This window comes from Phoca vitulina, unplaced genomic scaffold, assembly GCF_004348235.1.
Source record: "Phoca vitulina isolate PV1807 unplaced genomic scaffold, GSC_HSeal_1.0 scaffold8, whole genome shotgun sequence".
NCBI classification, from domain to species: domain Eukaryota; kingdom Metazoa; phylum Chordata; class Mammalia; order Carnivora; family Phocidae; genus Phoca; species Phoca vitulina.
In genome coordinates this window covers 35860498-35930941 of record NW_022589711.1, presented here as the reverse complement: position 1 = coordinate 35930941, position 70444 = coordinate 35860498, and the positions used below count along the sequence as shown (strand labels likewise).

At 36.9% G+C, this 70444-nt stretch overlaps 1 protein-coding gene and 1 long non-coding RNA gene across 2 annotated transcripts; both read left to right on the top strand.

Moving 5' to 3' along the window:
• Window positions 1–17302: 17302 nt before the first annotated feature.
• On the top strand, window positions 17303–38980 carry LOC116633676. Its single transcript, XR_004299763.1, has 3 exons — window positions 17303–17525; window positions 34445–34507; window positions 38917–38980. It is a non-coding gene; the product is annotated as an uncharacterized LOC116633676 (long non-coding RNA).
• Window positions 38981–39903: 923 nt separating this feature from the next.
• Window positions 39904–47505, top strand: LOC116633670 (cell surface glycoprotein CD200 receptor 1-like). Its single transcript, XM_032406246.1, has 6 exons — window positions 39904–39982; window positions 41735–42052; window positions 42170–42415; window positions 45992–46103; window positions 46643–46688; window positions 47366–47505. Exons 1-6 carry the CDS (start codon window positions 39904–39906, stop codon window positions 47432–47434), a joined length of 870 nt encoding a protein of 289 aa, XP_032262137.1. The 3' UTR covers window positions 47435–47505.
• Window positions 47506–70444: the final 22939 nt, after the last annotated feature.

Sequence of the window (70444 nt, the reverse complement as noted above, 5' to 3'; positions counted from 1 at the left end):
TGGCTTTCTGAAGAACAGCAAGAAGGCCAACGTGGCCAGAGTGGAGTAAACAAGGATGGATGCTGGCAGTGACTCTAACTATTCCTATCAAATTAGTTTGGATATAGACATTTGAACTGAATGTGTATTGTTTTTTGCTGTTTGGCATCCCTTGCATAGAAAGGAACCGTCTATTCCCACTCTATGTGGTTCTCTTGGGGCTATTGATAATAGAACTCTACTGATTACAAGAGGTAGGGTTTGGTCATACATTGTATATATTATGAGAATAATGACTATGTGAGTAATGTGCAGGTGACCCCAACCAAGCCACTCATTATGTTGAAGTTGGATGGGCAGCTGGCTCTGCTATTAAGTCACAGTGCTAGAATGTGAGTCTAGCACTCATGATGGCCATTCTTCCCAGCTACGTGGAGGACACCTACAGCACTTTAAGAGACAATGACGCTAACACACAAAAACAATATTGAGAGGTGGGGGTCCAGGCAGTGTGACTCCTGATGAACTATGTTGAATATCATGTTCTCTGTCCCTCAGCTCTTCAATCACACAAGTCAATGTGTTCCTCATCTTGCTTTTACTGGACCTGATTTGACATGGATTTGACTGCAATCAAGAGTCCTGATTAATACAGCATTGTAAGATGTTGTGTGGTTCCTCATGTAAATCCAGAACCATCAGACTAGTGGGATAGTTGGAGTGGCCTATGTAAATTTCAAACCTATTATAGAGGAGTCACAGTAAAGCTTCAGGGCTTAAAGTACCTGTGGCTGCCGGTTAGGCAGGCCAGAATGTTATCCTCCCTTAATGTAAAGGCTCGAATTCAGGGAGTTCAAGTTTCCCTTCCACTCAGGATATTTCCTCATGCAGTGGATATTTATGATGTTTGGTAAAGGTCAGCAATCTAGTTACATTGTGAAAATTAGCAGAGTTCAGGATGTGTTTATGGTTCATCCTCCTGAGAAAAAGTACCTTCTGTTTGACAGCTTAGGAGGTAGTTCACCACAAAGTTAACAAGATTGCACTATTCAGTATGACTTGGGGAGGTATTACCTACTTTGCATACACTTCTTAGCATCAGCTTTTATTGCTACAATCTATCTGGCCTAAATGCTATAGTTTTACTCTGTCATGTTCATCTAATGAGAATGGGAAGAACACAGGTAGATCAGTGGCAGGATCTTACCATTAGGACAGGGTTATCTCAGTTGTTCTATCAGTGATGTCTGTCTCTATAATGATTGGCCATTAGTTCCAGAGTGATCTCAAATTATGTTCAAATTCTGTAAGTGTCGAGTTTAGGGAATCCATCTAAGACACTGAGAAGGCAAACACTGTAGGCCAAAATAGGTAGAATCAATAATTTCAGAGAGTCAGCAAGCATAGCATACATGTAGATCAACTCTCATCTTAGGCCAAAAATGGTTTGCATGCTCTGACAGAAGCAAAGGCAGAGATTCTAGGAAAACTCACTTCTAGATGCAGAGAAAGGTAATGGACTAGGTCTCCATGTCCAATTTACACACAGATTTTCCTACCGTACTCTGCCCTTGTTTTAGCAATGGTAATTAACATGCATTAAGTGCCTGCTATGCCTGGAATTGATCTGGGTGCCAGGAATAAAAATATAAGAAAAACATGGTCACAACCTAATTGGGACCTCCAACTCTTGTTTTAGGAAGAAAATATTGGGGGAAAGGAAGAAGGAAGAGGCATTATATGAATGAGAGCAACGTGGGAGAACCTACCACACGTAACTTAAATTGCTTAAATTGTAATAATTACTATCTGAATGGATGCTGTAAATTTAAAATGTATTAAATTATGTTTTTCTCAAGTTTTCTGCACAACAGCTCATTTCATTTAAAAAATGTACATTAGGGGTGCCTGGGTGGTTCAGTCGGTTAAGCATCTAACTCTTGGTTTCAGCTCAGGTGGTGATCTCAGGATTGTGAGACGGAGCCCCAAGCCAGGCTCTGTGCTCATTGCGGAGTCTGCTAGAGTTTCTCTCTCCCTCTTCCTCTACCCCCCGCCCCACCCACGCTCCCTCTCACACTCGCTCTTTCTCTCTCAAATAAATAAGTTAAAAAAATTAAATTAAAAAAATGTACATTAGATATCCCCTAACATGTTGACACGTTTGTGGCGCACACATGCAACATGACGTATGACTTGTTTCTCTAATTTTCTAATTGGATTATAAAGTATTCTTGAGATTTATTATTTTGCCATCATTCAAGAAACAGCAGAGATGTATTTCCTATGATCCTCTTCTTTGGGAACTCATCAAATAATTTGGTTTCACTTTATATTTCATCAATGTGCCTTTAGAGAATATCTCTGACTTCAGAGAGGGTTTTTCCTTCACAGAAGCCTTTTGAGCTTTCTTTTAAGGTTGTGCCTGCTGTACTAAGAGATTTCTTTAAAGAGATCTGGAGATTAAATATCAGACGGTGCTCATGTGTAGGAGGTAAGTTCTTAGAATGATTTGGGTTTGGAGGAAGGGTAGTGTAGAGCTTCACTTCCTTCAAGGTTGTTTTTCTCAATAGAAAAAAATTATTTTATGTAGTCAATTTTTCTCATTTGTAATTGTGTGTTTGATTTCTCTGCCATATCAGTGTTATTAAAATATTTTAGAACACTCTTCAACTTGTGCTTTTATATTATTCAGATTTGTTTGTTTCTTTGCCAGAAAAAAATATGGATTTTGCTGTTCTCATTGATAACTTCATTAACATTTTAATTCTTATTGCTTAGTAGACAAGGTTATTTTAATGGGTAAATTTGCCTTGTAGTATATCTCTAATCTATATCTTCATTACTTTATTGTAAATGAATGATGTGTTCTCTGGCACCCTGAGTAGATGAGATGGCATTCCAGAGGCAGAGATGTTGAGATAGATTCAGATTGTTTAATTCATTTACAGATAGATTTTGTCAGGGGTCCCCAAGATTACTCCCCAGACTTGGTGGATCCTTAGGAGGACTCACAGGAGTTAGCATGTGATTATACTTTTGGCTATGATTTATCACAGTGGAAGGATACAAAGCAAAACCAGTAAATGGAAAGACACTCAAGGTAAAGTCTGGAGGTAAATCAGCCACAAGCTTCTATGAGTCCTTTCCCAGCGGAGTTGCACAGGATGCACCCTATTCTGCCAGTAATGGGTGAAATGTCTCCCAGGAACACCTGCTTGAGCCTAGACTCCAGCATTTGTATCACTGGCTGGTCATGTAGGTCCATAGTGCCTGTGTAACTGACTACAGTCACTGAAATTCCAGACTCTCAGAAGGAAAGCAGGTGCTTAGCATAAACCTCATTGTATTGTTCATACAAACAGTAGAGGTACACTGAGCCACCATTATCATTTAGGGAACATTTTCTAATCAAGTTCCCAGACACCAGCCAAGGGCCAATCTGTAAACAAGCCTTTCTGGAGACTGCAGTCATAAGCCTGCTATGTTAACTCTTTTCTGTACATAGATTAAAAGGTAAAAAATTTATTTGAGAGAGAGAGAGAGAGTGAGTGTGAGTAGGGGGAGGAGCAGAGCAGGGGGGAGAGGTTGGGGGAAAGAATCCCAAGCAGACTCCATGCTGAGCACACAGTCCGATCCGGCACTCAATCCCACAACCCTGAGATCACCACCTGAGCTGAACCCAAGAGTCAGAGGCCCAACGGACTGAGCTATCCAGGTGCTCCTTTAGGTAAAAAAAAATTAAAAATAAGTTTCTCATCTGCACTTATTATGAGATTGTTTAATTGTAGGGAAGTTATATTGCAGGTTCTGTTCTAAATACAAATGACTTCTCTGGAGATTTTTGAGAAAAGTGGGATAAACCTGCTCTAGTCTTTTTAGTAGAACATGGCAAAACTAGAACTTTGTGGGAGGTAGCTACATCAGCTACCCTTAATGAAGTATGGGGCCTCTAGAGAACAGTTTGCACTGAACAATAGTGGTTGAATTGGTATGAACAGCAGATCCTAGGTTGACTAGGTGCACCCTGGGGTATTTAACTGCTGTTGAGTGCAGCTAGGTCCTTGACCATTCATTCCCTCCAACCTGCTTACTCACCTCCCTCATGGGCCGGATAATATATTACAAAAGATTTTTTTATGATTACTCTTACAAAGGAGTAATGCCTAGGGTAGAGGTACCAGGCAGTTACCTGATAGGGCAGGATCTCCTGGGTGGAGGGCACAGGAGTGGTTAAGGGTAGAATGTAATGTTAGATTGTTTTTATGCTGTGATGTACCCCTCTACTGCCTAAACCAGTACAAACCAGGGCCTAGACTTTCACTCTTCTCCCTGGATGTTCATTATCTGCCAAGGTAGTTAACTGATTTTACCATGATAAGATGAGCTCACAGACTCACATTTTGAACCCAGAAGGAAAAAAAAAAATCATTCTAGAAGTAGTAGAGTGAACAGACCTGGTGCACAAAGAATTTAAAATAAAAACAGTAAATATCCTCAGAGAGATACTGGAGAATATAGGAAATATGGAACAGGAAGCTTCAAAGAAGAACGAATTGGAGATATTGGGTATCGATACATTATTGTTGAAGTAAAGATCTCAATGGATGGGTTTCATAATTGAATAGCAGAATGAATGTAGCTGAAGAACAAAATAGTGATGTGGACAGTCAGGTTGGAGAATATTCTAAGAAAGGGGTAAAATTCTAAGAATTAGGAGACGGTAATAGGATAAAAAATAAAAAAGATGGGGCGCCTAGATGGCTCAGTTGGTGAAGCATGCGACTCTTGGTCTTGGGGTTGTGAGTTCAAGTCCCTGTTGGGTATAGAGATTACTTCAAAATAAAATCTTTAAAAATAAGTAAATAAATAAAAAAATAAAAAAGTTAAGAGCTGTAGGGGATAAGAGAGGAAATGTTAATATCAGTATGAAGTCACTGAAAAATAAATGGCGGGATGTTAGTATTTGAAAAATAATTATTGGGGCGCCTGGGTGGCACAGTCAGTTGAGTGTCTGACTCTTGGTTTTGGCTCAGATCATGATCTCAGGGTCATGGGATTGAGCCCTGCATTGGGCTCTGAGCTCAGTGGGAGTTGGCCGGAGACTCTTTGCCCCTCCCTCCTCCTCCCCCTTCTTCTCCCCTCAGGCTCCCTTGCACTCTCTCTCAAATAAGTAAATAAATAACATCTTAAAAAAAAAAAAAAAGAAAAGGGGCACCTGGGTGGCTCAGTCATTAGGCATCTGCCTTCGGCTCAGGATCGAGCCCCACATCGGTTTCCCTGCTCAGTGGGAAGTCTCCTTCTCCCTCTCCCACTCCCCCTGCTTGTATTCCCTCTCTTGCTGTCTCTCTCTCTGTCAAATAAAAATTAAAAAAAATCTTAAAAAAAAAAGAAAAAGAAAAAGAAAAGAAAAATAATTACTGAAAGTTTCTGGAGTGGAAGATGTAAGACTTCAATTTGAAAGGGTTCATATAACAGAATAGATGAGAAAACTCTATACCTAGATATATTAAATTCACATTTTAGACCACCAAATTCAAAAAAAGCAAGTGCTGAAAGTTTCCAGAGGAAAAATGCGGGTCAACTACTAAGCAATAAAAGTCAGACTGAATTTTCTGAGTAGCAGCACTGGATGCAAGAAGAGAGTAAAGTAGCATTTTTAAAGCATTGAAGAAAATAAAAATCAAGCTAGCAGTGACGCATGAAAACATATTCTAAAATCCAGAACTAAAACTCTAGTCTAGATCAATGCTACTCAAAGGGCCAATCCAAAAACAGTTTGTTGTCCTTATCTTGATAAGATAAGGAGCTTGTGTGGAAATGTACATCAAATCAATACACTGCTTTTTTATTGAGAAAATCATGCTAAGAAAAAAAAGTCAGCTGGACTAAATTGTGTGCTTAGTAAAGAGTGATTTACACCTGCATAAAGCTTTTTTTTTTTTTTTTCAATTGCAAACTGATACCCGTTTGTAGACCAACGCTGCTTTGTGGACCATCTTTTCCGGAGCACTGCTCTGGAAGCTATCAGCATGTGGTGAGTGTGGGTGAAGGTGTGCAAGACCCTAGGGACAAAAGAGTGAGCTTAGACATTTGTCTTGGTTTTGTGGTGGAGAAAAGGTGTAGGTATTGATAAACCTTAACAATTTATAGGGAAAAATAAGCATATATATGAACTTATTCAGTTGGACTATCCACCATAAGACTAAAACCAGGATGTAGATCTTTTAAAATAGAACAAGGAAATTGCATTTTTCTAATGGAAGAATTAGAAAAAGATAAGTAAATAACCTTAAAAAGAATGGTAAATAGATAATTAGAAATAAGATGGCTGAAATAAGACCATAAGACCTAATATCACAGCAACATAATAAATATAAATAGTCTAAACCAATAAAATGATAAGATTCTTGTATTGGTAAAAAAAAAAATAAGACAACAAAATACAAGTTTCAAATCTATCAGATAATTCTATATGTTGTCTTTGAGTCGAAGTTTAAAATAAAAATATGTAGCCTTTCATCTTCTTCTAAACTACTTAAGGAAGCGAGAGGCAGCTGAGGGGATTAATATCTAGAATAAAAGGAACTTTAATATATTACTATATATATATATATATATATATATATTAAAGTTCCTTTTTATATATATATATAATTAACCCAAATAGAGAAAAAGCTAGGCAAAGCATATGAGTGGTCAATTCACTAAGAGGGAAACTAAATTGTGCAGAAACAAGAAAAAGATTTATGACACAATTACATAATGGCTTATGACTCTTCCAAACATAGAGGGACCATTAAGAGAACACCCAGGCTTAATAATAGTAATTAAATTTGGCCATCTTTGATATCTTGCCAGCATTTGTTCTTATACAAACGACAGGTTTATGTTAAAAAATTTTTGTTCCAAACGTATATTTGTTAAGGTAGGAGGATAGAACATATTTTATTTAACAATTTGTTACCTTGATTTATAACTTTAAAAATATTTGGATATACCAGAAGTGGGCCTGTACCTACACTCTCACCTGGCTCTGCAAATATCGGGGGGGCCTGATAAAGGAAGCAGAATTACAAAAAAGCATCATAGCGGGCCTTTATACGTACTGTGGAAGCTTATACAAGTGCTACAGTGGTTCAATGATGTAGTAATTTCCTATTTCTGCTGTAACAAAGGAACTTAGTGACTTATAACAACACAAATTTCTTGTCTTACAGTTCTGGGGTTCAGACGTCTGAAATGGCTTTAACTGGGCTAAAAATCAGGGTGTCGGCAAAGGCTGTGATCCTTCAGGAAGCTCTAGAGGAGAATCTGCTTCCTTGCCTTTGCCAGCTTATCTAGAGGCAGCCTGAAATCCTTGCCTTGGGACTCCATCCTCCATCTTCAAAGCCAGCAGATAGCATCTTCTCTCTCTCTCTCACTCTGACTCTCTTCCCTCCCTCCTTCCCTTGTGAGGACCTTTATGCTTATATTGGACTCACCCAAATAAGACAAAATAATCTCCCCATTTCAAGCTCCTTAATTTAATCACATTTGCAAAGTCCCTTTTGCTATGTAGGGTACCATGTTCACGTATTCTAGGGCATAGGAGATGGATGTCTTTTGTGAAGACATTCCTTTCTTTACCACAGTTGGAGCACGGAATTGGAAGGCAGGTGGAAATTGGAGATCTTGGAGGAATATTTTTACTTTTTACCTTATATCATTTTGTACTACTGTTTAAATTGTTTTTGCCAAAAGATACTACTTTTGTAATAATAACTATTAAAAATATTTTGATCCCTCAGTCATTTTTGTTGTTGTTGTTGTTTTATAGAAGGTAAATTTTATATCATGCATCTCTTTGCCTTGTAGAAACATTATTTCTGTGGTCTCTTAAAGTCATTAGGTTGAAATAATCCCATTTAAAAATTTATTTATTTATTTATTTGAGAGAGAGAGAGCTTATGCACACAAGCGGGGTGGAGCAGAGGGGGAGGGTGAGGAGGAGAGAATCTGAAGCAGACTCTGAGCTTCAGCACAGAGCCTGAGGGAAATAATCCCATTTAACAGAGATCCAAATTGGTGTATATAGAGCATAATTGAATTACCTGATATTTGTACTTTAAGGGAATAGCTTTTGGAAGAAGAAAAACAGTGGAATAAAAGACTGTAAGTAAGGCATTAAAAAAAAAAAAAGATGTTTAGGAAATATTTCAGCATGTCACTTCCCCCAAACTAGTTCCAATCTGTGTGTTGAGTCTTATTCATCAATACTGATGCCCCAGGGGACAAGGAGTTATTTGCTTCCAAATGGGCCTAAGACAAATATTAAGTTAAATACTCAGTGACCTATTTCTTTTTTTTTTTTAAGATTTTATTTATTTATTTGACAGAGGGAGACACAGCGAGAGAGGGAACACAAGCAGGAGGAGTGGGAGAGGGAGAAGCAGGCTTCCCGTGGAGCAGGGAGCCCGATGCGGGGCTTGATCCCAGCACCCTGGGATCATGGCCTGAGCGGAAGGCAGACGCTTAATGACTGAGCCACCCAGGTGCCCCTCAGTGACATATTTCTAATGCCATCTTGGACAATTCTGCCCTGAGCACTGCTCTAGGACCTGAAGCCTTCTTGGGTACAGGTCTCCCCCTACATTCTTTCCTTGTTCAGCCACACCCTTAAGTACACCCTCTAGGCATAATGTCTTTGATCTGCTGTGGAGATATGACCATGACTCACACCAATTCTTAAACCTTCTCCTGGTGGTCCCCTAACAGGTGCCCAGCCTGTAGGACTATCAAAGCAGGTCTCTAGGGAGGTGGGGTTGCTGAGCTGTACTTGTCCTGTGGCACCGGAGATGCACGTCTGTAAGTCCCCTTAATAAAACACTTCTTGTCAGGGCTGGACTTGTCAGCCTTTTTCTTTAGACGTGTGGCTGTGTGACTCCTTCGGCCTTTGGAGGCCATTTTGCATACACCTCCCTATCAGGGAACACCGGGAAAACATAACTTTTCTGCAGTCATAATTATTTATCTCCCTCTTTTCCTGATCATTTCACATCACCAAACCAGATTTAAGTGGTCATAAAAGACATGATCTTAAAACAGAAATTATTTAATACATGTACAATGGACAAAGATAAAAGCAGCCTACTCTTCACATCACTGCCTACATCCTTTTTCCCCAAAGTATCTCCCAAAAGTCAGGGTGCTGTCCCTCTAGATGGAGGTGTCTCAAGATAGATATTGTGATATCGATTGACTTTTGAAGATGGAAGGATGACTGCTGGTGTTTCCACGGCTGTTGTTTCTAGGGTTCTCGTTTTGAAGAATTAGGGTTTATAGATCAACTTGTGGTGCAAGCTCATCCCTGGTTCATTCTCTCCAGGCTTCTTATAACCAGTAGGGGCTCAGTCCTAACTGGTTTACTCACTCTTAGGACAAATTGGTGAGAAGCTTCTCATAGGTCTGATTGCTTTATCATGCTCAGCCAAGTAAAATATAGAAACACTAAATCAAAAAAAGAAAGATCTTATCTACCTTTTCTCAGCACAGAGCATTTAACATCTAAACATTTTCAAGTCTCGTAACCTTTTTGTTCCCCTCAAAAGGTGAGATAATCTTAACAGTATTCTTTAGAAAATTCCCCTAGACACACTTTCAAATCATATTAAACCACTCCAAAACTATTGGTAGCATATTAAAAAACAAGAATTTAACAAGAAGAAATGGGGCATAAGAAAGAAAGGTCACTAGTAAGAAAGCAGTCAATGGAAAAATAATTTAGATAGATGTTAATGCAGCATAAAGTACTCAAGGAAAAATATCTTAATGTAGGACTTCTGACTTAAAAATTTTTTTGATTTGTTATATGGAATATCTGAGCTTTTACATTTCATTAACATAATCAATGCGACAGGTGACTAAAATAAAGAAAGATTTGAATAGAACAGACTGAAGGAAGTGGTATGAAATGGAGCAGCTATCAACACAAGAGTTCTTCAGCCTCTGTTGTCTATGTTTTTGCTGCTATCCAAAAGTTAAGTGACATAGTGATTTATTTTTAAAAACCATGCTTTTGAATTCATAATTTTATCCTCTTTTTTTTTTTTTTTTTTTCTAATTCAGTACAGTGGAGACGGGGAAAATGGTCAAGTTCAGGAAATATTTAAAGGAGGAATCAGAAAGTTTTGCTGAGGGATTGTGAGAGATGAGTGATAGTAATGAATCAAAGGATGAGACTTCTATATCCAGTAATGGCAGACAGAAATTTACACCAACCTTCCCAATGAAGGAGAGTAGAAAAATTAGAAATAACAATAATTATTAGAATAATTCTGTTGGAATTTACCAGGGAACTTGCAAGGTAACAAAGAATTACCTGACCAAGATTGAGAAAAAAATATATGGATTGGTGAAGGTGGTATTTGGAACTACTTTTACTTCAGGATATTCATTAATCTAGAGGAGGGGACTGAAAGATTAAGGGGTGTTTAGACAGTCTCTTGGGGGCAGGGAGAGGAGGGAAGAAGGGGGAGAAAATAAAACCATTCCTTACATAGACTGCAATCTAGCTTTGAGGCATCTGGTGGTTTACAAAATCTGTCCTTAAAATTGGATTAAGATGATCCCAGATAGCTAAATCCACAGATTCCTGGCAGAACTCAATGAACATTGTCTCTGGAGAAAGATAAAATCATTACAGGGCCTCAAATTATTTCTACGATTTGAAAAGCAACACATAATACCTGCACAGGAGGAAGCGAACTTCACAGAAAGAACCAAAAGAAACAATAGATGGTATTTACTCACAGCCACTCTAAATATTGGAATTATCAGACAGAGACTTTAAAATACCCTTTTAATGTGCAAAGAGATAAAAAAAAAAAGCAAAATTAAAAGTTTTGGTAGAGAACTAGAAATTATAAAAATGACACCAGTTTCAAAAAAAGAATAAATAAACATTCTAGAATAGAAAAAAACAATTCAGTAACCAAAAACTAAGTAGCAAAACTGAAGTGTGAATTGGGGAAGTTCAACTTCAGGGACCATAGTCTTAACAGCTATTTCAAAACTAGGAAAAAAATTCTAACATTTTTAAACTTCCAAATTTAACTCTTTGAAGTTCAACCAACTTAGACTATTTTCTAGTTATTCATTGAAAACATAGCATCATCTTATAAAAGATAGCATGGTCAAATATGTAATCTGGAAACAAAAATTTTAAGTCGCTTAAATATTAAAACTATGATAGTTCAAAAGAACATTTGTCATTCTCCTGAGAAAGGTCCGTTGTAAATTAAAGTGCAGACAGACATCAGCTTTTAATGTTTCATATTCTTTTACTAGAAAGTTACACAGAAATAACTTATTATTAATTTAATACTGTCTGAAACATTTAAGGTGATTGCATTTAGCTTATTTTGGAGTATTTCTTTTTAAAATTTCCTGTCCCTTCTTGACTCTCTTTTTAGAATAACTTTCCTAAATGTTAGGTTTTAGCCATGGTATATGACTTGGCTTTTCATTCTTTTCAATTCATTTCTGTATTTTTCTGGACTTCCCCTTCCCAGTTGTCATTCGTAGATGAAAATAACATAACGGCCTCTAAAGTCCACCCCCCACCCCCCACTGTGAGAATTGCCGTCTAGTCCCGAAGTGGCCAGAAATCATCTAAGAAGATTCACCAAGGGGTGCACAAGGGGAATGAAGCAGATCAAACACTTGATTGAGGGGCTGATCAGGAGTTTACAGAAAGGGGTAATTGTTGGGGGGGGACCTCCAGCTATCCCTCCCTTTTCTAAAGCATCGGGGTGGGGATCCCTTTTTCCTTTTAGGCCTGCACCTTAATGCAGAGCTCCCCCTAGGTTCTTTTTCTTTTTGAGAGAGAGAGAGAGAGAAAAAGCCTTGAGGGTGGGGGTGGGGGGAGAGGAGCAGCAGCAGAGGGAGAAGGAGAGAGAATCTTAAGCAGGCTCTATGCTCATTGCCTGAGCTCAAGACCCTGAGATCATGACCCAAGCCAAAATCAAGAGTCCCATGCTTAACCCACTAAGCCACACAGGCGCCCCGGTTACATTTTCAACAAGATTTCTATTCAGTAATTTGGTTTCTTGGAGATGAAAGACAATTGGTTGATTGGCATACCACTGTACTTGAGACCAGAATTAGATCAGATTATTTTCCAACATTTATCCACATGGCAGGCATTGTGAGGTACCACCTGATTCCTTCAGTGAAGGATTTTTTGCTCCAATGTTGATAGTATTGTCAGTTAAAGTCAGACCCTTCATGGATTGCCTCACCTAACGACATGCTCCTTCTTAGAGCTCTATCTAATGACTGATAGATGCAGGAATATAAAATATGGCCATTTTAGCATAACAGAGGACAACTCTAAAGGGTGTTTAAGCTCCAGAAGTCCCCATGGGGATAGTTGAACTTGTGGGACTACCTTGTTTTATTTCTGGCTCTGCCCACCCCAGTTCCTGTTCCTTCATTTTCACAAATGATGAGTTCAAGGTTATTCCTTAATAAACATCTTTCACACTAAACTCCATTTTAGAGTGTGCTTTCCAGGATACTCAACCTATGAAAATTTTATCTCAAATTTCCCTGGAATGAGGCCTGGAATCTATTTTCCATACATCTATCTATCCATCCATCCATCCATTCATTCACCAATCCAACCATCTCTTTACACTACTATTTTTATTGAGCCATCTGTGTCTCAGAAGATTATTATTCTTTTCAATAATATTTTTTTAGGTCATAATATCTATATTACCCATCAAGTAGTCATTTGTTATGTTTCACTAGCTTCCAAAAGATGTAAATAAATGTGCAATGTGAGGTATGCAATCAAGATCACATCAAAACATTACCAAAATCTCAAAGTACTGCTATTACTGAATTTATGAAATAAGTTTATGAAAACATTAGCTTTAGTTTCACCAAATTATCTCCAGGGGGCAGCAGAGAGTAATATTAAATTAGTAAATCTGCAAATAGATGATTGGAGACAAAGCAGTTTTTTTCTTCCCTTTCTTTTCTTCCTTCCTTGCTTCTTTTCCTCCTTCCCTCTTCCCCTCACTCCCCACTCTTCTCTCTCTCTCTCTCCCTCCCTCTCTCCAAAACAGACGACTACGAAGCTGTAGGAGTGCCGAACTGTGCAAAAGAGTGAGTGAATAGTTGAACAAACAGATTTTGGAGAGGTGAGGAGTGTAGGAGATGTATTGGAGATAAGGCAGAGAGTTAAAACATAGGTAGTAAGTTAATTAGTCACATAACTAAGGGATAGACATTGGGGTGAGATTTTCTGGGGTCGAATCCTGTTTTCATCACTCATTAGCTGGGTGACTGGACAATTTACTTAATCTCTTTGGCTTCAGTTTCCTCAACTGTAAAATGGGGATAATAATATGCATTTCATAGGGTTGTTAAGAAGATTAAATGAGGCCATATTTATAAAATGCTTAGAACGAGGGCCTGGATGTTAAGCTAAGGGTTTGACATATGCTATTTACCATGGATATGATGAGTGAGGCTTAGAATTAATGTTTAGAAAAATATAAAATGTGGTTACTAATTTCTCTGCTCTGGATTTACTTGCTGATATTGCATAAATTTTATTTTCAAACATTTGCAAATTTTTCTTTTTGCATAATCTGAATTTATATAAAAAATAATGATTAATTCTCGTGTGATAGATGTTATGTCTAACTTTTTAAGAATTATAGGGGGGGCATCTGGGTGGCTTGGTCGGTTAAGTGGCTGCCTTCAGCTCAGGTCATGATCCCGGGGTCCTGGGATCGAGCCCCATGTCAGGATCCCTGCTCAGCAGGTAGTCTCCTTCTCCCTTTAACCTTGCCTGCTGCTCTGCCTATTTGTGCTCTCTGTCAAATAAATAAATAAAATCTTTAAAAAAAAAGAATTATAGGAATGACATAGAATCAACTGTATATTGGAAGTGAAAAATTTCAAGGTAAATATCAGTGTAATAGTAGAATGTAAAAAATACAAATAACAATTTGTGAGGCTCTTTTAAGTTATTTATCAGTACATTTAATGATTATGCATGGAAGAAGATCCGGGATTTCAGAAGAGGTTGAAACATCAGAGCTTGAATCAGTAAAGATTGCAGAGAGGGGAATTAGAGAATGGGGTAATAGGGTATGGCCAAGAGAGCAGCAATTCTGTACATTACTCAGTCCTCGTCATGATAAGTGTACTCTTTAATTCCCGTCACCTATTTTGCTGGTCATCCTCACCCACCTCCCCTTTGGTAGCCATCAGTTTGTTCTCTATAGTTAAGAGTCTCTTTCTTGGTTTCTCTCTCTCTCTCTCTCTTTTTTCCCTTTTGTTTATTTGTTTTGTTTCTTAAATTTCACATATGAGTGAGATCATATGGCATTTGTCTTTCTCTAACTGACTTATTTCGCTTAGCATTATACTATCTAGCTCTGTCCATGTTGTTGCAAATGGCAAGATTTCATTCTTTTTTATGGCGGAATAATATTCCATTGCTTATATATGGACACTTGGGCTGCTTTACAATGTCTTGGCTATTGTAAATAATGCTGCAAAAAACATAGGGGTGCATGTATCACTTTGAATTAGTGTTTTCGTATTCTTTGGGTAAACACCCAGTAGTGCGATTACTGGATCGTAGGGTAGTTCTATTTTTAACTTTTTGAGGAACCTCCATACTGTTTTCCACAGTGGCTGCACCAGTTTGCATTACCACCAACAGTGCATGAGAGGGTTCCTATTTCTCCACAGCCTCACCAACACTTGTTTCTTGTGTTGTTGATTTTAGCCATTCTGACAGGCATGAGGTGATGTCTCATAGTAGTTTTTTTTTTTTAATTGTAGTTTTGATTTGCATTTCCCTGATGATGAGTGATGTTGAGCATCTTTCATGTGTCTGTCGGCGATGTGTCTTCTTTGGAGAAGTATCTGTTCATGTCTTCTGCCCATTTTTAAATTGGACTATTTGTTTTTTTGGTGTTGAGTTGTATCAATTCTTTATATATTTTGGGTACTAACCTTTTATTGGGTATGTAATTTGCAAATATCTTCTCCCATTCGGTAGGTTGCCTTTTAGCTTTGTTGACTGTTTCTTCAACTATGCGAAGCTTTTTATTTTGATAGTCCTCATGTGCACTGATTCTTAAGTGGCAGTATTGAAGAGGAGTTGGAAGACTGAGGGAGTAAAAGGTTTGAGTTTCTGGTTAAGCTGCACCTTTCTCTTGATCCTGTCTTACTCTTCTGCTCTGCTTTTGGGTTCCTGAGCCAAGGGGCACAGCTCAGGAGAATCTGGGGCCTTTAGATTTTTCAAGGAGGTGCATTTACTAGAGGAGCACATTCTTCTCTTATTATATTGACTTTCATGGCATATCGTTGGCTTGCAAACTCTTGGTCCCTTTAATGTTTTTCCAAGCACTGGCTTTCCATAAGAGGTAAGGGTGAGAGTTGAGAGGTCAGGGGTCCACTCCCCTAACCTTTGGATGGAGGAGGTAAAGGAATGGGGAAGAAAGGCTCATCCTCCCAAAGCTACTTTGAGAATTCTATGTGTTTTGACACCATTCTGTTGACTCTTAAACCGCTAATTGTAGATGTTATTTTATTTTATTTTTTTAAAGATTTTATTTATTTATTTGAGAGAGAGAATGAGTGAGAGAGAGAGAGAGAGCATGAGCAGGGAGAGAAGCAGACTTCCCATTGAGCAGGAAGCCCGAAATGGGGTTTGATCCCAGGACCCCGGGATCATGACCTGAGCCGAAGGCAGATGCTTAACAACTGAGCCACCCAGGCACCCCTAGAATGCTTTATTTTAAATGACATTTCATCATTGATTTTCTGACACCTGGTGAAATATTAAGCAATGGGGAAGTTGTTTTTGCTATAGTCCACTATTGTTACATAGCATATATCTTCAAGTACTCCATGCCCTCAAGTGCCTGATTTCACTGTCTCAATCAAATTGGTTCACAGGAAGGAAAGCTTGAGAAGGGGAAGGGAGGGGGGAATATATATATAGTTTAATGTTTGGCAAGAGGGAAGATGAAACTGCTAACCTAAAAGAAAAAAATGCATGTTGTTTAATACTTATCCCGTTTGCAGTGTTTTCTTCCCTTTCCTGGAGAGTTTTGCCTTGGGGTAGAAAATTCGTAGCGCATGAAGGATTTCTTTCCTCCCAGACATAATCTAAATGCATATGAGCTAGCCACATTAAGGCAGAGTTGTTTTGGGAAGTCTGAATACCAGATATGTGACAGCAAAATATTGGTGTTTTTTTGTAATTTGGCTCAAATGATCATTCTGGCTCTTTAAAGGTGAAAGTAACTAACTGACAATAAGTACTAAATCATGATAGAATAATGTCTGTGTCTTTTTCTGAAACTTATAAATAGGTAATCTTACATGGGAAAAAGGACTTTGCAGATGTGATTAAGGATTTTGAGATGTTGAGATGATCCTGGATTATCCGAGCAGTCCAATGTACTCACAAGGGTCTTTAAAAAAAAAAAGTTTTTTTTTAAGTAGGCTCCATGCCAACATGGGCCTTGAACTCACAACCCTGAGATCAAGACTTGAGCTGAGATCAAAAGTCGATGCTTAACTGACTGACTGAGCCACCCAGATGCCCCTCACAGCATCTTTATAAGAAGGAGGTAGGAGGGTTTACAATCCAAAGAGATGTGACAACGTAACAGAGGTGGAATGATGTAGCCACAAGCCAAGGAATGCTGGTGGTCCCTAGAACCTGGAAAAGGCAAAGAATGGGTTCTCTGCATGTGTCCAGAAAGAACACAGCCCTCTGACACCTGGCTTTTAGCCCTGTCAGGTCCATTTTGGACTTCTGACCTCTAGAACTGTAAGATAAATTTGTGTTGTTTTAAGCCCCTGGGTTTGTGGTAATCAGTTATAGTAAACTAATCCCATGATGATTCTTCTAGAGTTGTAGACCTTATAAAGGAGGATATTTTATTCCAAACTTTATTACTGAGGCTGTGCACCTCTTCTACTCGGAGAAGCTTCTAAAAATTACTGTGACTGGGAAGTGTAAAGGGATGGACCAAGGACGGATAAATATCCCATTTTGCTTTGTAATCCAACGTTTAGACAAATCTGTTTATCTTGGGCACATTCAGTGCTTTACTGTAAAGTTGATCTGTGTGCAGCAGAAGTGAGAGAGGGACCAATGAGCTGAAAGAGAACTCAATCAATCTGCTTCCTCCGTCTTTGCTTCAGTGCTTCATACAGGAAATCTATTGCTGTGTCAAGTTCCAGAGAAGAGGTTCTTCTGTTCCAACTTAGTAATCAGCCTAAAACACAGAGTGAAAGGAAGAGGCTGGTAGAAAGGGAGTGTCCTGGTGCTGATGGGCTAAGAGGATCCAGCCCGGAGCTGCTAACCAGAGAGAGCCCCACCATGTCCAGAGCTCCTTTCACACCTGTGGGGAGGCAAAGTACCAAGTAAAGGGCAGAATACGAGAAATCAGAAATGCCCCGCACTTGGAGAACTTCTAAACTATGGCTTCTACTGATTTTGACTGTCTTCTTAGTGCCCGGTAAGTCTTAATTCTCTGTGAGAGAGCGACTGGAGAATGGCCAGAAACGTGGCTCAGCTTTTGCTGAGTTTTCTTTGCCTTTCTTGTGGAGTGAGGCAAGATAATGCAATCATAGAGCTGGGGGGAGGGGGTTATTCTCAGATTTATTTCACTTTATTCTCCTCATTTTGCTCTTCGTCTTACTTATTTTACTTTGTATCCTACGGTACTATAGGTATCTCTATAATTCGCCTCACTGCCCACTTCCTTATTTCCCCGTGCCCCCCCCCCCCCCCCCCCCCCGCCCCATGCTTTTCTGAACGAGGCAGAATAAATCAAGTATTTTCTAGTAGGGATCCAAGTCATCTGGGTTTTCTTTGCCCTTCAAAAAAATTAAATAATAATCCCACTGCATTCAGGTCCAAAATGTTCACAGTATAAATTAGGAAACTTCATTGCTTTTAATCGCCTTCTGTAGCCAGGTGCTTTTTAAAATAGAATGCACTCACAGTTTAGTGGTGCATGTGTGAGGTATGTCTATTCATCTTTAAGACGTGTAGGCTGTAAAAGACACTTTCTGGATGAGAGGACACTGCAACATCTAGGTTCTCGTAGGAGTTGTAGGGCACTGGGGGCTCTAGGGGGGTGTCCTGGTTTCACTACAGAGGTTGGTAGGAGTTGGTGTGGGAGGGAGTTTTCAGGTTTCACTTTTAGTAAATGGGAGCAGCTGCAAGGGAACAGTGTAGTTGGCATTACATTTTATAATTTGATCATTGAAAAAAGAAGACTTATAAAATACTGCCCACCTTCCAGCCAAAAATCTGTTTTCCACATGACAGTCTTCCTGGTGAGCGCAAGTAAAATAACCATAGTGTATTCCTGTGCCTTTCTATGCAAATTTTCACATACTTTTTGTCCTTTGATCTGCAAAGCAAACCAGTGAAGTAGGCATGGAAGATAGTTTTCCATGTTATGAAGGTAGAAGCTGAGGCCTAGAGAGGTGAACTGATTTGTCCAACACCACTTGTCAATGGCGGAGTCACACCCAGTCAGGTCTGTAAGCATCACCAGGCATTTGAATAGGCTTATGCCTTTACTAAAAAGCACCACTATTTATAACACCACTGAAAAAAATGATGCCCGTGCTTGGTTATAAGCTTAGTGGACTACTTACTCACTTAAGAAAAATCAAGTGATCTAAATATTTCAGTAGTTGAGATCTGATTGTGGAAAGCAAGGATCCAACTTGGCAGGGAAGCCAGCCAGGCAAGAGACTATTATTCATGTCAAGTAACACTATGATTTTTGGGTAAAGGAAAAAAAAAATCAAGATGGAAATGATAATCTTGAATTGTAATGGCTTAAAGGTTTGAATTTTAAAACTATTTCTGAATAAAACTAGAAGATACTACATAAATCAAATCTCTGAAAGCTGTGCTTGTATAATTATAAAATTATTGAAATGTTTAGGATCGAGATACAAAAAAGCAAATTATATTACATGCAGAGATTTGCATGATAAATTCACCATGAAATAATTTAGAATGAGAAACGAACTACTTGGGGCATGACTTTATGTCTTTACTACTAATACTGCTTTGTTACTAATCCTGCCAAACAGAAATAACTCATTTTATTATACAAGATAAATTCACAAAGGTGCCTAAGAACTAATGACTTCAGGGCGCCTGGGTGGCTCAGTCGGCCTTCGGCTCAGGTCATGATCCCAGGGTCCTGGGTTGGAGCCCCATGTTGGGCTCCCTGCTCATGGGGAGTCTGCTTCTCCCTCTCCCTCTGCCCCTCCTCCTGCTTGTGTTCTCTCTCTCTCAAATAAATAAATAAAAATCTTTTAAAAAAAGAACTAATGACTTCAATGTAAAACATAGCATTTAAAAAATCTATTTACTTTTCTGTTAACTTATTTGCCTATGAATTCAAGTAATGTGGTAGCTGGTAGACAAAGTTTATAAAAAATACTTGAGGGGAAAAATTAAAACAATGTAAGTGGTACACTGTCCAGCAAGGCTCTCCAACTCTATGTCTGGCCCTCTTCCCTCACATTCTCCTTACTCTAGCCTTTAGTATTCTAGATTTTTTCTTGTGTTCAAATTATATTTTGCTATCCTAATCAATTTGATTCTACCTTTTATAAAAGTCACTGATATTAAGATCCTGATTACTAAAAAGGACTCCACTTTTTTTCTCCTTTGGCTAATTTTGTTCATTTGTCATTATCTTCCGCTAGAGGGCAGGCAGTAACAAGAAGAGGAAATAACAATTAAAACAGGGCTGTTGGTAGCTTGAGCAGGTTTGCAAAAGATGGAAAAAAAAAAAAGATGAAAAACAATTGCAAAAGAGAAGGGGTTTGTTTTCATTAATTTCAGTCCTGTCTTCCTTTTCTAGTTTGAGAGTTATGAATTCACATAATGTTTTCCTCTAAACATCTACACTTCAGCAATTAATAAAGCAATAAAAAGTATTAAGAACACTGAATTATTGGGCGCCTGGGTGGCTCAGTCGTTAAGCGGCTGCCTTCAGCTCAGGTCATGATCCCAGAGTCCTGGAATCGAGCCCCACATCAGGCTCCCTGCTCCGCGGGAAGCCTGCTTCTCCCTCTCCCACTCCCCCTGCTTGTGTTCCCTCTCTCGCTGTCTCTGTCTCTGTCAAATAAATAAATAAAATCTTTAAAAAAAAAAAAATCTTTAAAAAAAAAAAAAGAACACTGAATTATTTATGGTGTGTGTGTGTGAATAGTGCCTAAAAGTTATTAGCAATATAAATTAGGGAGATCAAGGTAAGATGAAATAATTGGAGAACATTTTAAATTGGTCAGTCTTGAAATTATCTATGAATCTAGTAAAATCCAAAGATGGGAGATACAGGGGGTTGGAGTTGTTGAAGTCTTAATGGAGGAAATGGATCTTGAATGATAAGTTTGGATAGGTGGGGAAAGGCAAATGTTCAAATTGAAACTGAATGTATTGTATTATTAAATGCCCTTTTGCTTCCAAATTTCATCCATGCATTGAATATTTTGGTGCTTTTCATTTTCTCGGTAAAATCTCAATCTCTGGGCGCCTGGGTGGCTCAGATGGTTAAACGTCTGCCTTTGGCTCAGGTCATGATCCCAGGGTCCTGGGATTGAGTCCCACATCGGGCTCCCTGCTCAGCGGGGAGCCTGCTTCTTCCTCTCCCTCTGCTGCTCCCCCTGCTTGTGCTCTTTCGCTCTCTCTCTCTCAAATAAATAAATAAAATCTTTAAAGAAAAATCTCAATCTCCTTTCCCTGAATTTCTAGATTCTTATATAACTCTGTGTTAGGTTTAAAGGTTTGTCATGAGGTATACTTTTTTTTAAATTTTATTTTATTATGTTATGTTAATCATCATACATTACATCATTAGTTTTTGATGTAGTGTTCCATGATTCATTGTTTGCGTATAACACCCAGTGCTCTATGCAGAACGTGCCCTCTTTAATACCCATCACCAGGCTAACCCATCCCCCCACCCCCCTCCCCTCTAGAACCCTCACTTTGTTTCTCAGAGTCCATAGTTTCTCATGGTTCGTCTCCTCCTCCGACTCCCCCCCCCTTCATTTTTCCCTTCCTACTATCTTTTTTTTTTATTAACATATAATGTATTATTTGTTTCAGAGGTACAGGTCTGTGATTCGTCAATCTTACACAATTCACAGTGCTCACCATAGCACATACCCTCCCCAATGTCCATCACTCAGCCACCCCATCCCTCCCACCCCCCACCACTCCAGCAGCCCTCAGTTTGTTTCCTGAGATTAAGAATTCCTCATGTCAGTGAGATCATATGATAATGTCTTTCTCTGATTGACTTATTTCGCTTGGCATAATACATGAGGTGTACTTTTAACCACTAGCTGTGTCATCTTTAAGAAATTGTTTACCCTCTTTAAGTGATAATTTCCTCATTTGTGAAATGAAGCAGATGTATGACACTTTTGAGAAATACAGAGTTTTCAGACAGGAAGGGCTTTAGAAACCTTCAAATTAAATCCTTTCATTTTATACGTGGGCAAATAAAGCCTAGCATTGTTCAAGGAATTACTAAAGATATCACCCAACTTTTTAGTAAAAGAACTGAGCCTGAAACTCATCCATAGTGTCAAACATAGAGGGTAAAAGAGATGTGGCAAGTGTGTGTGGGAAAATAGGAGATTCCTGTCTAGGAAAAATAAGTCAAAGCTAAAATGTGAGTCAGTTATTCCGTCAGTTAATAAGTCAGGGTGTGTCTGTCATGTGTCAGAAACTGTGCTTCCTGCTGGGGATACTTGAACAAGACAGACATAAATCATGCTCTCACAAAGCTTAGAATCTCAGAAGAGAGGTAAGCATTAAATAAATCATTACACATAATTAAATAATGTGTAAGAAGAAATAGAGGGTGACATGGAAATGTGTAATTGGCAAGTCTAGTCTGGTCTGTGAGGGTCAGGGAAGGTCACTTTGGAAGTGATGTTTGAGATGAAGATGAGCAGAAAAGAGCTAGGCCAGGAAGAGTTGAGGGACTCACATTCCAGGCAGGTCAAACAGCTTGTATGAAGGGCAGAGGGAGCTAAACTATGACTGCAGGGGTAAAAAAAAAAAACAAGGAGAAATCAACTGTATAGAGGTCCAGTTGGGGTTCTGGGAGTGGGGGAGAATGATGAGAAAAAGTGCAGAGAGAAAGATGGGCAGATGAGACTTGGGGGAATGTCTGCATTAATGTGGCTAAGGAGAAAGACGGGCTTGCAGAGAGAGTGAAGGAGACAGAGCAAACAGAGCGCAAGGGTAGTGGTAGAGGCTAAGAAAAGGTTTTTACAAGGAAAGGGAAGTGGTTAATAGCATCAAAATCTTCCAAACAACCTAGGGGTACCAGCCCTGAAGAATGGCCAAAAGTTTGACTTTCAAGGAGCTGGTGACCTTCAGAACTGTGTTTTGAATGGAAGGGTGTAGGAGCCACAGGATTGCTGGTTGAGGAGAGGGTGGGTGTGGAGGAAATGGAGGCTGTGGTCACAGACCACTCATTCTAAACGTTTGGCAGTAACAAAAGGAGAAAGGATCATAGCTAGAAGGAGAAAGCAGCATCTAATTTCTTTTCTTTCAATCAGCATGGGGGAAACCTGAGTGTGTTCAAAGGGTGTCATTTGAGAACATTCAGGGATTCAGTAAAGGTGCTTTTCCAAACTGGGTGTGTGTATATGTAGCTGTTAGTTGTTTAGTGATTTATTTTCTTTTTTATTGCCATTTTTTTTAGTTTGCCATGCAATGCTACCTTTCCCCAAAGGTTGAACTATTACGTAATACGAGAATATCTGGTTATGTGATCTTATTTTGTGCTATTGACAATTTTTCAGAAAAAATGTCCAAGTCAAAATAATGAAATCAAGTTATTTTTGTTTTCCAAAAAATCATTCCATTTATTGTTCATTGGCTCCCTCCTAGATGTTCCTCAAGGGTTATTCTAAACCAGTAAATAAGCTAGTTGAGAGTCACCTACAGAACCTAAATCATTAAAGATACTGTGATGTCATCTCAAACCTACTTAATCAGACTTATCAGGGTACAGAGTCTGAGATCTGGGCTTTCATAAATTTTTGCAGGTGGTTCTGATGGGAGCTTGGATTTAAACACTGTCCTAGGTCTTTATCACCCAAACTATCCCTCTTGTCCCTCATACTCAGCCAATGGCTGAGTTGATTTACTCAGTTGAGTAACTGAGTAACTCAGTTGATTTACTCAACTGAGTTGATTGATTTACCTATCATCCAATGTGGATTTCTTTAACTTTCCCAAATGATGACCTTTCTGAGGGTAGAGACCTTACCTCATGCATCCTATCACCCCCAGAGCTCTGCACAGCTACCTGACGCTAAGTAGGTACACTCTGAAAATGTTCGTCAACATGAGCTTCCTCAAAATGTCTGTGTTTGTAACCGCCCTTGCCCTTTCTGCTTCTCTCTTAGAGACTAAGTATTTTCTTCTTCTTTTTTAAGATTTATTTATTTACTTTAGAGAGAGAGAGAAAGCACAAGCTGGGGTAAGGGCAGAGGGAAAGAGGGAGGGAGAGAGAGAGAATCCTCAAGCAGACTTCTCACTGAGCAGGGAGCCCGACACGGGCTTGATCCCAGGATCCCAAGATCATGACCTGAGCTGAAATCAAGAGCTGGTCACTTAACCAACTGAGCCACCCAAGCGTCCTAGTATCAGTCTTTTCAAAAGCAAACCTCCACTTTGCTTTGGCCTCATTTCCTGCCGGTACCTCTGAGAGGATCCTGCTTTACCATCACTGTTGTAAATTCTAGCTCTCCCTCTTTCTATCTATAAATATGCTGTACTCTCCTCTACCGGATACCTTCTCCCTCCTCATAGTTCCAAATGTCACCCCATCTCTCTCTCTCAGGTTTGACATGAAAGGATGAAGCCCCTTGTCATTCTCCCATACTTTCAGGGTCGAAAATCTTGAAAGAATAAGTCTCCATGTATTGACAGTTGCTTATGCTTGTCTCCTTCCTGTCTTGTACTTGTCCCTCTGTCCTAACACTACTCTCTTACAGCCACTACAGGTCTCTGACCACCTTCTTGTTAGTAAATCATAAAGCCTCTTAGTCCTTAGTTTAAGACTTTTCCCACGTGATTTGTTTTCGATGATTCCTGTCTTGAAATCTCCTCCCTGGTTTAAGGCATTGCATTTACTTTCTTCTTTTCTTCATCATTTTTGCTAACTCCGCTTCTTCCAACAGATTCCTAATTATAAATGTTTTTGTGACTCTGATTTTGGCCTCTTCTCTAATTTCCACATCAGAGATGGCATTTTGGCAGCCCGTGGACTAGATCTGGCTTGCAGACACTTTTAGTTGGCTCATGTAATATTTTTAAAAATCTGATTTAGTTGCCAATACCTTAAAATTGGGAGATTTTTACCCAAAACCCCTGACCTAGTGTCTAGGGTTGCTGTGAGGATTAAGTTAAATTATGTATATAAAGCACTTAACACTGTGTCTGAATTTTACATTCAAAAGATGGTATCTTAATTATTATTTTGTGGTTTTCAAGTATCTTTCATAGATATTATTTCAAAACTTATTTAATTAGCCCTTAGAGATCAACTTTCTTGCTGTTCAGTTTTCTGGAATTAAAAACTATGCTGAAATTAATATTTTAGTACATATAGGGGCGCCTGGGTGGCTCAGTCGTTAAGCGTCTGCCTTCGGCTCAGGTCATGATTCCAGGGTCGTGGGATCGAGCCCCGCATCGGGCTCCCTGCTCAGCGGGAAGCCTGCTTCTCCCTCTCCCACTCCCCCTGCTTGTGTTCCTTCTCTCACTGTGTCTTTCTCTGTCAAATAAATAAATAAAATCTTTAAAAAAAAATATTTTAGTACATATATCTTTGCATATTGATATGTATGGATATTCACTATCCATTCAACACATTGTCCCTTGTGATCACTGATACACATTTGTACAGCATCTGTCCTGGGCTAGGGAACAAATCACTCCCTATTAACTAGTTTTAGACGATGTGATGGTAACTGCCTGAAAAAAAAAAATTAACCGAACAATATGGGTTTTATTAGCACTGTGTCCTGACCAACTGATACAGGCTTTGTGATGATATCATTTTGGAAACTAGGGTCAAATTTGTTATTTACCATAATTCTTTTTGCTTTCCAAATTTTATTCATCCATGGAATTCATTATTGGATTCTTATGCTTTGGACCTTGTTACTTAAACTTTTCTCACTCTTCCTTTTTATAAACAATCTGGGTGGGGCGCCTGGGTGGCTCAGTTGGTTAAGCGACTGCCTTAGGCTCAGGTCATGATCCCGGAGTGCCGGGATCGAGTCCCACATCGGGCTCCCTGCTCAGCGGGGGGTCTGCTTCTCCCTCTGACCCTCCTCCCTCTTGGGCTCTCTCTATCTCACTCTGTCTCTCTCTCAAATAAATAAAATCTTTAAAAAAAAATAAAAAAAATAAACAATCTGGGTGTTTTATTTTTCTTTCTGTGTTGTATCTGAAGAGTATATAGTTACCATCTAAGTCACCTTTCAGCATTATCTTTTAATAACTTAACCTTATCTTTTGTTGGCCTGTTCATATCATTGCCCATTTTTTCCATTGCGTTGTCCATCTCTCTCTTTTTTTTATTGGTTTATGTGTTTTCTGTGTATTTTTTGGAGGAAATTAGCCTTTTGTTTATCATAAATGTTCAAAATATTCCACAGGTTTTTGCTCGTCAACATTAGCTTACACATTTTTTTTTTCTTTTTTGCCATACAGAAATTTAAAATTCTATGGTCATCTTTTTCAATGTTTTCTTTTGTGGTTTCTGTTTTGTACCAGGGTTAGAAAAGTTTCTTTACTCACAGTGACAACTGTCCCAGTTTGCCTTGGACTTTCCTGGTTTTATTTTTATTTATTTTTATTTTTTTAAATTTATTTTTATTTTTTTTAAAGATTTTATTTATTTATTTTAGAGAAAAAGAGAGTACAAGCAGGGTGAGCAACAGAGGGAGAGGGAGAAGCAGGCTCCCCACTGAGCACAGAGTCAGATGGGGGAGGAGGGGTGCTCAATCCCAGGACCCTGGGATCATGACCTGAGCTGATGGCAGACACTTAACTGAGTGAGCCACCCAGGTGCCCCGACTTTCCTGGTTTTAGCACTAAACATCCTATGTCCTAGGAAACCCCTCATTCCCTGGCAAACTGAGATGTTACTCCATGTCCCATTTAAGATAAAAAAAAAAAAATTACCTATGTTTTCTTCTAGTATATCTATCTTCTATCTATCTATCTATCTATCCATCTATCTATCATCTATCTAGCTATGATTTCAGTCTTTGGTTCATTTTATTTTGTGTGAGAAGTGAGGTGGGAATCTGTTTTGTTTTTTTTTCTAAATGACTAGGTAGTTTTCCTAATACCATTTATCAATGATATAAATAATTATCCTCCCCCATATGAATTTGAATGACCACTGTTATCAGATACTAAATTCCTCTATGTATAGATTAAGCAACTGAGGTTCAGAGAGTAATCTGTGCTAGATTGCAGAGGTAATAAATGGAAGAGCCAAAATATTGGTCAATTTTCTTTAATTTTGGTGTTTTTCTGAATTTGTTCTGCTAGAACTTTGGGGTTTCCATCCAATATTTAGTTTATTGAACACCTAATTAGGTGTTGTCTGCTACTAAATTAATACCTTTGAAAATGTAAATCACTTCTATAAATTAAAGCATAATAACAGCATCATTGATGTTATGATACAAAGATCAATTGCTCACATTGTTATGTTAAAAAATGTAAGTACTAATCGTACTTTTTGTGTTTCTTTGAACTTATTATTTTAATTTTCTTTTATATTAACATATATATTGCAGAGTGTATTACATATGTGCATTTCAAAGAACAATTACACAGTGAATGTTTATGAAAGTTTATGTAAGTTCTACCTCCCAACCTTTGCTGTAAACTGTTATCTTTTGGGATAATCATTCCCTGCCTTTTTTTTTACATTTTACCATGTATGTATCCAGCCCCAAACAATAACAGTTATTTTGCTCTTTTGGGTTTTTTTTTTGGATTGCATATAGATGAAATCATACTGTGTATATCATTTTATTGCCGCTTTCATTTGCTGAATAGTATGTGTGAGATTTACTCATATTTAAGTTTGTAGTTATAGTATATTAATATAAATAATTTTTATCCTAAAATTTCAAATGCTTGCAAAATAGTTTTTTTTCCTTGAAAAAGTTCTGGTGCAGAAATAACAAATATGATTTAAGATAAGAAATCTCCTATTTCTTATTTCAGTTTCTTTCTTTTTTGGAAGGAAGGATTCATGATAATGGAAATACTAAGCTATAATATATATGAAGGAGAAAGTTTTCATTTTAAAAACATGTTATATTTCATATGGCTAAAATAGCAAATATTTATTTTTCTTTTCTGTTCTCCTTCTGTAGGAAGATATATTTGTCTTAGGGAAAAAAATTCTGAAATTATTTTATGAGACTAGCATAATAGCAAAAGATGAGATTCTCTTATTTTGGCCTTGGTCTTTCTTTTCTTTCTTTCTTTCTTTCTTTCTTTCTTTCTTTCTTTCTTTCTTTCTTTCTTTCTTTCTCTTTCTTTCTTTTTCTTTTCTCTTTTTGTTAATATTTATTTGTTTATTTGAGAGAGAGCATGGAGGGGCGGTCGGAGGAGCAGAGCGAGAGGGAGAGAGAAACCTAAGGAGACTCCTCACTGAGGGCAGAGCCCGATGATCCCACGACCCTGAGATCATGACCCTGAGATCATGACTCTTGGCTGAAACCAAGAGTCCAGTGCTTAACCAACCAAGAGTCCAGTGCTTAACCAACTACATCACCCAGGTGCCCAGCCCTGGGTCTCCAGATCCTCATTTTCTATAGTCCCTTCAGACGCGTGTTGTCTGCACATAATAGTACTTTTATTTAGAATATCCTTCCCTCTCTCTCTTTTATTATTGGTTTCTTGTCTATTGGATCTTGTATTAATTACCTATTGTTACATAATAAATTACCCCCAAACAAATATTTATTTTCTTGCAGTGACCCAAGCTGGGGGGAGAGAGAGAGAGCAAAAGCATACTGGGATAGAAACCACAGTCTTTTTATAACCGACTCTTGACACTGACATCCATCACTTTTGCTATATTCTATTCATTAAGTGAATGAGTGAGTCCAACCTACAGTCAAGAGGAGGGAATTTTACAGGAATGAATATCAGGAAGAGAGAACATTGGGAACCACCTTAGGGGCTGTCCACCACCTCAAGACTAGGATAAGTTGCTCAGGGTACATTTTTCACACTATTCATTTATTGCTATTGCAATTTCACATAATTATTTGTTTATTTGGTTAATGTTTATTGTTCCTAGTAGACTGAAACTCCATGATAAATAGACATTTATTAAGTGCCTAGCTACTGTAATTAAATAAATGACTATTAATATAGCTTCTAGTTGCCCTCCACCAGTCCAAAAGTTCTAATATACCTGATAGGGGGTCACTCAGGTGCCATTTGTATGAAAACTACTAGTGATCATAATCTGATAATAATCTTAGAAGGCAGAATACATTTCCTTTATTTCCAAAATTTATCATAAAATTAATGCATTAAGCTTCAGGCAGCTTTAGTAGAGAAAAGATTCGCATGAGTCTTTTATTTCAAGCATTCCCATTTGCTATTTATAAATAACAACATTTTGGAGAGAATTGGTGATGCTTTCAATTATTCCTACAGGGTAATACTGCTTTTAAATTATATATCAGAAATAAAATTATAATTTAGGCTCCCTCCTCCAAAAGTTACAAAGTTCATGGATTTTTTTTTTTTTTGGTTGGCTATCATGGACTTTCATAATTCTTAGATCCCAATGTGAAAACCGCTGCATTAGAGGAAGAAATATAGCCTATTTGGGTGACAATTTCTTTTCAGAATCTGTGAAAAAGGACACAATTTAATTCCACAACTTCTTGCTTGAATTCATTCGTAACTGTTGGGAAATAATACTTTATGTCTAACCTACATCTGCAAGATGCGGTTTTATAAAATGCAATACGAACATTCACTAACTAAAATGTTAAGTTTGGTATTTAAAGCTTTCTGGAGGCAGAGGTAAAGGTTGAAAGTAAAGGTTTCTGTATTGTATTGACTTTACCATACTGTTGATTAGAAAAAGTTATGTGCTTAGTGTAGCTAAAATAAAGGTTGTTCTAGCAGTGTAATTTGAGTTTCCAGGTCTTTGTGTGATTAAGATCTCAGCCTCAAAGTTGCATTTATTTTAAATGAAACCTTGAATCTTTAAGTGAGGTGTACTGCTTCTTTATAACTGGGTTTAATACCTCAGTCTGTAATGTGCTTTGAATACCTTTCATGAGTTATTCCCCATTCATTAATTTAAGAATGAGAGTCTATGTTTTGCAGAGGGGAAACCTAGAGCGTATGGATTCATTTAATTATCTAAAATGATTCAGAAAAGAAGCAGAGTGAGAAATAAAACTCATATCTCTAGTATTTTGCAGCCATTGCTAATCCAAAATTGTCTAGCACTATATTTGTTATAATAACTTGTAGAGTTTTGAAGTTTGAAAGCTTGAAACATCAAATGTAGAATGAAATAAATCTATTACTTGATTTTCCTTATGAAAAACATTAGGATATTTCCATAGATCTCAATGTATTGAAATGTATTTCAATATATTCTGTATTCTGTTTTTTTTCAAAGTGGTGAATTCATTCAATGTTATATAACAATAAAGATGACAAGTGAAGATGGAAAGACCATAATAAGCAATAAGAATGACTTCTAGTTAGTTATTAGCTTAGAGGCCCCAAGTTCTGTAAAGAAATGTCAAAAGAAATGTAAAAATGGAACTATACCACATGATTCTCTTTTGCAGATATATGGGCATCTTATTAGAGCATAGCAAATACTTTAGGCTCCAGTTTTGCCCCCAGTTAAGCATTATTTTAGCTTAAAATTCATTGTATTAGTCTCCTTATTGCTTTGTTTGCATTCTCCTCAAAGAACCTGCAAAGGAATGAAAGGGCGAGAAATCCTTAACTTTTTCGTTTCCCATCCCCGCACACTGGAAATAATACATGAATCTTAGCAACCCTAGTAACTATTGGAGGATGGCATAATCCACATTCTAATTAGGTTACTAGCAGTTACTTGACCCGGGGTTTTTATTGGGAGTGGTGAAATATCAACAATGCCTATCTCTCACTTTTTTAGTCAGGACAGCACAGCAGACCACAGGATATAAGAATAGATAAAAACTGTTTAACCTCACAAAAAACCATGTGCTCTTTCTGAGAGCCTTCCCCCGCCCCCCTCACTGGAGGAAGCCTTTGGAGCATGGCTTTGCACAGTCATGCCCATACAATGTCTGTGGTGTGGGTGGTGTGTGCTTGCTCAGGCTTATGACGATGACGATTTGGGAAAGGAAACTTCTGGTGCTCAAAGTGAGTAAGAGGTTTCATTTGTACTAAAATCACAAAGCAATCTTACTTCTACTGATGCTTTTGACTTAGATGGGAAAATTTTTTTAAACATTATTTTCAGTGTCAAGGGTTTTTCCATTTGTGTTTTGTTTTGTGTTTATTTGTGTGGATACATGTTCTAATGTTACGTGTGTTAAAATCTGATGTTTCTGATACTGTATTTAATTCAATTGAGGGGCAATTTATGTACCATTGACTGCATCCATTTAAAAGGTACAGTTTGATGAGTTTTGACATATTCCTGTGAATCATCACAAACAAGATACGGAACATTCCCATTATTCCCCAAATATTCCTCCAGGTATATTTGCAGTTCATCCTTGCCTTTGTCCCTATCTGTAGGCAACCACTGATCTGCTGTTTGGCACCACAGACAGATGAGCTAACATTTCATCTTAGTAGCAGTCTTTTTGTGTAGTGTATAGTGTATACTCTTTGTGTCTGCTTGTTTCACACAACAGAATGAGTTTGAGAATCCTCAAGGTTGCTGTGCGTTCCTTTTGTTGCTGAGTAGTATTCCATCATACGGGCGATTTATCCATGTATCTGTTAATTGATATTTAGGTTGTGTCCAGCTTTTGGCTGTTGTGAATGAAGGTGCTATGAGCATTCATGCACAAGTCTTTGTGTGGACATATGTTTTCATTTCTCTTGAGTAAATACCGAGGATTGGGATGGTCAGGTTGTATGGTGGGCACATGTTTGACTTAAAAAAAAAAAACTGCCAGAAGTTTTCCAGTGTAGTATCCACTACCACTGACAGTGTAATTATTGAAAATAGGTAAAGATTTTTTTTGCAATTATTTTTGTCGTTAAGTTATATTCCACTAGAGACATATAGTCAAATTGCTGTGTTTTGAAAGTCAGTTGGAATAACTGCTCTATACGTGGTTATGCAACGAGCAGTTGGGTTCATTTGTTTCACTTTGCTTCGTGATTTTAGTGTTTATAAGTAATTTGGTTATGCTTTATAATTATGGAAAATGGTTACATAGTTCCAAAGTCAAATCTATAAAATCGGAGACATATCATTTCTATACCTGTTCCTATTTCATCCATTTAGTTTTGAAATTATAAGCAAGGAAAGAAAGAACACACACACACACACACACACACACACACACACACCCCTCCCATCATAGCTTAGATGAACAGTAGTGTACTATATACAATTTTGTATATCCTACTTTTTCTACTTAACAATATATCTTGGAGATCCCTTCATAATAGTTTATAGAACTATCCCGCATTCTTTTTAAGAGTTTCATTATATTTCATTTGGTGGAAGTACCATAGTATAGAAAACTAATCCCCTATGAGTGGCCATTGGGTTATTTCTAAAAGTCTTGCTATTACAATGTTGTGATGAATAGTCCTGTTCATGTATTCTTTTCGTACTGTTGCCTGTGTATCTTTAGGATAGATTCTGAGAATTGGTCAGAGGAATGCATATGTAATTTTGCTATATATTGCCAAATTTCCCTCTGTTGAAGTTGTAACATTCTACATTCCCATCAGCATTATATCGGCATGCCTATCACTACACAGCTCCAAAGTACATTGTCAAATTTTTGGCCTTTGGCAGTCTAATAGGTGAGAAACGATATTTCTGCATAGTTCTGATTTGCATTTCTTTTACCATGAATGATGTATGAGCATCTTCTTATAAGACCTTTGTACTGCTTCTGTAAACTAACTCTCCATATCTTTAGTACAGTTTGCTGTAAGGCTGTGTTGACCTTTATCTTTTTAACCCACCGTGAGCCACCTACATGTCAGGGAGCTGTGCAAACCACTCTTCTAAGCACTGAGGATGTGGAATGGAAAACATAGATGAAAATCCCTGCCTTCATGGAGCTTACAATCTAGTGAGGGAGTGATGAGTTTGGCCCACGAATTTCGGCAATTGTCTCCAACCCTCCTCCTTAGCTTAACTATTCCTATTCCTATTCAGATCCAGAATTCATAATGCTTGTGTCCATATGCCATTATAATCCTGATTCTATTTTCTTGCCATTTGATGTACTCTTTCAGACCTTTGTCTCTCAGTGTTTCTCCAAAAACATGGCTTGGACTTGCTTCTTTGACTCTCTTAATTTAGATTAATTTGGGTAGTATATTTATCCTAGTGCATTTCTTAGGATCCAACCCTTGGTTTCTATTCAGTGTAGTAGGACCTACTTGCACAAGAATAATTGGGCAATTAGAGCAGCTTACAAGCAGGGTGGCCTTGGACAAATTGCTTCATCACCATGAGTCTACATTTCTTTATCTGTAAAATGACGTTAAAATACTTGTCACTATGGGGAGGCTGAAATAAATAACATATGCTAGTTACCCAAAATTTGTTCCTTGTGCAAATGCTCAAAAATTGTTATTTTAAAAACAATGTTTTATTAAAGAAAATGGTAGCTCAGAGGAGCAGTGGGTTCAAAATTTCTCTAGAAAAATACTGTGCACTAAATCTTACCCTAAAATGTTTCTCTTTGCCAGTCAGGTACACCCACTCTAGATGCACCAGAAGTGTATCATTTCCTTGTGAACACTTTCTAGGAGTTTTGTGCCCTCCACAGTGAGAACCTGCCAATATCCAGCCTCAATTCTAATCACACATCTGTTGTTTTGCACTTAATGGCAACACTGAACTATTCATAATTCTTTGAAAGTCCCAAGTAGCTTTCTATCTTCTAAATGGCTTTCTTTCTGTGTGCAAAAAGATTTCCTTCTGTCTCCCTGCAGAACTCATCTACTGAGATCCAGCCCAAATATCACCTGTTGTAGAGAATCTTCCCTAATCTTTTACCCTTGCTGTCTTAGAATTAAACATTTTTTCTTTTTAACTTCTGGACATTATGTTTGTTTCTATCATCACTCTGAAAACTTTACCTTCTAATTGTATAAATAGCTGCTTCCTTGCCTGGACCTTAAGCTCTTGGAGAGAAGAGGGCATTGTTTATTACGATGTTTCTATGCTTGGTGAGTACTTTGCCAGGAGTTGCTGCTCAAAAAAAAAAAAATGTTTATTAGCAATTCCTACTTAGAGTTTGCCTTACAAAATTTGAACTTAATAGACCATTGTCTATATGATATGATTTCAACAACACTTAGGAAAATTCTTTTTTGTTCCATACCAACACTCAATGAACATATCACTATTAAACTTTCTTTTTTTTAAATTAAATTTAATTTTTTTATGTTATCTTAGTCCCCATACAGTACATTACTAGCTTTTGATGTAGTGTTCCATGATTCATTGTTTTTATATAACACCCAGTGCTCCGTGCAGTACGTGCCCTCCTTAATACACATCACCGGGCTAACCCATCCCCCGAATCCCCTCCCCTCTAGAACCCTCAGTTTGTTTCTCAGAGTCCATAGTCTCTCATAGTTCATCTCCCCCTCCAATTTTCCCCCTTCATTTTTCCCTTCCTTCTCCTAATGTCCTCCATGCTATTCCTTATTTCCCACAAATAAGTGAAATCATATGATAATTGACTTTCTCTGCTTGACTTATTTCACTTAGCGTTTCTTGACCTACTCACTGGTGCCCGAAAAGCCTGTAATGGATGGTAAAACCATTTCTTTCACAATTGGAGCTGAAGTAAATGCACATAAGCCAGGAATAAGAAATACTGTGACTAGAATATAAAGACAGGAGGGTGGTGACAGACACTCTGGATCTAAAGCAGGGGTATGCCAAACAGGTAGGAAGTTCAAGTCAAAAGTTCATCCTGGGGTAGATTGTCCTGAGACTTATTGCCTGTCATAACTTATGTTTTTATTGGCAACCGCAATCCAAAAATGGCCTGAAGAATGTGAAAAAAGTGTGACTTTACCTAGGAGTCAGAAAAATACTAATGTGTATTCTTCTGATCACCGCATATGTCTTTTCAGGGTATTTGCGTGCAGGAGTGCGAAGTTCTGGGACACCAAGAAACTTAACGCAGCTGCAGATGGGTAAGGCCAATTACAGTTTGGGTAATGGTCATCCTTTAATGATAATTCTACTAGAAGCGTACTTGATGCTGGTACAGTTTTTATGTTAAGAACTTGAATTGCCTTATATGTAGTTATAGACTCTTGTTTAAAAGTGTCTAAATATAATATTGTTTGTTTTATGAAGAGTTCATAAATATTTCACTCTAAAATTATTTCTGTGCTTATCTAGTATCTTTTTCAAGAATGGTGATCACTAAGCAAACCAATGGCATGTCAAAAATTTTTCACTGGGTGTTCTACGCAAACAATGAATCATGGAACACTACATCAAAAACTAATGATGTAATATATGGTGATTAACATAACACAATGAAAGAAAAACTAATGATGTAATGTATGATAACATAACATAATAAATTAAAATTAAAACAGAACAAAACAAAACAAAACACTAATGAAGTACTGTATGGTGACTAACATAACATAATAAAATAAACAAAAAAATTTTTTCATACAATTTTTGAAATGTAAGTTACATTTTTCATTCAATATTTGAAATGGGTTTAAAAAAATAGGTCTTAGCTGATATTAGTAACTTATTGTCTGTGTTCCCCACTCAGCCGTACTGTCGCCCAAAGTTGCCATTATAGTTAACTTTTTCTTTATATTTTAAATTTTTATTTTTGTTATATACCTCACTTCATTGAAAAATAATTCCGGTGACTTCAAAATGCATTCCTGGACTTATAAATGTGCTTTCTAATTTCACTCAATTATTCGCCATCTAGAAAAATTAGATTCCTGGTCAACTACAGAATAAAATAAGTAAAATAATTATATAAACTATAAATCTAAAGGTTGGAAACAATGCAACAATGGTGCCCCCCAAGAATGGTGGGTTGAATGGTGTTCCCCCCCAAAGAAATATACAGCTGAAACTTGTGAATGTGGCTGCATTTAGAAAAAGGGTCTTTAAAGATGTAATTAAGTTAAAGCGCTTGAGATGAGATCATCCTGGATGAGAGTGGGCCCTAAATCCAATGACAAGAGTCCTTAGAAGTGAAGAGAAAAGGAGAGGACACAGGGAGAGGCGATATGAAGATAGACGCAGAGATTGAAATGACACATCTACAAGCCAAAGAATACCAAGGATTGCTAGGTGCCACCAAAAGCTGGAAGAAGCACGGAGGATTCTTCCTAGAGCTGTTGGAAGGAACACAGCCCTGATGCCATCTTAGTTTCAGACTCCTGGCTTCCAGAAATAGAAGCGAATACATTTCTGTTGTTTTATGTGACCACGTTGGTCGTCTTATAGTAAGGTAGCCCTAGGTGACTAATCTAATGAGTCATTAAGTTACTTTTCTGCTATAAATATATTTTAAAAAACACAATTCACGTTTGTTTCTGTCTATATATATGTACATTGTGAAAGTGTTAAATTAGACCTCTGATGTTAACAATGTAACAGTATAATCTTTCTGAACTTTAAAGAAAATTTGGTTTCAGATAAATAAAGAAATCACAGCACCATTGGTCAGAAGGTTGACACATTTGTTTTACTACTTTGGTGTACATGAAGCTTCAAGCAAGACTGGACAAGAACGCTTTCTATTTTCAATGAAGATACTTGATATGAAATCAGCATTCCATGGCAACTAGCTGCAGTGGAGATAATAAAACGAAAGGACTCATATATCAACAATTAACAAAGTTTAAAAAGTATTTCCAGTATCATAAAAGTAATTAGAGGAATATTTGTGAAAATAAGCATTTTTTTCTCTTCTGAAAATAATCCTTTTGCACACTTAAGAGTACATTCCGACTTGTGGGATTTATCTCTGACATGAGAGGTTGCAGGCATCTTGTCTGGGAATATCTGCAACTTCGTTCTTATCAGATATAACTAAAGCCGTGTCTGGATAGTATAGGATTCTATTAGAAGAACCTGGTCTGGCATTAAGTGATGTCTTCATAACTGATTTGAATGAAGTTTTCAAACACTATACTTTAAATCAAGAGTCAGTAAACTATCACTCATGGGCAAAATCCAGCCAGCTCATTTTTGTAATTAAAATTTTATTGGAAAAAAGCCATGCCCATTGACTTATGTATTATATATGGCTGCTTTCTTGCTGCCATCGTAGGATTGAATACTTTCAATGGAGACCATATGGACTGCAAAACCTCAAATGTTTACTCTTTGGCCCTTTATGGAAAAAGTTTGCAGTTTTTGATTTTTCTCTTCCAGTACCCCCAGCCCACCTTACTTCTATCCCTTATTCCTAATACAACTTAGAAATTTCCTTTTGACACTTCCAAATGGAAACTACAATACCATCATCAAAACTACCCACATCCTAAATTTTCTCTCATTATAAGCCCTTAGTCTTGGTTGTTGGTGAATTTGACAAAGGAAGAAACTGTCAGACCTTAGACCTCTAAGAAGCCGGGTGTGATAGGATGGGAGAGGTCTGGAAAGGCTAAGTTATACCGTGTTATAAAAGAGCTTTTAAAATCTAGAATATCTAAGTTATAGCTCAATTTCAGTAAGCCCTCTGAGGTCAGCTCTGACTTATCTGTTTCTGGAATAGATTCTTGAGCCCAATATGAGCTAAATTTAATCGTTACAACTTCATTTTTCAAAAAAGATTTTATTCATTTATTTGAGAGACAGAGAGCGCATGAGCAGGGTGAGGCGCAGAGGGAGGAGCAGGCTCTCCGCTGAGCAGGGAGCCCAATGCAGGACTGGATTCCGGAACTCCAGGATCATGACCTGAGCTGAAGGCAGACGCTTAACCGACTGAGTCCCCCAGGTGCCCCACAACTTCATTCTTTGCCTTCTTTCCAGACCAAGCCAATACAACTTAGTTGCCTAAAAAAGCCTAATTATTTTAGAGGCCTAACTATGCTTACTTCTTAGACCTTTAGTGAATTTCTTTGTTTATTTTTTAATGTGGTAGAATTGGGTACATTAATTAGAATGGGAAGCAAGAAGTACATTTTTATAAACAGAGGACTCATAAAATGCTTATTAAATGGTGGTCTTATAAACCCAGAGGAAGAACTTTATTAGGCTCTTAAATCATAGAAGTATTATATTTCATTGTTGTTTTTTTTAAAAAAACAATACTTAAATGGGAATTCTCAGAAACCAAGTTTGAAGTAGATTAGAACTATTTGATTGTCAGTAACTCTACAGAACGCAAGGAAAGGAATACATGTTGATCTCAGGAACTATACACAGAAACTTGAGCTAGGTGAAGAATGTCACTTCTCTCTCTGTTTCTGCTTCATTCTTCAGAAGGTAGATGTATTAGTCAGGGTTCCTAGGAGAAACAGAACAATGAGAGATCTAACTAATCTATCTATCATCTATCTATCTATCTATCTATCTATCTATCTATCTATCATCTATCTATCTATCTATCATCTATCATCTATCTATCTATCTTCTATCATCTATCTATCATCATCTATCATCTCTCTATCTACCTATCTATCTATCAATGTATCTAGAGAAATATTTATTTTAAAGAATTGGCTCACATGATTGTGGAGGCTTGGTGAATCCAAAATCTGCAGAGTGGGCCAGCAGCCTGAAGACCCAAGGAACAGTTGTAGTTTGAATTTGCAGGCAGTGTGCTGGCAGAATTCCTTTTTCAAGGTCAGTTTTTTTCTACTAAGGTCTTCAACTGATTGGATGAGGCCCACCCACATTTTGGAGGGTTTGTTTTACTCAAAGTCTACTGATTTAAGTGTAAATCTCATCTAAAAAATACTTTCACAGACACATCTAGGATACTGTTTAACTAAATAGTGAGGAGCCATGGCCTAACCAAGGTGACACATAAAATTAGCCATCGCAGTAGGAAAAATGAGGGAAAAAGAGGGATGAACCCTTCTTCTCAAACTGGTTCCAAAATTCTTGAGAAAGTAATCTGATTGGCAATCTTACTTAGGCAAGTAATCTGATTGGCATCCAAAATTCTTGAGAAAGTAATCTGATTGGCATCTGGGTGAGGTGCTCACAACTGGATCAAGCAACTTTAATCTGGGGGTGTCATGTGGAGAAAGCACTATACTCAGCCCAGCTCATGTGAGGTACCCATGATGGACCAATCCACTGTGACTAAGAAAGTGATGAAGTCAGGCTACCTTGTACAAAACTGTTGTCAAGTATACAGTATGGTGTCCCATAAATGGAATCATTGATTAAGGGTTTCTAACATAATTTTCAAGTGTTAACATGTTTTTCCACTTGATGGAATAACTTCTAATTTCTGTTTTGCAAAGCTTTTTGTGGAATTTAGTTACAGTTAACTGATTTTCTATCATGGTGTCTGTAAGATTTGTGGATACATAGTGGCTTGCACTCCATTTAGGCACCTAAAATTGATTTCATTTACTTTTCTTTGAATATTTTCTAGCTACAACAAATAGGTCATCTGTGGAAGGAAAGCAGAGCATGCTCACACCTCCTGTGGAAGGTAATATGCTTTTTAATTTTTTTCTAGAAGCCAGAACTAAAGGGAGGAAGTGTGGAACTTCCTTAGAAACATAGTTGATGGTCTGGTCAGGGGGCCAGCCTTGAGCCCAGTTGAAGAGTATGGTGATCTGAATGCTGCGGTGTGGGGGACCCTGAATGACCCCGGTCCTCCTCCCCCAAAGCAGTTCAATTCCATGGGAAGATTATGGAGCTCTCTCTATCAGGCACTGTGCCAGGCTTTGTGGGGAGCACAGAGATGAGCAAGGTGAGCTAGACTGCCGAAGCGCCCTAAGGGGGTTCAGTTTTGTGGGGGAGCCCAGAAATAAGCACAGATGCCCTATAAAAGAGAGGAGATAAGCCCTCACATCAGGTGTGCCGGGGATGTAGAGGAGGGAGAGAGAGCACCAAGGCTCTGAGAAGGCTTCAGGAGGATGCAGCATGTGAATTAGCTCTTGAAGGAAGAAGAGCGTTTTCATAGACAGAGGGTGCTGTGTAGGCATCCCAGACTCCAAGAACCATTGAGGGAAGACCTAGATAGGCACTTGTGCTTGCTGTTTCCTTTCTGAAGTGTTGGGGCGACACAGGGATGATAAGGTTGCCAAGGTGAGTCAATGTGAAAAAGAGGGCTTTCAAAGCCAGTACAAAGACATGTAAGTGTTGTCTTCAGGCAGTGAGAGATCTCTGAGGGGTGTCAGAGTGGAGAGGGTCACCCCTGTGTTACAGAATCATGTACCTGGCTGCAAGGTAAGGTATGAGCTGAGGGGAGGAGAGTTTTGACACAGAGACAGATGGTAGGAGGCTTCTGTAGTGATCCAGGTGTGTGGTGATGGGGTCTTAAACTAGGGTAAGGCAGTGAGAACAGAAAGGAAAAGGGATTTGTCTATGTGCAGAAGGCTGCAGGAGACTGGGGGGGAGTCATAGACACAGGATGCCGCAACGCTGGGACATCAGTGCTGGTTCTGGAGCAAATATGAGAATCTACCCACTGTCCCTCTGTGAAGCTGGAGGTGAAATCACCATAGCTGATCACAGGGTGTGTGGAGATTATATTTGTTGGACAGGTGCCAACCCACTGAGTGTGGGGGAGTGACTGGCCATTGGCAAATTATCACAACAGGTATGAAAAGAGAAAGAAGAGGATTGGAAAGGGCGAATAACAGCAATCACATAAGAAGTCTCATTGCAGGTGAAGGGGGATTGCTGGAGGGTCATAGAGCAGAGCAAGGTGAAAGAACAGAGACTACCCATGGTGCTTGGGATCCTCACTGATGGAGCTACTTCACTGGAGACTGTGCCCTTGTTAAAATGCATACGTGTAATTGATCAGCTCGTAGGTTCCTTTAAAATAATAGAGTCAGATCTTGAGAATAAGTATCAAGCAAAATATTAAAGCCTTAGACTGTTCACAAGCTGAAGTGCAAACAGAGAGCACTCATAGACATGGTCCTCACCAGCCTCTTCTCTTTCTGCGTTCATCTTCAGCATCCTGCCCTTGGGCACATGTGTGCTCACCCACACCCAGCCCTAGCTGTTCTCCAAGCAGCTATGTTGCTGCTGGCCTCTGAGCCTTGGCCAGGTTGCCTAGGGTGGGGAGCCACCTGCAGTGGTGGAAGGAGCATGGATTTAACTGCCTCTCAGATCTGCTCTAAAATCCACCCCCACTTGCTTCCTGCAGTTGTGGGATCTTGATTTGGCTGTGAAATGCAAGTCTTGAGTCCATCACAGAAGAGGCAAGTGACACCAGAAGAGGAGAGGAGAGAGCTCACATACAGAGTTTAGCACAACGAGGTTCACCCCCATAACAACTTAGCCCCCCACAGCTTGTTCTGCTCACGTTAAAGTGATGAGCTTCCTGCCGCTCACCTGGGTTACAGTATGTGGTACCTGATGCCCCTAATCCTTTCTCAGCAAAGCCCTCCCAGTCATGGATGCATTATGTGTGTTTATGGGAGAGCTGAAGCTTCTATATTGGAGAAAAATCATAGGTTGCAGGCTTAATTTTTACACTAACGATGGGCAAAAGCAGTGAACTTCTTCATTTAATCCCCATAATTAGGTAGAATGTATAGAAACAACATCTGTGAGCAAAGTTCATAGTGGGACTGTTTGGCAGTATATGTGTGACTCAGTAGGAAGGAAGGAAGATCTGTTGGTTTTACTGACTTTGTGATTCTCCAAATAAAAAGTAGCTTTAAAAAGTCCAGTTTGTTCAACCTGAATGCCATCTTATGCTTTTTATTTATGTTTGTCCAAAGTGGCACCCTTCAGGATAGGCATTTCATTCTGATATTACTGATTTAGTCTCTCTGATCAAAACTTAGGAGGAGAAAACCACATCATCAATTTTTCCACTTTCTGTCCTGAGGAGCATCAGTTATAAGATAAATCTAATAGTTACTATGACAAAAGGATTAGATTTAGATGACTTTGTCCTTTAATTTATATTGTGTTTTCTTGTTTGTTTTTTTACAAAACTTCTGCAGCAATTTTAGACCCTTAAAATATTTCTCATACATATAATAAATATAGTTTATCTAATAACACAATATAGGAGACAAATGGTTTCATCTTTGGATTAGGTTTAATGTGTTATATACATTTGGTTCATGTTTAATTTTTTATGTAAGCCTAATATTTTGGGATAGGATCACCAGCAAAGTCGTGTTCTAGTACTACTTTATGTAATATGTTGTGGAAAATTTAATACCTGAAGTTTTTTATCAAGCTTTTCTTTTCTTTCTCCTTGTGTGTGTGTCCAGCTAACACTTCTCTGTCTGTGCCTGTGGCTACAAAGGCTGTGCTCCCTTGCCCTCCTGTCGGCTTAACCAATGTGCTGATAATAAGGTGGGAAATAAACCTCAGAGACAAGCCTTCCTGCATTAGAGCCTACAGGAGAGATAACAATGAGACCAGTGAAAGAAACTGTACCGACGAGAGAATATCCTGGGAGTCCAGACCCGATCAGAATCCTGCCCTTCAGATTGATCCCGTGGCCACCACTCATGATGGATATTACAGGTGTGAAGTGGCCGCACCTGATGGGAATTTCGGTCATGGCTATCACCTCCAAGTGTTAGGTAAGGAGCATGACATACTGTGGTACGTCAGAGAAGCAGATCTGGGACTGAACCAAATCTCTCTCTATCCCATACCCCATGTGTTAAGCCTGAAGCCTTTCCCCTGCATCTCTGCAGTGCCCCCCGAGGTGACCCTGTTTCGAGGCAGCAATGGAACCCTGGTGTGCAGGGCTGCAGGGAAGCCAGCTGCACAGATCTCCTGGACCCCAGGGGGAGACTGTCACACTGCGGAACAACAGTTGGGCCATGGCACAGTGACCGTCCTGAGCACATGCCACTGGGAGGACCGCCAGGTGTCTAACGTGTCCTGCTCTGTCTCCCACGTGACCGGCAACAAGACTCTGTCCTTAGAGCTGAATCCAGGTTAGTAATTCCAGTTTTTGCTTGATATGTTCATTCTTTCAGAGAAGTTACAGGCGAATGAAACAGGAGTGTGCAGAGAATTTCTCTCAAGCATAATCTCCCCACCCTCTTTTTTATGTCCTTCTCCTTCTTAAAGCCATATTTTAGAGCGAAGTTTATTATTTAATAAAGTAAAATGAGGGGGGCGCCTGGGTGGCTCAGTTGGTTAAGCAACTGCCTTCGGCTCAGGTCATGATCCTGGAGTCCCGGGATCGAGTCCCGCATCGGGCTCCCTGCTCAGCGGGGGGTCTGCTTCTCCCTCTGACCCTTCCCCTCTCATGCTCTCTGTCTCCCATTCTCTCTCTCAGATAAATAAATAAAATCTTAAAAAAAAAAAATAAAGTAAAATGAAAAATAATTTAATAATTTAATGTCCACTCTATACAAGTAGTAAGTTGGCTTGAGTAGTGTACTTTTAAATTAATACTTCTGGTTTTAGGAGAAGACTAAATTGTATTTTTAAAGAAATCTTTGTGCATTTAGAAGAAGGATCAAGTCACTCATACATTTTCTTCACAGATTTTTAGTTTGGTGGGATTTTCTTCTCCAGGTTCTTCCTATAATTTCTTAGATATATTATAGTAGTCTCTATGATTGATTTAAACTTTACTCTTAGTTTCCTTAAAAATATATGTACTTATGGGGTGTCTTGGTGGCTCAGTTGGTTAAGCGACTGCCTTCGGATCAGGTCATGATCCCAGAGTCCCGGGATCGAGTCCCTCATCGGGCTCCCTGCTCAGCGGGGAGTCTGCTTCTCCCTCTGACCCTCTCCCCTCTCGTGCTCTCTCTCACTCTCTCTCTCAAATAAATAAATAAAATCTAAAAAAAAATATGTACTTATTGTTAATTATCATTAAGCTCAGTGACAAAATTAGAAGACCCCTATTAATCCTACTTTCCACATGGTCAAATTTATTGGGTAATCCATCAGTTCTATTTTTTTTTTTTTTTTCTTGAAGACATCTCTTCTTGAGTTTTACATACTCTGTTCTAATCTGGCCTGGGTAGTCACTAGACCTGCTGCACAACGATTGTCCTGGGCATTCTTTCCCACAGTGCTCTGCTTGATTCCATATCTGTTTAATCTGAGTTCCTTCTGCCTTCCAGACATTTACTAGTTTTAATCTCTTTGTTTCATGCACGAAGCTTTCCTTTACTCTCTGGTAATCCTTGGTTATCCATTCATTTCAAAGTGAGCTTTCAAAAATGAACTGATTGGAAGCTATGTTATCTGTGGGTGGTCCTGTCAACTAGTTAGCTTCAATAGTCTGAAAGGAGGTAAATGAAAAAACAATTTTTTAGATACGGATTCTTTAGTTATCTGAAATTCTTTTCTCTGAGGCTTTTCAGGTTCTGCAGAAAATAACTCTCCAGTCTATTGTCTTAGAGGGATAACCTTGACTATTAGTGTTATGGGAGCAGAGAAGAAGAGGAGTGTGTGTGTGTGTGTGTGTGTGTGTGAGAGAAAGAGAGAGAGAGAGAGACTGTTCAGAACTCAGACTTTTCTTTAATACCTCTCTTCAGTCTGGTACTTCCTCTCCACCCTCCATTATGTCTGGATCCTTGACTCTGGAATCTTTCCCGTTCACCTTTTCTGGGCAAACTTCCTGTTTCCTGCTGTTTGAGGAAGGTGAAGTGACCTGGCTGCACAGGGTGGGAGTGGACTTGGCAGCCTACCTCTTCTTAATACAGGCCTTCAAAAAGGCTTCCAACTTTTAACTTACACTTCACCCCCCACTTGCCCCTTTTTATATATTTGGCCTTTCCTATTCTAGAGTCTTCTTGGTGTGCTATGGACACTAAGATTCTTACTTATTCTACTGTAAATTATTTGCCTTCTTCTGTACATTTTTCACCTAAGAACAAGTTGAAATTTTTCATCTGCTTATCTTCATCCATGTTCGTTGTCTATATTTAGAAAGTCTATATTTAGAAAATTTTCCTACTGATAATTTAGTAAAGTTTAAGAAGAGAGAGGAGAAAAATCCATGTCTTTAAACCACCATTTTCCAATATCCACTGTTAAGCTGATTAAAAAAAAAAGATTTTAGTATTATATACTGAGGAGAGTAACTGTGCTCTGCTTATGTATGCAATCTGACCACCTGCTATTACAATATGATGTCATGTTTATGGATGCTCAGACTTGAGGGACTGTCTCATTCACTCTCAGCCAGTGCTGGGGTCTCCTTCCTGTCTCTTTGCAGGGCAGATCCTCAGCCTCTGTGGCTATACTTCCAATGAAAGAAAGTGCATTAGTTTGAAAGAGGGGATTTCAAGACAATGTTGTTGATTTTAACTGTAAAACAATTTTTTCTTTTTCAAATAAAAGACACAGAAATGCAACGTTTAAAAACAAACTGTTGAAGGAATGTGGAGGGAGAGGACGCCAGCCTGCTTAGCTTCCACTTACCTCCATCTGTTGCCCTCAGCCCAATTCAGGGTACAGCAGGAACAAGGTCTTAGAACCACTGATTCCCAGAGCTGGCAATTCCTTTGTTGACTTCTCTTGTCAGACTGAGCTTTATATTGCTGCCAGAGTTAATAAATAATTGAAAGTTGCTGCCATGCATTCATGTCAGTTTCAAGGACCTGGAAGAACGGTGACTTCAGGATTAGGTTGTTTTTCCAATTACCTTTTTTCCAATTCCCCATTTACTTCTGAATATTGGAGATGAGAAACACCCTGCTATTACTGTAACTGAGAAATTTAGTCTGCACATCTCTCCTATAGGAATTCACCATTCATGAATCCTTAAAGCCCCAAAACCTTGACTTAGGATGATGTCTTGCTAAACACCCTAGAATCAGAATTAATAAAGCAATTTTATTATAACAATGATTTGAACTATTAATGAGTCAAAACTGTTTAAAATAAAATCACAGAAGTGAACTTCATGAACTCTGAGACATCCTTGAACATATATTTTACTTTACAGTTATATATATATTTAATAGACTTCAGTTTTTAGAATAGCTTTAGGTTCACAGCAAAATTGAGTGGAAAGTGCAGAGAGTTCCCATATTACCCCTGCCCCAACACATGCACGGTCTCCCCCTCTCTCTACAACACCCATGCCATACTGGTATATTTGTGAGAACTGATGAACCTATATTAACACAACATTATCACCCAAAGTTTGTAGTTTACATTATGGTTCACTCTAGGTTACATTCTATGAGTTTTAGCAAATGTAGAAGTAGCATATATCCACCATTGTAGCTTCCCATGGAGTAGTTTCACTATCTAAAGGTCCTCTATGCTCCAGTTACTCATTCTTCCCTCTACCCTAACCTCTAGCAACCCCTGATCTTCACACTGTCTCCATAGTTTTGCTTTTTCCAGAATGTCCATATAATTGGAATCATACAGAATGTAGCAGTGTCAGATTGGCTTCTTTCACTGAGTAATATGCATTTAAATTTCCTCCATGTCTTTTCATGTCTTGATAGCTCATTTCTTTTTAGTGCTAAATAGTATTCCATTATCTGGATGCACCAGAGTTAAATCATATATTTTTGTGTCTATATTTACAGGTGACCAATCACCACTGAGATTAACTGTTTTATCTATCACCTCCTCTATTTTGATTACCTTGGTCATTGTGGGATTCATTGTGGGATCCATTTTGAAAATCGATTGCTGCAGGTATTGAGTGATGTTTTTTCTTAGTTTAATTGGGCTAGAAGGGGTCAGATATATGGAATTGATGGGCTAAAATTAATATGTTAACATCAACTCTCCCATAATCAAGAAGTGTGTCCTAAAGGTGTTAGATTTGGACTACTTTAAATGACAAGAGGGATTTTTGCTTGGTTACTTAGCCATGCAAGCATAGTGAAATAGGCCATTTAGGGCAAGATCCTGGTAGAGACATTGTATGCTAATCTGTATTTGAGAAAAGAATTACAATAATTCATTTTATGTACCAATAAGGATGTGTCACATTTATTCCATATATCATGCTTCTGTTGCATAATTTCACTCCTCTCCCCATATCCAGAATTATGTCATTTAGGTGTATTAACTACAAGTAACATTCTTATTTCTGGTAATTCCTTTCTGCTTTATTATGGCTTCTATCAAAAATGAACCACACTTGTCAATACTATACTGTTTTGTTTTCCCATTTTTCATTAAATAATGATGTTTTCTACATTCACTCCAGCTTATTTTTATTTTTGCAGAAAATGCAAATTAAAAAAAATGGAAGCTACTTCAGTTGTTGAGGAGGTAAGATAACATTAAAAAGAATATTTGCAAACTTTCAAGCCTCAAAGTGAAAATATAGCTATGCAATTTGTAATTTGCCTCAATATTAGTATTTTAATTAAAAAGCAAAAATTCTAATTTCATAATGCTAGTACTCAGGTGTACGTGTTTTGTTAATTATCTACCTTATACTATTTATACACATTCCAAGCAATATTTTCATTTCAAGAACTGTATCTTACAAAACACATGTTTGCCAAATTTGGACTATAATGTTTGGAGAAACTGAATTGGTCTTTCCTCCCCCATGAAACCATCTCCAGTTCTTGACTTCCCTTTCTCCATATCATCATCATTTCCCTCTTACTTGCTTTTAAATCCTCTTCTGCTCCATAATCTCATAACCAGTACCTTACCAAGTCTTTGACCCTGTCCTTTGAAATACCTCTCATGTTACTTCATTCTTCTCCATTCCTACTGTCACGCAACATTATCATCTCACACTGAAACTTAAATAATCAATAAATTTTTTGACAAAATAATAGAAAACAGTCTTTCTCTTACGGCCATGTAAGCCCAGAGACACAAATATAAGCACTCTTGTAGATACTAAATCTGGGGGCACCTGTGAGAAAAACATAAGTGGTTGATGACTTCCGGCTTTTTTGAATTGATTTTGACTTTGAGTTCTTTCTTAGGAGGAAATGCAGCCTTATGCCAGCTACACAGAGAAGAACAATCCACTCTATGATACTGTGAGCAAGTGAAGAGGTTTCAGGTTTTACAAAGTGAAGTTGATGGGCTGTGTCTCCATACTTCATAAGTTATTGGAATCTAGCAGCAGAACAAATGAATAAAGATACAGCAGGGCTGCTATTTTGATTTTCTTAGAGTTCTAGTATGGAAAACCTATTTTGGAATTAGCTTTTCAAGGATTCTGAGAAGATAGAGATTTTTAAAAGGTTTTCATACATATCCTTATACATTAAAATTTTAGAATGTTAGCTGCTATTAGCTAGTTCTCTGAAGAACTGATATTATTACAAAGAAAGCAAATGCTATGATAAAATATTCAAATTGTTTAGTATAGTAGATAATGAAAACTGAATTTCTTCAAGAAAGAACTCTGCAGAAGGAAGAATCAACATATTTTATGTATTCTTCCAGAAAATTTTATGTATATATATCTGTACACCAAGGTATGGGTGTGCATTCATAAGTCTATTTACATATATATACACATATCCTTGTCAAGACACAAATGGGAACATATCATGATGCTCTTCTGCACTTATAGAAAGCTAATAATATGATAGGTCTTGAAGATCTTTTATATCAATACAAGCAGAGCTACCTCATTCTTTTTAATGGTTATAAAATTCCATTGTATAGTTATGTCATAATTTAATTAACTACAGTCCTAGTGGTAGACATTTAGATTGTTTTAAGTTTTATTTGTTTGTTTTGGTATTATAAACAATACCACATAGAATGTTTCCTGTGGATAGATCTCTTTATATTTGTTTAAGTATATTTATAGAATAATTTCCCTGAGTGGAATTTCAGGTCAAAAGGGTTTGTGCATTTTTTTATTGATTGATATGTCAAATTGTATCAATTGACATTCCCTTCAACCATGTTTGAATGTGCCTTTCCATATACTGTCATTTTAATATCTGCAAGATTCCCACTTCTTGTTTTTAATCAACCAGTTAACTAATGTGATGTAAGATTATAATAAAAATTACACTATTTGACAAAACTGGATTTATGTTTTCCTGTCATGTTGATGAGAAAGCAGGAATAAGAGAGAGGGAACACATGTGAGGAATTACTTTCTGAACTCATATCTCAATAGAGATTGATAGCTAATGCCTAATAGTTTTTCATATATGATAAACTGAAATTGTGTATTTTTATGATGTACATTTTATTGTGAGGTATTTAGCAAATAACAGATGTTCATTGAGTATATAAGCAGCTAAATATGCATTATGGGGAAGAACTTGGGTATCCATAAAATATGGTCTCTCTCCTAAGAGAATGGCCGAGGGATGACATGACCCTTGCCCTCAATTTTTCTGTGGAATATAGTATTAAGAATGTGTATATTAATTGTTTTTAATCTTATGAAAAAATATTTTATTTATAAAAATTTATGAAAAAATAAGTCTGCTTTTCCATAGCAGGAAAAATGTTAAAAATTTTCATCATGGTAGAAATTAAAACAAAATCCATTCATTCGTCCATTTTGCCATGTGAAACAATTAAGACAGCTCTTTTGTCACTGTTTTCCCCTCTCCAGACATTTTTGGCTACACTAGGCTTTATCATTAAAAAGATTCTTAGTTTCTTTTGGAGGTAAACTAATCTAATCACATTTAGCACATGATTTTGACCAAACCAATTTGACACCACTTGGCTAAGCCCCCAAAACATTAAACTTCCCCATATAAATATTACCAAGCAGTGCACAACAATAGACATCAAACCCTGTCCTTTACCTTTTCTTAATTCTTCATCCATCCCTGGGTGGGATGAGGCTCATAGTTAACTGGGTTCAAAAATATCTGTTTAACTATTACTGAAAAACAAAAAAAAGCGAAATTGTGTTTACATCTTAACTTGATAATGTATCTCAAACAGCCATATAAATGACACTTTAAAGACTTCAAAATAGTTTTTAAATGTTAAATTATGTTGCACAGGAAACAAATGCATTAAAATCTTCCCCTACAGGGGTGCTAAATGTGGTCAAACATGAGAATCATGTTGGGAAATAAAAAATTATATAGATTACTCAAATCCACTTTAGATCTGTTGAATCAGAAAAATCTAGAAACTGAACCAGGTGTGTCAGTTAGGTCCTCCAGGAAGCAGAGGTTGAGATGGAGTTAGGAGCAGTAAAGGTTATTTGGGAGAGAGGGGTTGGATTTGTGAAAGATTAAAGGGGCAGGAAGTAGGGTAGGGGAGGGAAAGCCTTCAGACCATGACACTGATCTGAATGCAACCTGTGAAAGGAAAGGGGAGGAAGCAGGATACAAGAGCCTCAGATCCAGATATAGAACTGTCAAAGTCTTGGCCAAACCAGTGAGAAACCCTGGAGCAAAGATTGTTTCTAAGAAGAATCTCTCATGAGCACAAGTGGCAAAATGTTTAGTTATTGGCTAGGAAGTGTAGGACCTCAGCTCAAAAGCTGAAATGGATCCTGAAGGCCTTAACAACTGGAGGCCATCAGCCGATTGCACTCCTTGCATGTGAATGGTAAGTTCTCTATTGATGGGAAATCTGAACCCTTTACCTCCTTGGCTGCCCAGTCCATCCTTCCACTGGTTAGTATTTGCCTGATATGTCATCATTTGTCTTCAATTCTCTGTGACATTTTATTTTAGGTATACCTTTTACAGAGAAGCTACAGCTTTTTAATAGGCAAGATATAGCTGATTTTTATTAACTCTTTGAGAATTTTAACTTTTAATAGGAGAATTTAAACCATCCACATTTGTTATGGTTACTTACATATTTGGCCATATTTTTATAATCTTAATTTTTATGTCTTGTTTACTGTGTTTACTCTCCATGCCCTGTTTCACTTTTTTCTTTACTCTGCTTTGCTAGATTGGCTAATATTTTTACTTTTTTCTTTCTTTTTCTTAGTAGTAGTTTAAAAGATATCCCTTGTAATATATGTGTATTAGTGTTTATGCTTTATTTCAGAACACCTAAAAAGGGTTTTATTGTAGTATAATTGATATAACAATTTGTTAAATTTTGCACATATTTCAAGGGAATAATTTGCTAAATTTTGACATAGTTTTATATTTGTGAACCATGAGCACAATCAAGATAATGAACTTATCCATCACCCCTACATTTTCTTATTCTTCTTTATAATCCTAGCTTAAAACTCTTGCTCTCCCTCCACCCCCAGGCAACCACTGATCTGCTTTCTGTAACTATACCTCAGTTCACATTTTCTAGATTTTTATATAAATGTGATTATACAATATGTACTCCCTTTTTTTGGTGGTGGGGAGTCCTGGTTTCTTTCACTGAGTATAATTACTTGAGATAAGTTCACACATTAATAGTTCATTATTTTTATTGCTAAATAGTATTTCATTGTATAATATACCACAGTTTGTTTATCCATTTACCTGTTGATAGACATTTGGGTTGTTTCCAGTTTTACGCCATTACAGATAAAGTTGCAAACATTCTTGTGCAAGTATTTTTGTGGACATGTGCTTCTATTTTTCTGGGTAGAAACCTGTGAGGGCTGTATCTGTATCATATGGTATGTAGTTGTTTAACTTTTAAAGAAATTGCTGAAGTGTTTTCTCTAAGTGGTCATTCTATTTTACATTCCCCCCACCAATGTTTGAGATTTCCTGTTCTTCTGCATTTTTATCCGTACATAGTATGGTCAGTCTTTTTAATTTTAGACATTATAGTATATGTGTATTTTCTCTTTATGGTTTTTAAAAAATTTATTATTATTATTATTTTTTGGCAGAATCCACAATTTTATTTTTATTTATTTTTTATTATTACATTATGTAAATCACCATACATTACATCATTAGTTTTTGATGCAGTGTTCCATGATTCATTGTTTGCGTATAACACCCAGTGCTCCATGCAGAACGTGCCCTCTTTAATACCCATCACCAGGCTAACCCATCCTCCCACTCCCTCCCCTCTAGAACCCTCAGTTTGTTTTTCAGAGTGCATAGTCTCTCATGGTTCGTCTCCCCCTCCGATCTCCTCCCCTTCATTCTTCCCCTCCTGCTATCTTCTTCTTCTTCTTTTTTTTTTTAACATATAATGTATTATTTGTTTCAGAGGCACAGGTCTGTGATTCAACAGTCTTACACAATTCACAGCGAAGTATAGTTGACATGCAGTGTTACGTGTTAATTATTTCTCATTGTGGTTTTAATGTATATCTTCCTAATGACTAATGATGACTGCCTTATCATATACTTACTTATCACTCATATATTTTCTTTGGTAAGTGCTAAAATGTTTTTATCATTTAGAAAAACTGGGTAGTTTGTTTCTTTATTGAGAATTCTTTGTATATTCTGAATACAAGTTCTTTCATTCTCTTTACAGTGCTTGCTGTCTTTTGAAGAGATGTTTTTGTTTTTGGTTGTTCTGTTTTAAAGGGAGGACATTTTTTTTATTTTGATGAATAATTTATTGACATTTTTCTTTTATGGACTATAGTTTTGGTGTTGCATCTAAGAAATTTTTTTTTATATCCCAAAGGCTTATAGTGTTTTATTCTAGAAGTTTTATAGTTTAGGTTACACATTTAGGTCTATAATCCATTTTGATGGAATTTTTGTATATGGTGTGAGATATAGACTGAAGTTCTTTTCTATTTTTTGCATACAGATATTCATGTTCATATTCCAGCACCACTAAATTTCCTTTTGTCTTTCTGGAATATCATTTTGTATGGGCCTATTTATGAACTCTCTTTACTGTTCTATTGAGCTATTTGTCTATTGTTATGCCAATATCACACTGTCTTGTGGCTTTCTAAGTCTTGAAATCAGGTAGTTTTAGCTCTCTGACTTTGTTCTTTTTCAAAGTTGTTTTGGTTATACTAGGTACTTTTCATTTCCATATGAATTTTACACTTAGTTTATCAATTTCTGCAAAAAAGCCTTTTTGGATTGTGACTAGATTATGTTGAAGTATGTATCAGTTTGAGGAGAACTGATATCTTAGCAATAACGATTTTTCTAGTCCATGAGCATAGTAGATCTCCTATTTATTCAGGCCTTTTCCCATTTCTCTCTGCAATGTTTTGTACTTTTTTGTGTATAGCTTTTACGCATCTTGGTCAGGCTTATCCTTAAATACTATATTTCATACTCTTTGATGCTATTGCAAATGGTATTACTTTTTAAATTTCAATTTCTAATTGTTCCTTGGTATTATATAAAAATTCAATTTGGTCTTATATGTTGAACTTATATATTTGGCAAACTAGATAAATGTAGTTAGTGGTTCTAATAGTTTTTTGAAGATTCTGTCAGATTTACTACATAGATGATCATGACATATGTGAATGAAGACAGTTTCATTTCTTCCTTTCCAAGCTGGAATATTTTTATTTGTATTACTTGCTAAATGATATCTGATTCTCTACTCATAACATTTTTCTTTCTACTCATAACATTTTTTTTTAAAGATTTCATTCATTCATCTGAGAGAGAGAATGAGAGAGAGAGAGAGAGATTGAGAGAACGAGTGGGGGGAGGGGCAGAGGGAGAAGCAGACTCCCTGTGGAGCTGGGAGCCCGATGCAAGACTCAATACCGGGATCCTGGGATCATGACCTGAACCGAAGGCAGATGTGCAGCCGTTTGAGCCACCCAGGCATGCAACTCACAACATTTCTGACACTGAATGTGTGGCTTTTCCACACCAAGCAATTCTCCAATTCTCTGTAGGTACCAACTGGATGAACTACAATTTAATTCAAATTTGACACTAATTATCCAGAATTAGCTCAGACCCCACAGATTAAGGGATGAGTATCAAAAGACAGCCCCTACTTCAGATGCCAATTACAAGTGGTTGGTCTCTAAGTTACTCACACTTCCCTTCAAGTTGGCTACAAATTGAGGGTTCCCATGAGACCCCTTTCCCCAGGTTTGATAATTTGCTATAATGTCTCACAGTACCCAGGGAAACACTTTATTACTATTTCTGGTTTATTATACTGAATATTATAAAGGATACCAATGAACAGCCAGATGAAGAGGTATATAGGCCAGGTCTGACAAGTTCCCAAGCATAGGAGCTCTGTGTCCATGGAGTATGGGGTGTGCCACCCTCCTGGCACAGGGATGCATTCATCAAAGCAGAAGCCTTCTGAACCTCCTTTTTAGCACTTTTATACAGTCTGCATTATATAGGCATGATGATTAGATCATTGGCCCTGGGTCATGGGGGAAGGCTTGAAGTTTCCAACCCTGTAATCATATGTTTGATTCCCCTGGCAAGCAGCCCCCATCCTGAAGCTATTTAGAGGCTGATCAAAGTCACCTTATTAGCATAAACTCTGGTATGTTTGAAAGGGGCTTGTTATGCATAATAAAGTACACTCCTCTCACCTCAATCACTCAGGAAATTACAAAGGTTTTAGGAACTCTGTGTGAGAAACCAAATATGTATTTCTTACTATAACCCAAGATCATGCTCACCTATTATACTGGCCAAACCCTTTAGGGAAAGGTTGATTAGAAGTAGTTAAAGTGGACGTTCTTGTCTTATTCCTGGTCTTGGAGGAGAACATGCAGATTTTCACCATTAAATACAATGTTAGCTGCTGGATTCTGTTTGTTTTTTCTTGTTTTGTTTGTAGATGCTACAAACAAAACAAACATTTATTGGATAGACGAGTGTTTCTTCTATTCCTCCTTTCTCAGAGATTTAAACAGGAACAGATGTTTGATGTTGCAAAAAGGTTTTTTGTGCCAACTGAGATGATCAAAATTTTTTCTTTTTTAGTATTTAATATGGTAATATTGATTTTTGTGAAATATTAAATCAGCTGTCATTCTTGGGTTAAACCCCACTTGGACATATGTATCATCCTTAATTTAAATATTGATAGATTCCATTTACTAAAATTTTCCTTTGAATTTTTGCATCTATGGTCACACTTATCTGTTGTTTTCCAGTATATATTTTCCCTTGTTTTATCTGGTATCAGGGTATCGCTGTTGTTATAGAAAGAGTTGGCACAGAGTTATGGACTATGTTCGTGTCCCTTTGAAATTCAATTCAATCCCCAATGTGATGCAGCAGGAGGCCACGGTTTTGGGCAGTTAATTCAGTTCAGATGAGATTTTTGAGGGATCCGTAATGGGCTAGTGTCCTTATTAAAAGAGGGTGAGAGACAAGAGCTCTCTCTCTACCACTAAGGACACAATGGGAAGATAGCTCTCTGAATGCCAGGAAGGGAGATCTTATCAGGAACCAATTTGGCCTTGATCTTGGACCGCTCAGCCTCTCCAAGTGTGAGAAATAAATGTCTTTGCTTAAGCCATCCAGTCTATGGTATTTTGTTATAGTAGCCTGTGCTGAGATAGGAAGTAATCCCTCCTTTTAATTACTTTAGAAGAATTTGTGTATAACTGGGAGTATCTTTTAAAATGCTTAGCTTACAGGAGTCATATGTGCTTATTATCTTCTTTTGTGAAGGTTTTAATTTCCATTTAGTTCAAAATACATCATAAATTTTTTTAGATTGCTTCTTGACCTGCGGGTTATTTAGAAATGTGCTATTCAATTTCCAAATATTTGAGGATTTTCCAGATATCTTTCTATAATTGAATTTTAATTTCACTCTTTTGTGGTCAGAGAACATATTTTGTATGGGTTAAGATCTTTCAAATTTATTGAGACATGATATGTTATTCTGATAGAGGACTAACTTGGAAAATATTCCATGTGTACTTGAAAATAGTGTGTATTCTTCTGTTCTTTGGAGTGTTCAACAAATGTCAACTAGGTTGAGTTGGTTGATAGTGTTGTTCAGATCTTCTATGTACTTGTTGATTGTCTGTGTACTTCTGTTGTTGAGGAGGTGTAGTAAAATCTCTGACTATGATTGTAAATTTGTTTCTTTTTCCTTGTAGTTCTATCAGTTTTTGCTTCACATATTTTGAAGCTCAGGTATAAAGGGCACAAACCTGTAGGAATGTTACATCCTCTTTATGAATTCACTCCTTTATCATTATGAAATAAAGTTCTTTACCTCTGGTAATAATTTTTCTCTCAGATTTACCATGTCGGCTATTCATACAGTCTCTCCAGATTTCTTTCAATTAGTATTAGTACCATGTATCTTTTCCCATTATGTTCCTGTTAAATTATTCATCTTTATATTTAAAGTATGTTTCTTATAGGCAGCATATATTTATGTTGCTTTTTTTCTCCAGTTTGACCATCTTTATTTTTAATTGTCAGATTGAGACCAATTACATTTGATTATTGACATGCTTAGGTTGAAATCTATCAATTTGCTATTTGTTTTCTGCTTTTCTTCATATTTTATTTCTTGTATTCCTTCCCTTTCTCCCCTTTTACGACTTGGAGAAATTACTAATTTTTATGATACCATGTTACATCCTTATTAGCTACAACTCTTTTTGTTGTTGTTTTTGTGGTTGTTATAGGAGCTATAGCATATGCCTTTAACTGATTACATTCTACCTTCAAGTGATATTATGGCGCTTCACATATAGTATAAATGTCTTGCAATAGTAAACTTCCATTTCTTCCTCCCAGCATTTGTGTTATTGTGTCATGCTATATTTTTACCTATGGTATTAATGTTATTACATAATAAACATACCTAACTGAATTTAACTAATCTAATTTTGTGATTAAAGCAGTTTTAAAATATTTCTTTAATTCTGTATTTTATTTTTAAATATTAAATATTGAAAAGATATAAATATTTTATCAGTCAGTTATCTTTTAAAGATGTTTAAATACTGAAGAAAATCTTACATATTTGCCATCTAGTTACAACATCCTATGTCTTTATTCCTTTGTGTAGATCCATATTTCTATCTGGTATCATTTTCCTTCTGCCTGAAAGATTCTCTTGAAAATTTCTTGCAGTGTGGGTCATCAGGTAATAAATTATTTCAGCTTTTCTCTGTTCCCCAAAGTCTATTTTGCCTCCTTTTTTAAAAGTTATATTTGCTGCATATACATTCTAGATGACAGGATTTTTGCTTTTAGTGCCCTAAAATGTTGCTCCATTTTCTCCTCACTTCCATTGCTTCCTATGAAAAATTTATGATCATTCTTAATATTCTTCCTGTGTGTCTTTTTTCTCTGGCTGCTTTTGAGATTTTTTTTCTTTACCACTGATTTTGAGCAATTTGATTACTGTGTGCTTTGGTGTAGTTTTCTTCATATTTTTTGTGCCTGGGATTCTTTAAGCTTCTTGGATCTGTAGGTTTGTACTATTTATCAAACTAGGAAAAGTTGTTTTGTTATTATTTCCTCAAAAGCTTTTTTTCTGTCCCTTTTCTCTCTTCTGTCCTTTGGTGACTCCAAATTTATATATGTAATCAGGCCTCTTGAAATTGGCCTATGGTTCACTGATATTCCATTCTTTTTTCTCTGTCTCTCTTTAACATGATTTCTATTTTCAAGGTCAATAATTTGTTTCTTTTGCAATGAGTAATCTGCTGTAATTCTATTCAGTGTATTTTTCACTTCACATATTGTAGCATTCATCTTTAGAAATCTGATTTGTGTCTTAGTTAATGCCTTCCATATGTTGAATTAACCTTTGGAACATATGGACAATAGTAATATTGTACTGACTTTTAGTGTCCTTGTCCACTATAACTTTCATCTGTGTCAGTTTTGAGTTGGTTTTAATTGAATGTTTTTTTTCCTCATTGTGGATTGCATTTTCCTGTTTCTTTGAGTGCCTTGTAATTAAAAAAATTTTTGTAAATATACATAACATAAAATGACCATTTTAACTACTTTTAAGTGTACAGTTTGGTGGTATTAAGTACATTCTCACTGTTGTGTGTATTTTAAATAGGTTTTTTATTATATAAGATATTATCTGGGTTCAAAACTTATGAAAATTTTAATATTTATTGTTATGTTTATATATTTGATATAATATTTAAATATTAATATATTATATTTTATTTTTTCCTGATTTTTCTGTGCTTATCCTTTTTTCCCCCTTCCCTTTAGACTTCACACAGCATTAAAAGTTCTATTTTTATTGTACTGTAAATTACATACTCCATTTCTATTCTTCTGTGATTCCCCTTCAATATATATGCTTAAAATCTAGAGTTAATCAATATTATCTTACCTAAAGAATTAAAATACCTTAGGACATTTTTACTCCAATTACTTAATCTTCCATCTAGGAGTTAAATTATCTAATTTTGAAATTTTACATTTTAAAAAAAAATATTCTCCAAACTAGATATTACTATAATGGTTTATAAAAGTTTATTCATTTATTTAACAATTTTGTTTGTTCAGCCTGTCTTCCTAAAACTTAGACCTTCCTTTTGATATCACTTTCCTTCTTCCCTTCCTTAATTTAAAGTTTTTTCCAGAGTCTATGTAGTGACAGTCTGTATTTGTTGGTAATAAGCTCTCAGTTCTTGTTTGTCTAGGGAAGAGGTCTTTATTTTCTCCTCATTTGTAAAAAATATCTTTTTCTGGATAAGTAAATCTAAACAGTTATTTTCCTTCAGCACTTTGAAGATATTCCATGTATTTTGGCCTTGTTCATTGTTGTTAAGAATTCTGTCAGTACAAGTGTTATTCCCTGGTAAGTAATCTATCTTTTCTTCCTGATTGCTTTTAAGATCATCTCTTTGTCATTAGTGTTTTGTAGTTTCACTACTGTGCATCTAAATATGGATTCCATTTTATGTAGTATTTCATGGCTTAGGATTTGCTGTGTGTCCCAAATTTGAGGATTCTCTTTTAATTTAACCCTGGAAACCTTTTAGTTATTATTTCTTTTAACAGTAGTTTTCATCATTTTATCTATTCTCTTCTTGTGGAACTATAACAAAGACTTCTCTATCTTCCATGACTCAACGTATTTTTCAGTGCTTCTATATCTTTGTCTCTCTGTGTGGTATTTTCCATGGTTTTTTTTTTTTTCAGATTTCACTTAGAGACTACAAATTTTTCCTCACTTGTGTCTAATCTGTTTGGTCTATTCATGGCATTTTAACTTTTAACAATATTAAATTTCATTCTGTAAGTTCTATTCAGTTCCTCTAAATCTCTTTTTTGGTTTGAATATCAATTTGAATTTTTATAAACATGTAAAAAATAATCATTCTATAAATATTTTAAAATAATTATTCTGTAAATATGTCAACTGTATATTCTATAGATTTATTTGATTGTTATAACACATATTTTTTGTAGATCTCTTTACTTTCTTTTTTATGTCATTTCTCACTGTGGATATTTGCCTTGGTGTTCTTTTTGTTGTAATTTTGGATTGTGAACTCATATTTAAGTAATCTGTGTCTATGGGTATCATGTGGAATCTGGATTCTTGAAGGAAGGGTTTCTTCCAAAGAAGATTTGCTTTTTCTAAGATTGCTACTAAGATGGGGACACTATATTTTAATTTCTGAAATTAAAGTTTCTTAGATAACACAAGCAATATAAATTCAACCCCAAGACCCATGTGAGGGCAGTGTGGTAACACATTCATGGTGGAAAACTTTCCATTGTTCCTATAAAAATAAGAAATAAGGGTATGACAAGTAATTTCCTCTTCTTTGTTTTCAAATAATAACTTATTTAAATTTTATCCTGCCTTTATTCAGGGGAGGGGAATCTCAGTTTCTTCTTCTTGCTCTGCCAGTGTCCAATGTTCTTTTGTTCCCTAAATGGCTCTTAAAACCCCAGAGTCTAGGTTCTTAACACCATTCCTAATAGTTTTTCGGTTATCCCAGTCTTTCCATTCCATATTTGCAGCCTTTCACTTTTGATTCCAGCAGTTCACCTTGATTCTTGTGAGCTCAGTTAAGCATTAAAAATTTATTCATGTTTCAGCCCTAATTTATGGTGTTTTGAACTATAGTTTTTTTCAGAGTACACAATGAACAATATTTCCAGAAATAGAAGTTCTAAATAGAAGTAAGATGAGATCCTACATTAGATCCATTTTCTATATTAGATCTAATTTTTCAGCAATCAGTTATTAGTAATATGAAGATATGTAAAAGTATAAAACACGTTGGCAATGATAAGTATATAGTCAAATTCAGACTACTCTAACACTGGTGTGTAAATCACTTAATTGTAGTATAAAGATGAACAGAAGAAAGCATTAAAAATAACTATAGCTTTGACAATATGTTAATGGATACACAATATAAAAAGATGTAAATTGTGACATCAAAAACATAAAATAGGGAGCAGTGAAAGTGTAGAATTTTTATGTAAATGAGGTTAAGTTGTCATCAGCTTAAAATAGATTGCTATATATACCACATCTTTATCCATTCATTTGCCAATAGACATCTGGGCTCTTTCCATATATTGGCTATTGTGCACATTGTTGCTATAAACATTGGAGTGCATGTGCCTCTTTTGGATAAATACCTCGTAGTGCAATTGCTGGGTTGTTCTATTTTTTAACTTTCTGAGGAACCTCCACACTGTTTTCCAGAGTGCCTGCACCAGTTTGCATTCCTACCAACAGTATAAGAAGGTTCCCCTTTCTCTGCATCCTCACCATCTGTTGCTTCCTAACTTGTTAATTTTAGCCATTCTGACTGGTGTGAGGTGCCATTTGTAATGACATGGATAGAACTAGAGGGTATTATACTTAGTGAAATAAGTCAGTCAAAGACAAATACCATATGATTTCACTCATATGTGGAATTTAAGAAACAAAACAGATGAACATAGGGGGTGGGAAGGAAAATTAAATAAGATGAAAACAGAGAGTGAGGCAAACCATAAGAGACCCATAACTATGGGAAACAAACAGGGTTGCTGGAGGGGAGCGATGTGGAGGGGAGGGGATAATTGGGTGATGGGTATTAAGGAGGACACTTGATGTAATGAGCACTGGGAGTTACATGCAACTGATGAATCATTAAATTCTACCCCTGAAACTAATAATGCACTATGTGTTAACTAAATTGAATTTAAATAAAAAATCTAAAAAAAGGAGACTGCTATAACTATGTGTTATATAAACCTAATGGTAACCACAAAGGAAAAAGCTCTAGTAGATACATGACATATAAAGAGAAAGTTAACAAAGAATACCATTATAGAAAGTCATCAAATCACGAAGCAAAACTGCAAGAGAAGAAAGGTATGAAGGATCTACAAAACAGCTAGAAAACAATAAAAGTACAGTATTAAGTCCTAACTTTTCAATAATTACTTTAAATATAAATGGATCAAGTTCTCCAAACTAAAGACAGAGAGTGGTTGAATGGATTAAAAAAAAAAATCCAACTCTATGCTGACTATGAGACTCACTTCAATTTTCAGGATACACATAGATGTGACGAGATGGGAAAAGATATTCTACACAAATGGAAACCAAAGGAGGATAGGGGTAACTATGCTTATATCGTACAAAATAGATTTTAAGTCAACCCTTGACAAGAGGCGAAGATGGTCATTATATCATGATAAAGGGGTCAGTTCCTCAAGAGGATATAACATTTGTAAAAATATATGCCCCCAGTATTGGAAAATCTAAATATATTAAGCCAATAGTAACAGATCTGAAATACAGCAATACAATCATTGTAAGGGACTTTAAACCCCACTTCAGATATTAAAAGGAAACACTGAAACTGAATTGTACTTAAGACTGAATGGACCTTACAGAATATACAGAACACTTCATTTAGCAACAGCAGAATACACATTCTTTTCAATTGTACACAGAGTATTATCCAGGATAGATCACAAGTTAAAAACAAGTCTTATCAAATTTAAGAGTTTGGTTTATACCAACTATCTTTTCCAAACACAGTGATATGAAACTAGAAATTGATAACAAGAGGAAAACTGGAAAACTCACAAATATCTGGAAATTAAACAGCACACTCCAAAACCACTAATGGGTAAAAGAAGAAATCAAAAGGGAAATAAAAAAATATCTGGAAGCAAGTAAAATGGAAATACAATATACCAAAACTCACAAGGTGCAGCAAAATAAGTTCCAAGAGAGGAGAAAAAAAAAAAAATCAATAACCATTGTATTCACTGGTGAAAATCTGCAAGCTTTCCCCCTAAGATCATGAACAAGACAAGGATGCCCACTTTTGCTACTTCTGTTCGACATCATACCAGAAGTTCTAGCCAGAGCAATTACACAAGGAAAAGAAATGAAAGGTATCCAAATTGCCGAGGAAGACCTAGTACTATCTCTTCACATATGACATGATCTTATATATAGAAAATCCTAAGCATTTTACCAATCCCCATCCCCAATACAATTAGGGTTAATAAACAAATTCAACAAAGTTCCAGGATACAAAATCAAAACCAACATGCAGAAATTAGCAATGAACAACCTGAAAAGGAAATTAAGAAAACTATTCTATTTATAATAGCATCAAAAATAATAAGATACTGAGGAATAAATTTAACCAAAGAGTTGAAAAACATGCACTGAAAATTGTAAAACATTGCTAAAAGAATATAAAAATATATAAATAAATGGAAAGATGTCCTATATTCTTGGATTAAAGACAGTATTGATAAAATGGCAATATTACTCAAAGAGATCTACATATTCAATGCAATCCCTATCAAAATCCCATGGTGTTTTTGGGGGGTTGAAATGGAAAATACTCAAATTCATGTGGAATTTTAAGAACTCCAAATAATCAAAACAATATTGAAAAATAAGTATAAAGTTGGAGAACTAACATTCCCAATTTTAAAACTTCTTACAAAGCTATAACAACCAAACATATTGGTACTGGCCAAAGCATAGGTATGCAGACCAATGGAAAAGAATTTAGAGTCCACAAATAAAACTACACTTTTATGGCTCCTTAATTTTCAACAAAAGTGTCAAGACCATTCACTGGGGGGTAAGAATAGTCTCTCCAACAAGCGAACAAACTGGATCATCACCTGCAAAAGAATGAAGGTGGGTCTTTATCTGACACCATATTAAAAAACTAACCCCAAATAAATCAAAGTCCTAAGTATGATTGGTAAAATGTTTAAACTCTTAGAAATGTTTCCACTACCTTTAGATTTGGCAATGATTTTTAGATATGGCATCAAGAACACAAGCTCCAAAGAAAACCCAGAGAAATTAGAGTTCATCAAAATTAACAAATTTTGTGTACAAAGTTTTGTGTATCAGAGTACACTATCAAGAGTGGAAAACAACCCATAGAATGTGAAAAAAGTAATTGCAAATGATATATCTGGTAAGATTCAAGTATTGAAATATATTAAAAAAAAATTTACTACTCAAAATTCAACAACCCAATTAAAAAATGGATGAAAGACTTGAATAGGCATTTTTGCAAGGAAGATTTTCAAATACCCAATAAACACATGATGAGATGGTCAATGTTATTTGTTATTAGGAAAATGGAAATCAAAACTACAATGAGATACCACTTCACATCAACTAGGGAGGCAAATAATAATGAAAATAACAAGTGTGGGTAAGGATGTGGAGGAATTGGAACTCTCATGTATTGTTAGTAGAAATGTACAATGGTGTAGTCATGATGAACAACAATTTGGCAAGTGCATAATAAGTTAAATATAGAATTACACATTGGTCAGCAATTTCACTTATAGGTACATAGCCAAGAGAATTGAAAACAGGTGTTCAAACAAAAACTTGTATACTAATGTTCATAGCAGAACTATTCACAATAGCCAAAATAGGAAACAATGCAAAAGCTCATCAGTTGTTGGATGTATAAACAAAAGTGGTAGATCTATACAATGGAATATTATTGAGCCATGAAAAGAAAAGAAGTACTGATAGATGCCACAACATGGATAAACCTTTAAAACACTATGGGACATGAACAAATCCAGACACAAAATGCCACATATTGTATGATTGCTTTTATCTGAAATATCTAGAATAGGCATACACATAGAGACAGAAAGCAAATTAGTGATTGCCAGTGGCTGTGGGGTGAGTACTTATGAGTACGGAGTTTCCTTTTAGGATGATGAAAATCCCCTGGAACTTGGTAGTGGTGATGGTTTCTTTACATTGTGAATGTACCAAATGCTACTGAATTGTATACTTTAAATAGGATAAACTGGTAAAATTTAAGTTATGCGTATTTGCCACACTAAAAAAAAAGGTACACTTTAGTTACTTATAACACTTGAGGAGAAATATTTTAGGCAATCTTACAAATAAGAGAAAGGAATTTTTTAAATATTTTCACTTTAAATTAAATTTTATTTTTTTATTTTGAGATGATTGCAGATTCACAAGCAGTTGTAAAAAATAAGCTAGAGATAGGGTGCTTAGGTGGCTCAGTTGGTTAGTGGTCTGACTCTTGATCTCAGCTCAGGTGTTGATCTCAGTGTTGTGAGTTCAAGCCCTTCCTTGGTCTCCATCCTGGACATGGAGCCTACTTAAAAAAGAAGAAATAATCTAGAGAACCTATGTGACTTAACCCTGTTTTCTCCAATAGTAACATTTTGTAAAACTGTACTATAATAACAACTATTATATTGACGTTGATCAGGATATAAAGCAGTTCTCTCATGTTATCTTCAAATAGGAACAGATTTCTTTTCTTTCTCATCTGTATGCTCTTCATTTAGTTTTCTTGCCTTATTGCACTGGCTAGAACTTTCAACACTATGTGAATAAAAGTTTTGAGAATAGGCATCCTTGCCTTGTTCACTACTTAAGATGGAAAACATTCAGTCTTCCACATTTAATTATAAGGTGAGCTGTAGGTTTTTATAGATGCCTTTTATCAAAATGGGGAAGTTTCCTTTACTGCTATTTTTCTGAGAGTTTTTATCACAAGTTTGTGTTATGGCAATAGATATGTTGAAGTTCTATCCCCAATGTGTTAAGAAGTAGGTCTTTAATGTGGTCATAAGGATGAGGTCTTAATCTAATTTAACTATTATTCTTAAAGGAGGAAGAGACAGAAGAAGCATATCTCACTCAAGCACATACACAGAAGAAAGCCATCTGAAAACATGACAAGAAAGCAGCTGTCTTTTAGCCAGAAAGAGAAGCCTCACCAGAACACTGCTGGTACTAAGTTTGTGATATTTTCCTATAGTAGCCCTGGTGGACTAAGACAATTGATTGTAAAAGTGATTGATAGATGCACTTTAGTTACCCGTAGCTGGAAGAGAAAAAATTAAAAAGAGAAACTTTAAGGAAACTTAAAGAGAATGGAATTTTCTTTCTCTCTTCTCCTCCTCCTCCTCCTCCTTCTTCTATGCTCTGTTGTTATCAAAGTCATGCATAAACTCATTTAAGTTCTACCACAGATTTTGAGTAAATAATTCCAGAAGAATTCAAAATTTATGTATATTTTGATGGCTGTATTATAAACTGCATCTCTACCACTTAAAAGTGTATGTTGAAGAATAATTCAGAATAAGTTTTTTTGCAATATTCTCAAGTTCTGAGAAAGGATTAAGTATATTTGTTCCTTTGTCAAAAAAATTTTAGAGCATCCTAATGACCATAACAACAAATAAGACTCTAGAATTATGGTGTACGATGTGTTAGTTGGCAGCCACAAGGGCTGTTGACCACTTGAATTGTGGCTAATCTCAGTTGAGATGTAAGATGTGGCAAATTGTCTTGGCAGATATGGTGAAGATGTGTGTAACTGGCTCTCTGCAATGGTAGGAATGAAAAATAGCACTATTAGCTTGGAAGTGTATTAGTTTTCTAAGGCTCCCTTAACAAAGTACCACAACTAAGTAGCTGAATCAACAGAAATTACTGTCACAGTTCTGAAGGCTAGAAGTCTAAGATCATAGCATCAGCAGGGTTGGTTCTTTCTGAGATCTATTTGACAGTTTTTTTTTAAAATGCTGTTTTTATTTAGTTTTAAGTCCCTGGCTAGAAGCCAGTTAGTTCCCCCTCTTAAGCACTTGATTAAGTCTATCTCTCAGCCACTTCCTTGTTAGGATTCCCACTTTGGGCCACCATGCACCTGCCCTAATTGCCACAAGACCAACACCAGATAACTAGGGACAGCCCTTGTGTCCTGGAGCCCATGAAATTATTCAAATTAGCCAGTTCATCAAGATAAAAATCTTTTGCACACTAAAGGAAACAGTCGACAAAGCCAAAAAACAACCTACAGAATGGGAGAAGATATTTGCAAATGTCTTATGAGATAAAGGGCTAGTATCCAAGGTCTATAAAGAACTTATCAAACCCAACACCCAAAGAACAATTAATCCAATCAAGAAATGGGCAGAAGACATGAACAGACATTTTTCCAAAGAAGACATCCAAATGGCCAACAGACACATGAAAAAGTGCTCAACGTCGCTCAGCATCAGGGAAATCCAAATCAAAACCTCAATGAGATACCACCTCACACCAGTCAGAATGGCTAAAATTAACAAGTCAGGAAATGACAGATGTTGGCAAGGATGCAGAGAAAGAGGAATCGTCCTACACTGTTGGTGGGAGTGCAAGCTGGTGCAGCCACTCTGGAAAACAGTATGGAGGTTCCTCAAAAAGTTGAAAATAGAGCTACCCTATGACCCAGCAATTGCACTACTAGGTATTTACCCAAAAGATACAGTGAACTGAAGGGGTACCTGCACCCCTATGTTTATAGCAGCAATGTCCACAATAGCCAAAATATGGAAAGAGCCCTGATGTCCATTGACAGATGAATGGATAAAGAAAGTGTGATATATATATCTATCTCTATATATCTATATATATAATGGAATATTACTCAACCCTCAAAGAAAATGAAATCTTACCATTTGCAACGACATGGATGGAACTAGAGGATATTATGCTAAGTGAAATAAGTCGATCAGAGAAAGAAAATTATCACATGATTCAACTCGTATGTGGAGTTTAAAAAACAAAACAGATGACCATAGGGGAAGGGAGAAAAAAATAAAATAAGATGGAATCAGAGAGGGAGACAAACCATAATGACTCTTAAGTATAGGAAACAAATTGAGGGTTGCTGGAGGGGAGGTTGGGTGGGGGTTGGGGTAACTGGGTGATGGGCATTAAGGAGGGCACGTGATGTAATGAGCACTGGGTGTTATATGCAATGGATGAATAACTGAACTCTACCTCTGAAACTAATGATATACTTTGTTAATTAATTGAATTTAAATATAATAAAATTTTTTAAAAAGGAGCAAAGTAACCAATCCATGGGAAACTAGGAAATCTAGTGAACTCTGCTCTACTGTCATACATAAGCTTCTCCCTACAGTTCTCGCTGTTACCCTGAACCTGGTTCATCCTCTGTGTGGCCCTGTATGGCAGCCTTCTTTCATTTGGAATTGTCACAGTATCTGCCTTTCATCTATTCTGAGTGTCATCTGTTGTGTCCCACCATAAAAAAAAATCTTTCAATCTTATAAAACATTTGGCACTGTGAGCAAGAAAGCATGACCATGACTCTTGCATAGCTTCTTGGGGGTCTGCTCTTGGCACACTAATTTACTCCAAACCACCAGGGGAAGAGCTTGGGAAGGAACTGCTGCCTATTGTTAAGTGGGAGCTTTAACCTTGCAGCTTGCTGCTGTGTCTGCTGGTGGTTTCTATATCTCTCCTTACCCAAATTTTCTTGGTATTGGAAGATTAAGAAAAAGGAAACAACAATCCTAAATGGCTAAACTCCATTGGCTAGATACTAGCCCAAGTGGGAGCCACCTTAAGGCAATGGGAGCAATAGGCCACTTGAGCCACACTTTCCAGGGTCCAGCCTTAAGTTGTGTTTTCAGTCTTCTGTAGACTGCATATTTGTGTCCCTCTCATCCAAATTTATATATTGAAACCTATTTTTCCAAAAGATGGTATTTGGAGGTGTGGCCTTTGAGAGCTGATTAGGTCATGAGGGCAGAGCCTTCATGAACGGGATGAATGCCCTTAGAAAAGAAATCCTAGAGGGACACCTGGGTGGCTCAGTCGGTTAAGCGGCTGCCTTCGGCCTGGGTCATGATCCCAGGTTTCTGGGATCGAGTCCCACATCGGGCTCCTTGCTCAGCAGGGAGCCTGCTACTCCGTCTCTCTCCCTCTGCTTGTGCTCTCTCTGTCAAATAAATAAAATCTTAAAAAAAAAAAAAAAAAAGAAAAGAAAAGAAATCCTAGAGAGCTAGTTCCTCCCTTCTACCATGTGAGGATACAATGTAACATTGGTCTATGAACTAGGAAGCGGGTCCTCAACAGGTACCAAATCTGCTGGTGCCTTGTTCTTAGATTTCCTAGCATACAGAAGTATGAGAAATAAATTTCTTTTGTTTATATGTCACCCAGTCTAAGGTGTTTTGTTTTAGTAGCCTGAACAGACTAAAATAGTAGGCATACACACTCTGACACAATAATTAATAAAAAATGAATTTAATAAATAAATAAATTAATTAGTTAATTTTGTCATCAATTAAATTTGACAAAATGGGCCCTGGTGACCTTCAGTTAAAATAGTTAATATGGCTCAATGTAAGTTAAAACAGGCCCCTGATAGATTGAAACATTCTGTAAGACCTAATCAATAAATAGGTGATTATTCCCACTGCTTCTCCACCGGACAGCTCAATTTGCCTGTTCTTAAACCTGCAAAGAATGAATGGTTCCTCATAGTAGATTATTGTAAACTTAATACCATTGCTGGGGCGCCTGGGTGGCTCAGTCGTTAAGCGTCTGCCTTCGGCTCAGGTCATGATCCCAGGGTCCTGGGATCGAGCCCCGCATCGGGCTCCCTGCTCGGCCAGGAGCCTGCTTCTCCCTCTCCCACTCCCCCTGCTTGTGTTCCCTCTCTAGCTGCCTCTCTCTCTCTCTCTCTGTCAAATAAATAAATAAAATATTTAAAAAAAAAAAAAAAACTTAATACCATTGCTGCCTCCATTAAAGCCCACATGCCCAATATCAAACATTATTAAAATTAATAACATCATCTAATATGTTTCATGCAATGCTTATTTCAACAAGCTCTCAGTTTGCCTTCTTCTCCAAAGGGACACAATACACCTTTACTGGACTACCCATGGAGTACCTCAGCAGCCCTACCATCACACACAGGCTTTACAGGCAAGATTTTAAGTGCATCCGCCTTTCCCCATAAACACAAGTAGGGCATAACATTAATAACATTCTCATCCAAGGAATTTTGTTTAACCTACTCATTAAATGCATAAGTAGACCAAAAGATATGTACAAAACAGAAATGTTCATAGAAGCTTTATTTGTGTTATTCTTGAACTGAAAAATCCAAGTCCACAGCAAAATGGATTAATAAATTATGGCATGGTCAGAACAAAAAACCACTATATAGGGTTACAAAAATGAACTATGTGAACAGTTTCATTTATATGGAGTTCAAAATGCAAAGTGGTGATAGACGTCAGAGTAGTGTTTCTCTCTGGAGAAGGGCTATTGACAGAGAAGTAGCATGAAGGAAACTTCTTGAGTAGTGGAAATGGTCTTACCTTGGTTTTGGAGGTGATTATCTGAATTCATACATATGTAAAAATTCATCAAGCTTTACACTAAAGATTTGTGCATTTTACCATATGTAATTTATGTTTCTCAAAATGCTTTCTAAATAATTTGCTATATAATTTATTTTATTACCTCAGCACTATGGGAGAACCAATGAATCATAAGTATTGGCTTTTTTTTGTTTATCGCTCAACAAAACTCAGTGACATTTCCTGTCCGTGGCTAGTCAGTGTCTAACCACTCCAAATGCATGCTCTGGGGAGGACTTCAGCTTTGAGGGTACTGATCTCCGTCAATATCCTGGTATCTGGTAAGTCTGATGCTGTGACATTTTTAGCAAAATGTAAAGCTATATTTCAATAGTGCCAAGGTGGCTCTTTAACCACTCATAAAATGTTTTAAAATTTGTTCTAGTAGCAGTGATACATTTGTATATTATCCAGCAAACCTTCATATTTACCTTATGTCAATGGTGCACTGACTAGTTGTCTAGCTGAGTCCAGGGTAATATTGGAGGCCCTGCAATGGAGTGAAACTGAACTTGTGTGACTAGAAAAAAATGTAGTATTTCCTCCAGTTTCTTGGTTTGTATTTTATTGTCTCCTTGAATTCTTATTTTCTGGGCCTTATATTTATTGATGTGTTATTTTTTTTCTCCTTTGATATTTCTAATATTTCTAATATTTCTAGCACACAGGCTAAGAAAGAAACCATAAGTTTCTATTTGAGGTTGTTATATTTTAAAATAGAGGCAAAAAATGAATGGGTAAAATTTGTTTTAGAAAATGAGGATCAGAGAACATAAGAATATATAAATGATAAACAATTATTCAAAGTCAATGATTTCATGCTCACACTGGGACACTTTATACAAATGGATCTTAACCCGAAGCATGAACAGGTAGAAGAAATGAGTGGAGTGACTAAAATTAGAGCAGTCTTAGGCCGATGGAAACAAACTCGAATCCATTCTGGTTTCCTTGCAATCATCCCAAAGAAGTTCCAAAACATTCTGAGAAACATTGGCTTCCACATTTCCCTATTATGTCCAGTTAAGGGAGAAGAGAACCAGTTCTTAGAAGAAAGAAAGGTGGGACTCTAGGGTGAGGAAAAGGTGAAAGAAATTGGGAGGGAGGGGGGAACATTTGGGAAGAACTCAAAAGACAGTGAATAGCAGATTTGACTCATGAAAAGTTCTAGAGAAATATTTAGATGTGGCAGGAAACAGATGGCAACAAAAAGATGTAATTGAGGAGCGTTAATGTAATTGACTCCATTCCCTGTTCTAAGGAGAAATACCATAATATTGATGATGTATTTGATAAAATTTGATAAAATTAAACATCCATTTATTATAATAAGGGTGATTTTTTTTTCATATTTTAGGACTTTTTTTAAGGGCAGTTTTATGTTATAGCAAACTTGAGAGGGAGGTTCAGAGATTTCCCACATCCCTCCTAACCCCACCTGTGCATAGCCTGTATCTCATTATCAACATCCCCACCAGACTGTTACACTTGTTATAAGTGATGAACCTACACTGACACATAATTATCACCCAA

What these genes read in the sequence shown, in the direction of transcription:
- LOC116633670 (XM_032406246.1), top strand. Translation starts at nt 39,904, where the DNA reads ATGCCGCAACGCTGGGACATCAGTGCTGGTTCTGGAGCAAATATGAGA. An exon ending in CTATCACCTCCAAGTGTTAG is followed by an intron (nt 42,053 to 42,169) that starts GTAAGGAGCATG and finishes GCATCTCTGCAG; the next exon opens with TGCCCCCCGAGGTGACCCTG. An exon ending in CTACTTCAGTTGTTGAGGAG is followed by an intron (nt 46,689 to 47,365) that starts GTAAGATAACAT and finishes GTTCTTTCTTAG; the next exon opens with GAGGAAATGCAGCCTTATGC.